The sequence below is a fragment of the Nelumbo nucifera genome, chromosome 3 (assembly GCF_055504915.1).
Source record: "Nelumbo nucifera cultivar China Antique chromosome 3, China Antique-T2T, whole genome shotgun sequence".
Taxonomy (NCBI): domain Eukaryota; kingdom Viridiplantae; phylum Streptophyta; class Magnoliopsida; order Proteales; family Nelumbonaceae; genus Nelumbo; species Nelumbo nucifera.
In genome coordinates, this window is record NC_142651.1 from 74,683,514 (window position 1) to 74,755,602 (window position 72,089).

At 37.9% G+C, this 72,089-nt stretch overlaps 3 protein-coding genes and 1 long non-coding RNA gene across 9 annotated transcripts in view; 2 read left to right on the plus strand and 2 right to left on the minus strand.

Moving 5' to 3' along the window:
• The first annotated feature begins 14,024 nt into the window (after window positions 1-14,024).
• LOC104588336 (prohibitin-3, mitochondrial) lies at window positions 14,025-23,267 on the plus strand. 4 transcript variants are annotated; one of them, XM_010246216.3, is made up of 2 exons: window positions 14,025-15,018; window positions 22,955-23,267. In XM_010246216.3, the coding sequence occupies exon 1, from the start codon at window positions 14,162-14,164 to the stop codon at window positions 15,011-15,013; it is 852 nt and encodes a 283-aa protein (XP_010244518.1). In that variant the 5' UTR covers window positions 14,025-14,161; the 3' UTR covers window positions 15,014-15,018; window positions 22,955-23,267. The 4 variants fall into 4 exon arrangements, with proteins under 4 accessions (XP_010244518.1, XP_010244519.1, XP_088758146.1 ...); XM_010246217.3 differs by lacking the exon at window positions 22,955-23,267 and adding an exon at window positions 19,779-20,005; XM_088902020.1 differs by lacking the exon at window positions 22,955-23,267 and adding an exon at window positions 19,495-19,515.
• Window positions 23,268-24,994: 1,727 nt separating this feature from the next.
• On the minus strand, window positions 24,995-26,495 carry LOC148801359 (uncharacterized). The gene is made up of 2 exons (XR_016083379.1): window positions 26,389-26,495; window positions 24,995-26,172 (listed from the first exon to the last, which is right to left on the minus strand). It is a non-coding gene; the product is annotated as an uncharacterized LOC148801359 (long non-coding RNA).
• Window positions 26,496-41,270: 14,775 nt separating this feature from the next.
• EDA35 (temperature sensing protein-like protein) lies at window positions 41,271-43,500 on the plus strand. Its single transcript, XM_010246219.3, has 2 exons — window positions 41,271-41,488; window positions 42,156-43,500. The coding sequence occupies exon 2, from the start codon at window positions 42,325-42,327 to the stop codon at window positions 43,333-43,335; it is 1,011 nt and encodes a 336-aa protein (XP_010244521.1). The 5' UTR covers window positions 41,271-41,488; window positions 42,156-42,324; the 3' UTR covers window positions 43,336-43,500.
• Window positions 43,501-68,199: 24,699 nt separating this feature from the next.
• Window positions 68,200-72,089, minus strand: part of LOC104588339 (single myb histone 1-like) — a 9,944-nt gene continuing 6,054 nt past the window's right edge. For 2 of the 3 annotated variants that reach the window (XM_010246220.3, XM_010246222.2), the window contains exon 6: window positions 68,200-72,089. This exon is cut by the window's right edge and continues 2,052 nt beyond it. Coding sequence is in view for 1 of the 3 variants with exons in the window: in XM_010246221.3 (XP_010244523.1) it covers window positions 68,509-68,523 (15 nt within the window). In the remaining 2 variants the exon portion in view is untranslated. The other variant, XM_010246221.3, reaches the window with a different exon arrangement.

Below are 72,089 nucleotides of genomic sequence, written 5' to 3' on the forward strand. Positions count from 1 at the left end.
AAAATCAATATTTATAGAATAGCCAAATTCGAATCGATTTGAATATTCGATATTTTAAATGAATTCGGATTCAATTTATATTTTTGAATGACCAACGGATATTGGATCAAATTCAAATAAGCTATTCTTTAATCAGAACTGAATATGAATATCGTCTAGTTCTATTCGAATTCGGTCCATTTACAAGCCTAGTAGCAACCCTGAAGATCTCCTACTGTCACCTTTAACAGAGCAATAAAATAATTGGAAGCTTCTTTTCACATAAGGATGTGTGAGGACAAAATTTGTAATAATAAGAGTCTAAATAAAACAAGCCTCTCCAATACCCAAAACATAGAACAACCTTCATTTTAAAAACCCAAAACAAGTTGTCTTCAAACCCCAAAACCTAGATGTGAAACAAGTTTCATGTACACAATTGCATGTTTCCTCAGTACTTATAAATAGCTAAGTTTATTTGATGAAATTTAAGTTTCTTTGCCCTTCTCAAAATTTTAGATGGTATTAGAGCAAAACCAGGTTCCTTTGTTTTGAGTCCATCTACTTTTGTCTCCGGTGATTTGACTTCATCCTTTGTATCAGTCTTTTCAAATCTGAATTGTTGCATCTTGTTAATCGTGGAAAGTGACAAAAATCCTAATAGATCTGTTAAATGTCTAACACATTATTTATACTTATCTGAGTGAAGTAACTTTAGTAATGGGATTAGGGTTCTTTCTAGACCAATTTCTCATTGTTTTTCTGAAATTTTCAACTTACCTAAATCAAAAAGTGATATCTTTTTTAGGACAAATTCACTTTGGAATTAACAAAAAAATCTGAATACAAGCAACCTGCTAATCTCTTGTAGAGATATGGTTTTCCTAATATCTCAACTAACATGAACGGAAAGAGTCAATTCTCATTTAAGAAGAGTGGAAGGAGAGAAGAGGGGTAAAAATAGGATTATAAAAGATTTTAATGAACATTTTAAACAGTCCTAAACGTTTTACTAACAAATGGCCTATTGATGTTATGAGGGGTATCTTATTTGAAATTATATAGGATACAATTAAGTGGTTTTTAGGTATATATATATATATATATATATATATATATATATATATATATATATATATATATAAGTATATATCCCGTATAGATATTCTATTTTTTGTAAAAAGTAAAACTAAATGTAACCAAGTATCATTGAGACTTGAGACTTGAGACACTCCTATCCCTAACTTGACTACAAAGCCCTTTGAAAGAGAAAAACTGTACATGGATGTTTTCTCTCTTTTTTTAGCAAAATGTAGATAGACCTTATTACATTCATATTATCTCTTGTCAAAAATTGAAACTTAGGCAAAATCGAGAATCCTTTTTCTTGTTAAGTCTATTAATAATATAATTTTGATGTTTCGGTTTTGAGAAACTTTTCCTAGTTGAGCCCATTGGCATGTTCGGCTTTTCCGAATTTTGTAGCCCAAAAATGGGTGGTAGGCTAGGCCTAGGCCTCTCTTAAGACCCCTACAAGGATTAAAGTATCGGTATCGAATATCGTATCGAACAATTTGGATACGGATATAAATACAAATACACTTTCGAAACGCATGGATACACTAGAAAATACATACAAATTCCACAAACACATTAATAACACCAAATTTAAGACTAAGATTATATTAAATTCTCAAATGCAAATTAAACTATCAACTAAAGTATATAAAATTTTTTAAAATTTTAAGATACATATCATATACAAATTCATAATTTTTAATCACTAAAATAATTATTATATTATTAACATTTTTTTTCTATAAATTATATGAAATAAAAAATCATTTTTGAAATGAACATATATTAGTGGATTTGATAGATTCAATCCAATATTATATTCTTCAATATTTTATTTTTTGTAAATAATAAATATGTTGTTATTACTTATTAATGCAAATTAAAACGTTAATTAATAATTTGTAAAAATATATAAAAATTTTAAGATACATGTCATGTGGAAATTTATAAATTTTTTAATATTAAAATAATTATTCTCTTATTAATATTTTATTTGTATAAATTTTTTGATAAAAATCATCCTTTTATGTAAATGTGGATTTGGTAGATCATTTGTTCTATTAGTTTATAAAATATTATTTTTACAAATTATTGTTTTGAATAGTTAGAGTTGTTAAATATAAACACGTGGATTTTGTTTAAATTGCATATAGATGCAAAAAGTAATAAAATTTATTATCACAAGATTAAATGTGGCTAGATGGTTTAGAGGTGCATTGTAAGTTGGCGTGCTTTGGTTGACTAGAGTTTGAACCACCATGTTACGTTTTTTTCTAGAGGATAGAGGGATATGACATATAACACGTACCTATATTAGTGTGTATATCGACTGATACAATGCGACGCATGTCGATACGCATTCATATCGGTTCAATACGGACGATTTATGGGATAAGCTTCTATTCATAATGTATCTTGTATTGCCTAATACCGATACAATACATCGGACATATCGTATCGATATTTAGATCCTTAGACCCCTACCATGCAGTCTTGGCACAACTCAGTTTGGCATATTGCCACCCGTATTGACCAATGAAAGAACTTCAACCCAAACTCCGAATCCTTAGCCCTGTAAAATGTTAAAATAGGAGAATTGGAATTTGTTCCTCACAAAGCTCTCTTGTCTCCTCACGGCTATATCCCATCATGTATTGGACTCCCAAGAATAATAGCACATAACTACAATTGATATTCTCTATCTACGATTGAGATATGGTGTGAGGAAAATACATGGGCCCACATTAAGTGATTGAATGGTTATGGGTCCCATATATTTTATGATTGATGTGGAGTATTATAGTTGGCTCCACAACTATTGCTAGGTAGGGCGGGTTGTATTGTGGGTCAAAATCCCTTGGCCAAGGGGTTATGCGGTGACTAGCATAACCCATCAACTGGTAGGCCTTTCTAAGGCACGGTGGGTGGCCCGAACCATTTTACACCTCTCCCTCCGATCTAGAGATGCAAATGGATCGAATCATGATGCAATCCAATCCGAGAAGATATGATGTTGTCTGATCCAAGGTGTTTCGAACCAAGGATGTTGTCAGATAATCCTACCAACTGGACGAAGCTGAGGTGGAAGTAGAAAGCCGTGCACTAGGATCTGCAACCAAGAGGGAAAGTCAAAGGCCCGAGGGGTTATTCCCTGGGTAGGTACTTCGACGCTTAAGTCAATTGAGTAGAGGTAAGTGGTTGGGCCGAGCAAGTGAGAACAATGCTAGTTCGAGTAGATAAGGTAGAGCAAAGTTGTTCAATGTCCAAAAGTCCCTTACCTTGGGCAGAAATTACCTATTTATAGTTGGACATCTGTGTTCTAAATGGATGAGGCTTCCAGGGTTGTCAAGATGAGGTTGCTCACCAAGGTCTTCAGTATGTCTCCTCTTCCCTAGCGGAGTTAACTTCCTTGTTCATGTAAGGCACTCCTTCTTGGTGTTTCTGTCATGTGTGGTGCCGGCATGGCTAGAGAGCGGATGGCCATGGAGGCCGCCATGTGGCATACTTGGTCAGCTCAACCATAACCCAAACACCACTCCCTATATCCGAAGTTAAGGAGTGTAGTGATCGGTCGTGGTTAGGCATGGAAGAGCCTAGAGTAAAGCCGGTTCGACGATCATGCCATTTCTGAGATGGATCAGCAGATGCATCTTTTCCCCTTCCCAAGGTCATGCATGTGCAGACTATGGCGTCGAATCGGCGCCGTTGATCTGACTTGATCTGGGTCATTGGTTGGCTTTATAAAAAAGGGGGGTGAAGAGCCATTTCACTTTGTCATTTGTAAAGAGTCTACTCTTTGGAGTTCAGTGAAAAATAGCCCTCGATTGGTGCTTTGGGTGTTTTGCGGTGTAGTCACTTCATTTCTTTTGGTAAGATGTCTTCATCTTCCTCGTCTTCTTGTTTTTCCTCTTCATCATTTTCGTCTGGTTTGCAGAGTAGTGAGTTCGAGCCGGGGTCTCATGTCTAGGCTGCCGCGCTTGTGGTCCGTGAACTAATGGCCACAGGGCTACGGTCGACAGTCTTGTGGATGAGGGTGTTGCGGTGGAGGAGGTCGTGATCTTTTAGGGTGCGAGGTCGAGGACGCCAAACTGGACGTCGTGTCAGATGAGGTGCCCATCGCCCCTGCACGGCTCGGTAGCCACTTTGCGTCTTCTCCCTACAAATAGACTCCCTGTATTGTATTGTCACGGTGTATGAGCTAAGGTGCCCGAGTACTAGTGAGCGGGCTACTTCAGCTCAGCCTAGTGAACTCTATATCTATGAGCATAGCCTAATAGCCGAGCTAAGATTTCCTCTGAGTGAGTGTATTGCCACAGTGTTGAGGTGGTACCATGTCCAACCGGTTCAATTAATGCCCAACTCCTTTAGTTATTTTGTTGGTCTTCCCTGCTACTGCTCTGTCCACAATGTGGACATCACCCTACTGATGTTCACCTACTTCCTGCACCTGAAGAAGCACCAGCAAGGCTATTACTTCTCAGCTCGGCAGCATAACTAGGTGCTCATCGGGACTCCCTCCTCAGTGAAGCACTGAAAGGAGAGCTTCTTCTTTGTGCGCTACTCGGGGAGCTGGCCATTCCCCACCAAGCTATACGTTTTGAGGACCAAGGTGAAGCCACCAACTAAGGCTGAGTTGTCTAGGGAGGAGTCGGCGGCCATTATGTGGATAGAGCGGATTAATGTGTAGGAGTACATGTTGTTCTCCATATTGATCCGTGTTGGGCTGATGTGCTGCACGACCAAACAATACCATTCCAGTCCGTGGGTTACATGATCTTTCTTTTCTTTAATATTTGATCTTGTTTTTACTTGGTTCTAACTTGGTGGTGTATTGTGCAGAAGCATATATGGCCAGTGCTGAAGAAAGGGCTCGATGCATGAGGGTCATGGCAGAGAGAAGGGCACAGACGGCTAGGGCTTCAGGTGCGCAGTTCGGGACCGCAGAGACACAAAGGCACTTGGCAGAGTGCACGCCTTGCCAGGGGAAGAGGCCAAGGTCTGCAGAGGTTCATGCGTCACTTCCTTGAGGCGGCCGAAGTCATTCAAGGGTTTGACCCATTTGATGCCATAGCACCCAAAGGGGATGATGCTGTTGCCGATTAGGAGCGAGCTGAAGGCCCCCTAATGGAAGACTGATGTGCTCCTTTTCCCCTTTTTTTTTCTTTATTGTATTCAGCTCGGTATGCCAAGCTTTTGATCGATGTACTAATCTTTATCATTAATGGAGAACTACATCTTTTTGCCGAGCAGATTTTGTGATACTTTTTGCTTTCTCTAAGTTGTCTTGCTTCGAAATTTGGTTGGTCGGTATGGAGTGTAGGCCGTGCTCTTGTACTTCAGGCTTGTCGGAGGCCTTCGGTTCTTATTGGCCAAGGTCTCTAGCTCAATGGGTTTGAGCTTATGCTGACAGAGGTCATTGGTCTTTGTTGGCCGAGGTCTCTAGCTTAGTGGCCTTGATCTTATGTTGAACGAGGTCGTTGATCTTCATTGACTGAGGTCTCTGGCTTGACCTTGGTTTTATTCTAGCCGAGGTGCTTCCAAGCTCTCAATGTTGCTGAAGACCTCAGTGGCACTTAGTCTTGGAGAGCTGCACTCTCTTTGGTTGGGCTAGACATGGTCTTCAGTTAGCTCTGCTCCGACTGTCAGTTGGATGGGTGTGTAGAGTTTGATGGTCATTCTCTTGCCATTATGTGGCGGGGACGTCATTCCTGCAGTACCCATTGGGGTCTTGTTCTAGCCTCAACTGTCTGTGGTTGGTTAGGTCTTTCGTGGGGTTGTCGTCGCGCTATGATCGTTGGTTTGACTTGCGCTCATCATGATCTCTCCGCTTTGGGTCATGCTAGTCTTCCTCGCTCCACGACCTCTTGAACGAAGATAGGTTCCTTTGTGAGCTAGCTATGGTGTTGTTTTGTGGGTCGGGCTATTGGAGGAGTCATGCTTTTGTCTGCTCGGCTATGTTCCAGTTTGGCCAACCGTTCTCCCAGCTCTCTGATCTCAGTGTCTCTGTCGGCTGGGGTCACATCCATGAGATTTTCTCCTTCTGGGATTGCAAACCGATCTCGAACCGAACTAGACTCGGCTATCGAGATTGGTAGTTATTGTAGACATTGGCCAAGTCGTTCCTTAGCTGGTACTCAGATGGAATAATGTGACTTGCTGTGGATGTCATGTGCACGGGACTGGGCTAGGGAGTCTAGTCTTCTAGATGACTGCTGCTTTTCACGGTCGAACCAGGCCCTTTACCTGTCTGTGTGGCGCTTTTTGGGGTCCTCGGTATGAGGATTAGCCATGGTAAGTGCCTACGCGACAAGGGAAAATGGTCTAAGGGGCTTGAGCCTTCTGTCCTAGTGTCTCCATTATTGCAAGAATGTGATCGACTTTCTGTTGCATTGCCTGGAATTGTGTAGACTTGTTCATGGGTCGGGTAGGCCGACGGCCTAGCCTGACCCTCGGACGGGTTTGCGCATGAACTTTAGCTTGCGGGCTTGACCTCTGGCCTGAAAGCCCGAGACTGACTATTTTATGGACTGGGCTTGGGATTTGTCACAAAAGCCCAGCCCGTGCCCATCCCGACCCGACATTTTGTATTTTATTGTAAACCCTAGCCGATTAACCTTTCCTGATGAGAATGCAAAATATCATATTTTTCTCCCCTGATGTTTATCTTTTATACTTATTTGGTGCCTAAATGTACTTATTATTCTTATATTTTGATTTAGGATGCAAATAAAGGCATTAAGTGAAAAAAGAAGCTAATTGGGCAATTCTAGACAGTTTCGGCATTGCTTCGTAATCTGGGCATAATTCTCTCATCCGATCTCCAATTGAGATGATTCAAGATGCTTTGGAACGATAAGGAAAATCTCTAAAAATTTCATGTTTTGAATTTTGAGAGATACTAGATGCATCGAGGTTAGAATCGGGCTCGAAGTAGCTGCACCTACACTGTTGACGTGCTGGAAACGTTTCTTCGACCACAAGTTTAATATGTGGAAATCACCACTCTCCCACTTGCATTAGAACTTTATTTTATTTTATTTTTAATATTTTCCCTGATAAGTCAGAATTGGAGATTGTTATCTTAGGATAATTTTTAGGAGATTTTGTAGGCTTCTCTTGGGGAAGGGGAAGTAGAGAGAAAAAAAAAGAAAAAAAAAGAAAAAGAATTATCAGACCTAAGAGTAGTGGCACCTCTCTTCTCCTCTCTAATTCTTCCTTGAGTTCTTCATCATGTCCCTACATGGCTAAACTTTGATACTTGGTCGAAGGAAACGGAAGCCTCAAAAACATCAAAACTGTGAGATCTAATTTAATTTTTATTGTTTAATTCATGCTTTGAGTGTCGAATGTTCTTCTATGCCTATTTTCATGATTGTCTCGTTTAATAGCTAGGAGGCCTACTAGTTCTTTATTCGTTGCAATCTGCTGTTAGGTTTGATATCAGATCCGTAATTGTTTGATTCATCTAATCTACAAAGCAACTAGGATTTAATGATTTGTTGAGACAAAAGTTGTTAGATCTTAGGAAGAACATTCGACTAAATTAAATACAATCGCTTGTGCTTGTGTTGTTTAGCTTCATCGATCTCTCTCTGATTCTTACAGCTACTACTAGATTAAATCTTTAACGCTTGTTTCGGGTTATTTAGTAGTAAGGGTTAAGTAGATCACTTGTTTTCTAATTAATTGCAACCTAGGAGAGATAGGAAAATAGTTCCAACGGTGATTATTCAAGGTGTGAATTGATATATTTTTGCATCGATGATTAGTGGTAAAATTCTGATGGTGGATGTTGACTTGGACCAAGATTTGCTCTTTTGATTAATTTTGATATTTCAAATTCAATTGTTCCTTATTTGTTTTATTTTTATTTGTTTTTGTTATACTCAAACTCCCCCTCCTTGTTCACGTAGCACAAAACTGGGCTAGATACTCTTTGTGGGAACGATCCTTACTCGCACTACTGCATGTGTTTTTAGGAGTATAGGTTTCATTTTTGGGTGCCTGCGGCAGCTCACCAAATTTTGGCGCCGTTGTCGGGGAGTCTTTCTAGTTTATTTTTGTGCTTCTTGTGATCCTTATTTCGTTCTTGAAATTTTTGAAAAAAAAAATAGGGGTAATTGCTTTGATTGTTTGTGTTTTAGCATAGATTTTTTTTTATTATTTCTTTAGATTTTTCCTGATATGTCTTTCAAGGTTTATTAGGGTTTCCTTGATTTATGACTATAACTCGATTTTCTAATCAAGGTGGTTTGCAGTATGATCCAGAAATAACGGGAGCCCCGAGATGGGGAAAAGGCTCTAGAGCGGTTAGATGTGTTCTTAGGCATGGTTTTTTTGAGTGCGCGAAAGGAGATTTGGAAAATGGCTTTTTGTGCGTTTCCCATAGATGACGCCAATCTGATGATATCCAATCCAAGGTGCTTCGAACCGAGGGCACAATTAGATAATCCTACCAACTAGACGAAGCCAAGGTAGAAGGATGAATCTGCACACTAGGATCTACAACCAAGAGGGAAAGTAAGAGGCCTGAGGAGTTATTCCCTAGGTAGGTACTTCGACGCTCAAGTCAGTTGAATATAGGTAAGTTGTTGGGCCGAGAAAGTGTGAACAATGCTAGTCCGAGCAGAGAAGGTAGAGCAAAGGTGTTCAAAGTCCAAAAGTCCCTTACCCTAGGTGGAGATTACCTATTTATAGTTGGACGTTTGTTTTCTAAACGAATGAGGCTTCTAGGGTTTTCGGGATGAGGTTGCTCGCTGAGGTCTTCGGGATGTCTCCTCTTCCCCAACGGAGTTAAATTCCTTGTCCGTGCAAGGCACTCCTTCTTGGTGTTTCTGTCATGCGTGGTGCTGACGTGGCTAGAGAGAGAAGATGGTCGCAGAGGCTGACACGTGGCATCCTTGGCCAGCTCAACCATAACCCAAATAGGTCCCATATATTTTATAATTGATGTGGAGTATTATAAAGGTGGGTTGTGTTGTGGGTCAAAATCCCATGGACAAGGGGTTGTGTGGTGCCTAGCATGACCCGTCAGCTAGCAGGCCTTTCTAAGGCATGGTGGGCAGCCCAGACCGTTTTACACCTCTCCCGCCGAGCTAGAGGTGCAAATGGATCGAATCATGATCCAATCCAATCCGAGAAGATCTGATCCAATATATATTTATATATTTATAAATAAAATATATAATACATATAAATGTTATTTATTTATAAATATATTTTTTATGTTATATTTTTATAAATTTGTTATATTATTTATTTTTTTATAAAAAAACATATATATATATGATGAAAGTAATTACAAAATAATTATATATTTTTTATTTTACTCTATTTAAATTAGTATATTTTATTTATTTAATATATATATTAAAATTGGTCTGTCCACATCACCATACCTCTCCTTGTTTCAAACCCCCTTCCTAATTTTCTTTTCTTTTTGAATTTTAATTTTTAATTCCACATAATTACCCATTAAACCAACATATGCTTAACTATTTCTAACAACCATAAAGAAAGAGGGATTTGCTTTTCTAATATTTAGCCAAGTGGCACCACTTTCCCCCACTTCCTCCTAAATTGTCTCTAATTCCTATTTATCTCTTAAATTATCTCTAACTCCTATTTATCTCTTAAATTATCTCTAATTTAGTAGAGAGATTCTCTCACAAACTATCTCTAATTCCTATTTATCCTCTCCCCCCACTTTTTATCTATATCTATCTAAAGAAAGTTTCAATTAAAAAAATTAAGAACTATTTAAATGTTATAACAAAATTATATACTAAATTTAAAATATTTATTCAAAACACAAAAAAATTAATAGATTTAATTATATTTGTATTATTAATAAATCAATATTTTTACAAAGTTCATCATGAAATTATGTAGTAACAATATAAATTATAATTTTATTACTTATTCAATTTAATGTTATTTAAATAATAAAAATTTAATATTAAAAAATAAAACATTATTTAAATATCTCAATAACTTAAAATCTTAAATAAAAAACATTAAAAGTAGCTAAATAATATAACAAAATATTTAATTTTATGTAATAGCATTAAAATAAATAAAATTCGAATAATGAAAATTTTTAAATATTTTACATATTATTTAAATATTTACCATGACAAAATATTAAATAGTTAAAATAATGAAATTATGTAATAAATTAAAAAAATCCTACAAGTAGAAAAATAATTATAATAGAATTCATAATATTCATATTAATAATAATTTAATATTTTACAAAATTAATAGCAATTTATGTATCAATAGTACAATTATAATTCTATGGATTGTTAAACTGAATAAATAATTAATATTTTAAGAACTTAAATAACAATATTATTTCAATAACTAAATAGTATTGTAAATAACTAATTTCATTTATATCAATTAATAGTTATAGAAAATAACTATCAACAAAATTATATTTATTAGTAATAATTTTACAATAATAGTGTATATTCCTTATATATTTATATATACTATAGTTAATATTTATTTTATTTTCAGTAATTATTTATTGTTTTTTATAATATGATTTCAATAATTATTTATGCTTGTATTTTTAATTTCGTTATTTAATAGAAAATTATCAATAATTATTGGAGATTAAACAACTATTATTTAACTTTTGAAATTTAATTTATCGTATTTATTGTATTTTTGTTATAAATTTATTTTTAGTAATTATATATTTTTTATAATGTATAGATTAATACTTATTAGAGATTAAAATATTATTTAAGATTACACTATTTATTGACTAATTTAGTATATTTTTAGTATTTATTATATTTCTGTAATTATTGTATTTTTATTATATATCTATTATATTTTCATTATAAACTTATTTTCAATGATTGTGTATGTTTGCTATAAATTTTCAATAATTATTGGAGATTAAACTATTGTTATTTATTAGAGATTAGACTATAAATTTAGTTGAAATTTGGAGTGTTCAATGATTGGTTCAGTTTAGTTGCAGGTTGTTTCACCAACCAAATTGATCTAGTCAAGCTTGTAGTTTGTCACTCAAAACCGATTGACCATTAGCGAAAACCCACCAACTCAGGTTGTATTGATTTGGGTCTATTTTTGGTTTAGTTTGTTTGTTCAAAAGATTTAAACTTAAAAATTAACTTTAAATTTCATAAATTACAACAATATTATTAAAAAATAAATTACAAAAATTAAATCTATGATATAAAATATTTTAGACTAACAGATATGGGAATTTTCTTACTTTCCCGTATTAAAAAATTAAATTTAAAATATAAAATATTAATATATATTTATTAAACCAAAACCGATCTGAAATGCTAGAAAACCGACCAACTCGAGTTGAGTTTAATCGTTTATTAAAAAGTTAAAATATAAAACAATTATATACTCTTATTTATTTCTATTGTTTAACTTTCGCTTAACAAAGCAGGGGTCCTCGTTACCATGCCTCTCCTTGTTCTATTATCCCCACCTTGCATTTTCTTTGACTTTCTCTCCTCTTCCCTTCCCACCACTCCCATTAAGCCATATCACCCAATTACCTAAAAATATTACTTTAATCTCTCTCCTAAGGTATTTCATTTAAACCAATAGGAAAATATCATGTTGCTCCACTCCCTAATCAATTCCTAAAATGCATTCCCCCCATTTTATATTCACTCTCCCTCATTTAAAATATTCATATAAATAGTTAAATACGATTAATATTTAATCCCACCCATATTCAATGAGTATTAAATAGTGTTATTACCAAAAGTTAATAAAATGCGGTTAGTAAATTGCCAAAAATTAAATATTCTTATTAATACACTTAGTAAATTACTAAAAATTAATAAATATTGTTATTAACTAACTCATTAACAACATTTTAATGAAATTGAAAACTCTTTAACTTATTTCTATAAAATTGAAAATTATATTTAACAATTATCAAAAAGTATAAGATTTTAGTTATTGTTTTTATTATAATTAATAACCAAATACAAATGGGGGAACAAAATATTATAATGTTAGAAAATGAAATTATTAATTAATTTATATTAAAAAATAAAGATAAATTAGTGTAATTTTGTTAGTAAACTATCAAATAAAAAAATATAATTAATAACAATTTAAAAAGATTCAATAAATCCCCATAGTTACACAAATATAATAAAATTTTCATAAAACTATATTGTGGTAAAATAATATTTTTGAAATTAAAAGATATAAAGTATTTGAAAGTTTATTTAAAATGCATTAAATAATTATTGAAAATTATTAGAATATTTTGGAAATTTTAGGAAAATTTATTACATTTGATAGATTTTTTAAAACCATTGAAAAACTATGTAATTTCCATTGAAAATTATTGAAAATTATTAAAGATAAATGACTATGGGAAATGGAAAACTATAATTTCAACAAATAATTACACAAATTATTATGATAAATTAGTATAATATTGAAAAAAGGAAATTATTGGTAGTTTAATTAGAAATTATAAGATAAATTAGTATAATTCTATAAGTAAACCATTTAAAAAGAAAATAAATTATTTAACAAAAATTTAAATAAATTTGAATAGATTTTCAAAATTACACAAGTACAATAAATTTTCCAAAATTTTCATAAAATTACATTTTTGAATATTAAAGACAATTTAGTGTACTTTTAGAAATTTACCATGTAGTTGATACTCAATATATCCTTTTGATCAAATTGAATATTGGGTTGACGGGGACAGTGTTTTCAAAACTGGATCAAACCAGATGGTTAGACCGAAAAAATTGGAAATCGGATACCATTTCACCTCAAAACCACTTTTTGTCCAAAAACCATTTATTTGGTTAGCGAATCGTTGACCTGGGCGGTGGAACTATCTACCCGGACAACAGTTTTGGGCCTTTTTTTGTTTTTCTAATTTTATTTTTGTTAGAGCATGTCATCCATTTGGATCGAATAGTCAGACCGTTCGACCCCATAATGGTTCCCTATCTGGTCCAACTTTAAAAACCTTGGACGGGGAGTGAGTGCCTTGCCTTGAGCTTGGCTTGGTGTGCAGCATGTTCTGGCCCAAGGCCCAACCCGACCCACGGCACAACATGGCCCTGTGTAGGCTCGAGCCATGGGTCGTGCCGAACCGACCCCCCAAATTATCCTAGAGGAGGGAGGCACGCCCCAGGACACCTCGTAGGCTAGCACAGCACATCTCGCACTTTGTGCGGGCCACATGTGGGTCGTGTTGTGCCGACCCAACATGACCCAATTTACACCTCTACTTGAACTCGTCCACTATTGGGGACGAGACAAGGAAATTCGAGGATTCTCCATCCTTGATGAGGAGTGGAGTGCCTTACCCCTAAACTCGCCCAACATTGAGGAGTGGTTACATTGCCTTGAATCCGCGTGACACTGGGGACGGGGTGGGGATGGGGTAGAGTGTCTTTACTATGGGGCAGGGAAAGGAATGGGGTGCCCTGCTCTGAACCCCGTTGTCATTCCTATATAATTGTTAATTATTAGTGGAATTAATAAAAATGTTAATTTTTATAATTATTTTTATTTATTTAAAATTAATCAAAGTTTCATTTAAAAATAATAAAAAGAATAAAAACGATTAAATTTACTACAAATTATTAATAAAACTAAATTTATTAAAAAATATTTATTCATATTCAATTAACAATAATTATTTTTTATAAATTAACATTAAATGAAAAATAAATTTATTAAATCTTTAAATTTTCCCATGCATCGCACGGATCCCTACGAATAATTTATTAATTTTTTAAAAAAAAGTCGAACCAGATCAGATACGAAGATGTGATAGGATTCGAATTCAAATTGAATCGAATCGAATCCTATCAGATCTGGTCGGATCCGACATAACAAATATCGGATCGAATTCGAATCCGATCCGATTCGTTTGCATCCCTACTCCGAGGTCCGAGCACATTCTTTCTCTTGTAATGAATCAAACAAAACGGAGCCCAGAGGGTTTAGGAAACTAGGGTTTTGCCACCTTTCAGAAGAAAAAAACCAGAATCACAAACAAATCAAACAGCTAACTCCACTCTCTCCGAAGCTCGCTCTGTGATTTCTGAAGATGGGAAGCAGCCAAGCAGCCGTGTCCTTCCTCACAAACCTTGCCCGAGCAGCCTTCGGCTTCGGTGTGGGCGCAACCATCCTCAATTCTTCCCTCTACACTGTCGACGGTGGCCAACGAGCCGTCCTCTTCGATCGTTTCCGGGGAGTTCTCGACGAGACCATTGGAGAAGGTACCCACTTCTTAATCCCCTGGCTCCAGAAACCCTACATCTTCGACATCCGAACTCGTCCTCACACCTTCTCCTCCGTCTCCGGCACAAAGGACCTTCAAATGGTGAACCTCACACTCCGGGTCCTCTCCCGCCCTGAAGTCCCTCGCCTACCCACTATCTTCAAAACCCTCGGTCTCGAGTACGACGAAAAGGTCCTTCCTTCAATCGGCAACGAAGTCCTCAAAGCGGTCGTCGCCCAATTTAACGCCGATCAGCTCCTCACTGAACGTCCCCACGTTTCTGCCCTCGTCCGCGAGAGCTTGATTCATCGCGCCAGGGACTTCAACATTGTTCTTGATGATGTTGCTATTACTCACTTGTCCTATGGTTCTGAGTTCTCTAAGGCTGTTGAGCAGAAGCAGGTGGCACAACAGGAAGCGGAGAGGTCCAAGTTTATTGTGATGAAGGCGGAGCAGGAGAGGAGAGCAGCTATTATTAGGGCTGAAGGAGAAAGTGAGTCGGCTAAGCTGATTTCAGATGCCACTGCAGCTGCTGGGATGGGTTTGATAGAGTTGAGAAGGATTGAGGCGTCAAGAGAAATTGCTGCTACATTGGCGAAGTCACCCAATGTGGCGTATCTTCCTGGTGGAAACAACATGTTACTTGGGCTCAATCCTTCTTTGACGCCTGGGCGTTGATCATGGTAAACTTTTCTCTTTCTGTATATCTTTCTAGAAGTTAATTATTTAGTTTAGAATTAAGAATAGCAATGCTTCTGAGTTCTCTCTGTTTCTTTAACCTGTCTTGGTTCTTTACTTCTCTTTTTAATTATGATGGACTTACCAAAATTTCAAATGTCTCTTGTGTGTTTTTGTTTTTGTTTTTGTTTTTGATTTTTGATTTTTGATTTTTGATTTTTGATTTTTGTTTTTTTCTTTTGAAGTGGAGGCTTGTTTAGCGAAAGGGGCTTATAGAATACATTTTTAGCTTGAATTGGTATTTCTTGCTTGTTTTTCTGTTTGTTACCGTGACTATAATAGATATTACCTTTTTGAGGGAGACATTTGATTTTTTATTGATTTTCAATATATGTAATTTTAGAGAATATGACATTTGCATTAAGTACCAAAATACCAATGTAAGAGAGTGCAAACTGATTCACAAGCGAGGTTGCCAAGTTTCTAAGTTGAGGCTGGGGGACAACATAGCGCCTTGTAGCCTAGGGAATTTATATATAACTTTTAGATGATTGTCACTTGTTCCCCTTTTCCTTTATGAATTAACTAGTTTCTCTAGTTGGTGTCACAAATAGAAAGCATTAAAAGTATCCTAACATGAAAAATCAAACATTAAAGGCAGAGTTTAAATAACATTATTAAGCCTATTAAAATCCAGGGGATGGATCTCTATTGTTTTAACAAGAGAGGGAGATAAAGAGAGAATTTGTATAATGTGTTAAGTCAAAGAATAGGTGAAAGGAAACATATTAAGGGATGGGGCCATTGTTATTTTGAATGTGACAGATATATTCTTTTTTGATGAGTAAAATAGAAATTTATTAAAAGAAAAAGATAAGTTACATGTAGTAGGTGACAAGATGACACCTAGCTTACAGAACAGAGCAAAAACTGAACTGGGTACAGTCCAAAACTAAGACTGGTACACACACATCATTGAATCTCAAGCAAACTCCAGAAATTTCCCCCCAAATCTGATCTGTTTACTTGATCGAAATCTGGTAACACCCAAACCCATTCTGCAATCAACTTCCCTACCAGAGCCACCAGAACTTCTGTGTTCTTGAGTTTGTCTTCAAAGATATAGAGTAGAGATTGAGAACTTCTGTGACAGATATAGAGTAGAGGTTGTAAAAGTGTGGTTAATTGCAGAGAAAGGGAAAAAGGGCTGAGCCTTTATTCTGTGGTTATGGTTAGAAAGACAGATGGGAGTAATTATATAAGATTAAAAAATGAAACAAGGTACAAAACTCCTTTTTTTTTTTTTAAGAGAAGGTAAAGTATATTGTATCATATGTGAAAATGGATGGCTGTACATGGGGTGAGACTTCCTCAAGAAAACCTTAAGGAAGATAATTACAAAATGAGGGCATCTGTAGAAATATTGTGCCTTTTCCCAGGAGAAACTTTTTGCTAACATGTTGTGTACAATTTCGTCAGTATGAGAGGATTTTCCTTGAAAAATTCCGTTGTTCCTCTCCATCCAAATTGTCCAAAGTGCAGCTGCGGGAAAATTATGCCATTAACAAAGAGGCCTTCAGCTCTCCAACTGTTAGGAAGTTCAAAACTGTGTTGGGAAAGACCCACATAAATGCAGATTAGCCAACAAATGGTTCCAATGATGATTATGCTGAGAGGGCAATGCAGAAAAGGGTGGTCTGGAGTCTCTTGAGAAGCATTGCAAAGAGGACAGTTGGGGGAGTTTATGGGAATACCTCGCTTAGCTTATCTTTAGTAAGGCATTTGCCATGGGCTGCAGTTCAGACTTGGAAAGCAACTTTTGGTGGCACTTTCTGTGCCCAAACAACTTTATGTGGGAAAGTGGGTACATTCAAACTGAGGTGCTGCATCATGGATTTGACTGAGAAAATTCTCCTGTACCATTTCCAAATTCTACTGCCCTCTTCTGTGTTGATAGGCTGAAATTGCTGAAGATGGAGGAGCATATTTTCTAAATTTTCAATCTCCCAGTCAAACAAGTTTCTTCTGAAAACAGGGGACCAATGACCAATAGCTCCTTCGTTAGTGAAGGTCTCAGCAATTGTTGCCTTTGTTTTTGGCTGAATTAAAGAGGCTAGGGTAGATTTCAGCCGAGGACCTATCTCCACACCACAAGTCCAACCAGAATCTTTTAGACATCCACCATTGCCCAGCTTGCTTACAATGCCTTCTAGGAATTGTGCTTAAGTTTTCTGAATGACCTTCCACAATGCAATGGTTGTACTTAGGTGGCACTCGTTAAGTTTTGAGGGCTGGACTTGGTGCAGTTTAAATTTTTAAGTCGGGCACCTGACTTGCACCCCTATTATTTTATTTCTCTTTAAGTTGAAAATTGATTTCCTATAGTGCCCATTGCACCTTTTTAAGTTTTAACTTGTTTATGCAATATGATATGGTGTAGCTGTACTACTCTCAAAATTATTACACCTCCCCATATGGAAACACTAAAGTGAGGCAGAAGGTGATCCCAAAATAAATGCCTTATTGCTAGGCACCGGCTTGACAACTATTTTGGTGTTTGGCTGCTTCTTTTCTTCTCTTTGCTTTCGCTAGTGCATCTGGAGTTAGAAGATGTTCAATGTCTTAATTATATACCCCAAATATTTTATAATCACACCTATTCAACGGACCTCCGGGTTTTTTCTACAAGAAACTCAAAGGCCTAGAGTCAAGAATGCTTCAGTTGAAGCTCCCTATTTGGAACTTCAGATTGACTTTCTTGGGCTGTGTTTGTCAAATCTTGTTACCAATAGTTACCAAACCAAGGGGCCTGTTTGGGAGGGATGAAGCTTTGGTTGAGTTGCTTTGGAGAAGCTACTAAAAGAAGCTTGAATAGAAAGCTATTTTTTTGGCTGAAGGACAGCAAATTTGGGCATTCCGAAGTTCAGAAACTTTTGCTGGATAGACAGGTTGATGAATGCATTGCTTTGCTGGAGAAATTAGAGAAGGTGGAAATTTCAGATGAGCAAGGGATGAATTATGGTGGAAAGAAGGCTCAAATGGGAAATTCTCTGTGAAATCATACTACCTTGCTCTTTGTAGGGACAATACAAGTTTAAACCACGTTGGAGGTGTTTGGGGAAATCTGATTCCACTTCCCCTTAGGGTTGAAGCCTTTGCATGGCTTGTGGTAATGGACAGTATTTGAAAGTGGACCACCTGAAACCAAGAGGATTTAACTTGGTTAACATGTGCTATCTTTGTGAAGAGCAGGAGCAAAACATTTTCCATTTGTTTTTTTTTTCTTGCAAGTTTGCTGGTTTTACATGGAATCTATTTATAGTTGTTTGTTTGGGGAAACCCGATTCCCCCTAGGGTTGAAGCCTTTGCATGGCTTGTGGCAATGGACAGTATTTTGAAAGTGGATCACCTGAAATCAAGAGGATTTAACTTGGTTAACATGTGCTATCTTTGTGAAGAGCAGGAGCAAAACATTTTCCATTTGTTTTTTTTTCTTGCAAGTTTGCTGGTTTTACATGGAATCTATTTATAGTTGTTTGTTTGGGGAAACCCGATTCCCCCTAGGGTTGAAGCCTTTGCATGGCTTGTGGCAATGGACAGTATTTTGAAAGTGGATCACCTGAAATCAAGAGGATTTAACTTGGTTAACATGTGCTATCTTTGTGAAGAGCAGGAGCAAAACATTTTCCATTTGTTTTTTTTTCTTGCAAGTTTGCTGGTTTTACATGGAATCTATTTATAGTTGTTTGTTTGGGGAAACCCGATTCCCCCTAGGGTTGAAGCCTTTGCATGGCTTGTGGCAATGGACAGTATTTTGAAAGTGGATCACCTGAAATCAAGAGGATTTAACTTAGTTAACACGTGCTATCTTTGTGAAGAGCAGGAGCAAAATATTTGCCGTTTGTTTGTTTTTTTTTTCTTGCAAGTTTGCTGGTTTTATATGGAATTTGTTTATAGGTATGTTTGGGGTATGAGATTTTCTTCCAAGATCACCTGCAACAATTTTCTCCTCATGGCCGAAGATAAGAGGATGCAGAAAAGCAAAAATAATTTGGATTGCATCATTTTTGCAATATATTAGAACATCTGGAAGGAAAGAAATAGAAGAATTTTTGAAGACAAATCTTAGCCAATGGACAGGATATTGGCGGCAATTAGCAAATTCGTTGGAGAGTGGGTGCTGATGCTACCGAAATTTACACAAGTCTTAAAGGAGGATCTTGGGGATAAACTTGAGGAAGTGTTGGGGTTTCAATTGTGTAATTTGGAAAATCTTGTATGATTAGTTTAGCAATTTTCGGTTGTTTTCTTGTATGTGGTGATTCCTTATCACCTATCAGGATGTATCCCTTTTTTTTTCTTTTAATGAAATTTCATTTTTACTATAAAAAATCTAACTGTTGCCTCTTGCACCCCACCAATGTATATGTCTACTCTAATAGACAACTCTGGATTTTTCTTGATCATTTATTAATTTGTAGGTTAAGGGTTGGAAGTATGTTGGCCTCTTTTCGGGAGTGGGGGGTGCCTTTACAACTGCAGTTTTTGGCCTTGCATTTTCATTTAGAGCATAACTTTTGGCTGGTCTTCTAGAGAGGTTTTTTTTTTTTTTTTTTCCCTCTTAGAGTGTGTTAATTAGTGCTGATTAAACTAATAGTCCTTGTGCAACTTTTCCTGTTCTGTTATTTATATTATTAATCATAGTCTCCGCTTCAAAAGAAAAAAAAATCATAGTCTCTAATATGTACTATTATTTTTGTCACAGGTTTGTTTCAGAACATGATAATGTTGGGCTCCAATGCAATGTTGAGCTTTACCTATAAAAAAAAGAATGCAATGTTGAGCTTTGGTTTATATTAAGCACATTCAATGGAAGTTTCTTACAAACATTTGGTGCTTTTTCCTCTGAAACTATATATGTCAACCAGAACTTTTATGTAGATGGAAATTATAGATTAAAAAATTGTTGGTGTTTACCGGTTATGAATCAAATAACAGCAGCATTATTTCCATTTTGAAATCCCAAGTTAGAAAAATAATCAATTGAACATTAAACTTAGAATCAGTATCAACCAGAAAGGTGAAACACAAAAATAGAGAAAAATAAAGAAAGTGTCATTAAAACTAGGACTGTATATAGCTTCACAAATGTATGCATGCTCATCTTATTCTTTTACATTTTCATACATTTTTAAACATTTTTCTGCTAATTCTTATTTCGCATGAATCATCATCATCATTCATGCCTTATTTGAACTATATGGGGTTGGCTACATGAATGTTGTTTCACCACTCCATTAAACCATATCCACTGTTAAATTATCAGTTCTTAAATCATTTCTTACTACTAGCCATGCCCATTTTGGTCTAACCCATTTTAGCCTATTCTCTCATTATATCACTTATTGGAGCTATTCATAGGTTTGATGGTGTCATTCCTGATTCAATATTTTCTAATTTTGAATATGTTTTTTGATTGCCCAACAATTTGCTCTATATAACATAGTTGGCCTTATACTTGTTTTATAGAAAATTTCTTTTAAGTGGTATTCTCATATCACACAAATGTTCCGATGCATCCCTTTATTTTACTTAATCTGTTCTAATCCTTTGGGTGACATTCTTTTCAATCCCTCTCTTGTTGCGAATATTGAACCAAAATACTAAAAATGGTTATATTGAATTTTCTTTTGATCTCTAATTCTAAGTTTATCTTGATTTACACTCCTATAATTATTAAATTTATGTCATATACTTTGTTTTAGGCCTATTTATTTTAAAACCATTTATTTCTAAAGCATTTGTCCATAAGCTTAATTTTGCATTTAATCCTTTATTAGTTTTATCAATTAAACAATGTCAATTGAAAACAATATACACCATGGAACTTTCTGAATATGTTTAGTTAATTCATTTATGATCAATGCAAATAGTAAGTGTTAAATGTTGAGCTCTAGTGAAGACCTATTATAATTATGAAATCTGAAGTCTCTCCTACTTTGAACTTTATTATTTTTCAAAATTCACCATATTATCTCTCTAGGAATTCTATCATAAGTTTTTTTAGATTAATAAATACCATATGAAGTTAAGTTTTCTATTAATCGTCTCAAAAGAAATATAGCTTTCATGGTTGATCTCCTTGGCATAAAGCCAAATTGGTTTTCTAATATAGTTGTTTCCTTTCACCTATTAGATCTCTAATATACTTGTTTCAAGTTGTAATCTTTGTTCAATTATTCTTTCTCAAAGTTTCATATTGTAGTTCATGAGTTTAGTTTTTTGATAGTTATTACAATTTTGCTTATCACCTTTATTGTTAAATATAGACATTATATTACTATTTTTCCAATCATCAGGCATCTTTTTTTCTTTATTATTTTGTTAAATAGCTTATTTAGTCATAACAAATCTATATCTCCCATACCTTTCACTTCTATTGGAATCCTATAAGGTTTTAATGCCTTTTTCCTTCGTTTTAGTTAATGTCTCTTTTATTTCAATAAGTTTAATTCTATGAACGTATGTATTATTTTTAATCTTATTGTTTTCCCATCTTTGTTTCATTTTCTCATTTTTATCAACACTCTTTGATCTTCATTTTTAATGCACCTAACATGGTTTAAATCTCTACCCTTTCTCTCAGTTTTGTTTGCTTATACACTACTTTTCTCCCTCTTTAATGCCTAATTTATGGTAAAGCTCATCATAAGCTTACATTTAGCTTCATTCACTTTATTTCTTATAGTTTTATATTTTTTCTAACTTTTTGTACTTTAGTTTTCTATCATTCTTTGTAACATGTTTATTTTAATTTGACTATATTTTAAATCTCTTCATTCTCCCACCAAGTTTTTAATGCTTTTCCATTTTCCTTTAAATTTTCCTAAGATTTCCTTTGCTACCTTCTTTAGTTTATCATTTCAAGCCAGATATAATTAATATTTCTAAGTTCTAATTTCCACCTAATTTTTGGACACGTATTTTCTTTCCTATTTCTCTTCAAAATTTGTATTGTTAACCTTTCTCTTGGAATAACTTTACAGTTTTTATACATCAATCGTTCTGTTTTCTTAACATAAAGCTATTTGGTTTATGCTTGATCTACTTTTAAATGTTATTAAGTGCTCATCATTCTTTTGAAAAAGGTGTTTAAAATTGCCATATCATAAACTATTACAGAATCTAATATTGTACCTTCTGAATTATTTTTCTCCCCAAATCCAAATCGAAATTTTTTATGTACCATACCATATCTTAAAGAAAATTATTTTTTAATGTTTTATTTTAAATCTACTTCAGATGCATAAGCATTAATTATGCTAATGACTTTTTCCCCTAAAACAAGTTTAATTAAAATAAGGTAAAATACATAAATTATCCAATCTTTTAGCAAATATGAGTGTTTTGATCACTCAATCTTGACTATGGATATGGTGGGTAGTGATTGAGTATAAAGGAGTCACTATTATCATCCATCAAAGTCTAACTGAATACATTCCTCAGTTAAATCATTAGGCCTTCTACTAGTAATTTGAGGACATGGCAAGTCATCTTTTTGACAATTACAATGTAATCATCGACAACAAAGCTGCAAAGATAATGCAAAACAAACTTACAAACTGAAGCCACCAAGTTCTTGCCCTAGTTTGAGAAAGAAAAGGCCTCTTGACCCATTTGGATATGGAAACAAGAGAGTTGAACCAAACAGAGATGTTGGTTGGATTGAATAACTTCTCTTTAATACCAACCCTGAATCCATTTTTCAGAGATATCTTATCATTTTCATAGAATACCCAAAAATATTTTGGTAAGAAATAAAGAGGAACAAAATTTGATACGTGATTTATTTTTATGTTAATTCTTTTCTTTCTTTTCTTCTACAGTAGTTCAACATTCATCTTGTGAGATTTATAAGGTTGTTTTACATTGTTTTTGTAGCTTTACTGTCAATGACTAACAAGTGGTTTGAGATTGGGGAGAATGTTACTTGATTCAGATTCAACAACTGTCAAGGATTCAGTCAAAATTGAACTTTAAAGCTGAAGATGATGCAACCGAAATTGCCAGAATTTGATCCTAGTCAATTGATGTGAATTGATGTTGATGTTGTGCACTTCAAAAATCTCCAATTGAATGTAGCAATTGATCACTTATAAGGCTTGCATTTTTGTTGGAAAAACTAGAGAAAAGAGAGAAGAAAGTCTTCAACCTTGGTCGAACTAAGGTTTGGAAGAACAATTGTTGATGTTAATGTGTGTTTCAATTCTCCTACACTTATATAGAGTTGGACTCCTAAAGTCCTAAAAGGAGTTTCTTAATCAGATTTCAAACTAAATTAGATAACTTCTAATTAGGAAATAATCCTAATTAAATTAGGATCATAGAGAACAATAAACTTCCCTAATTTGACCCATAATCTCTAACAACCTAACTTCCTATTCAAAGTAGGCCAATGACTAGTCAATTTGAACTAAACCTCCTAACGAGGCGTTCTTTTTTCGGACTTTGAGAGGGGGGAGAGTTGGTCAATGGGATTTTGGTTCCCATTGACCAAGAATCCCATGTTCTTTTTTTCAGATTTATGTGGGGATTAGGGAAAGTTTAATTTTCTAGGTATCACTTACCAGGGTAAGTGATGCTCATCTCCTAGGTAGGTAAATAACTTTCCCATCTAGGGGGAAAGTTGTCAACACTTGAATGGGACAAAAGTGCCCTTTTTAATAATTGATTTTTATGGCTGAAATGATCATTGCCTTATTTACATGAGAAATAAAAGAACATGGGTAAATGCATTTACCTGGGTAAGTGTTTTCCAAGAAAAACTTACCCAGGTAATTGCATTTATTCGAGTAAGTAACTTATCAAAAAACGAATGGGCCTAAATAATTATTTATTTTCCCATCTCTTACTAGTCAATTTGACTTGAACCTTGTATTTGTTGCACCCACTAACCTCCCATGTAAGGCCACATGGGTTTGGGCCATATGTTGAAGCATATGGGCAAAATTCACTAGTACAATCTAGTAAATTGCCCCAATCCTATTTGTCTCAAATTTGGCCCAACACTTAAGTAGACACTTGCTCTCAACCTCTTAGCTAGTAATATGTGTATACTACCCACAGGGAAAGACCTCTTCCATGACTATAGGATACAATTTCACACTCTTTACTCAGATATATTTCAAGATTAAAAACCTTTTGCAAACCCTTTTATAAAATAAACTATTTATAAATATAAATTCATTTTATAAACTAATATCAAAACAAGTTAAAATCTATTGTTGATAATTTTAGATTTCCATTAGAGAATGTAAATTAGAATATTTTCTTTGTCCGACAAAGTGGTTGATTTTATCACAATGATCACCACTCAAGTTCTATTCCAAACTGTTTCAACGTACTTAGGTATTTGATCATAAGTGGATCTCACTAGTTGGTATATCAAAAGTAATTTAATTTAACACATGGTGAAGTATTATTATCAAGTCAGAGGTCGAGTCCAATTTTCTAGTTTTTTTTCCATCTAAGGTCTAAGGCATAACTAGAAACGGTTCTTATTTAGTGTTTCACTTAACAACCATCCATTGTATCTTAGGTCTAACCCTAGTAGTTGAGACATGCTCCACTGATTCAGCAGTGGAATAGTGTTAGCCTTGACATGATACTCCCTAAGTTTATCAGATGACTGAAAACATTCTAAGCAAACACAAGTCTTATAAATATCTAACTTAAGAGATAATTTACAGAAACATACCAAAACTAATAAAATAACAATGTTCAGATTTCATTCAATAATAAATAGGAAAATTTCCCGATAGGTACCCTATACTTTAGGTTGAGTGCCAATTTAGTATTCGAACTTAAACGTGACAATCTAGTACCCGAACTTTTGAAATGCAACAATCTAGTACCTACCGTTAATGGACCGTCTGTTATGTATATGATGTAACCTCATGTGCGATTTAAGACTTTTGAAAATGTCAAAATTACCCTTAAAAATAAAACACATTGTTCATCATTTTCTTTCTCAAGAAAATGAAATAGAGCCCAAGCCAAGCTCTCAACAGTTAAGTCCACCATTTCATTATGAAAACACAAGAGCCAGGGCTCACCGCTGGCCACCACCAAGGGGTGGTGTTCTCAGTTTAACACTGTAGCTGACACCATGGCCCACACTTGATGATCCTGATCAAGAGAGAGAGGGAGAAATACGTGAGAGGCGGAAACAGAAGCCACATCACAAATCTTTAACTATTATTTGCATCTCATTGGTTCCACCCTCCTTGTTTTTTTCATTACCCTTCGTATTTCTAGAGCAAAACCACAGCCCCCTTCTCCACCTCCTGAAAGCAGTCAACACTCACTCCAACGAGTTCGTCCCTATGTACCCGGACAGGGGAACCAAGAGAAGATGCACAAGGTTGGGGTTCCGGCTCCTGTGTTAGAATTATGACTCCATCTTCCTGTGGCTTGCCTTCTAAGAGCCCAATGAAGCTTCTCGCTGGCTGGTTGAAAGCAAGGGCTTGAACATGAGAAAACTCACCAAGATCATCTGCAACATTCCTATGATTTGAGCAAGCGAACTTCGACATCACCCAAGTTGAAATACGCGATGAAAGATAATTCATACACCTTCTTCATCATTATATCTTTCTCTTGAAATTGGTTCGAGCAGTACCCTTCTTCGCCACTTTCTGATGCAGTGGAAACCAGTTTAACTCATTGTCAGTCTACTTTACAAGTGGGAACTGGTTTCAAGAGAAAGATACAGTACCCTTCTTCGCCACTTTCTGATGTAGTACCATTGTATCTTTGTCTTGAAACCAGCTTAAGGGGTACCCAAGTTGAAATACGCGATGCGGTACCCTTATTCGTCATTGTATCAACTGATTCCCAGTTGACTTAAACGGTGAGAGTAGAATATCTTGATGGAATTCGGTAGATCAGAGCTTTAATTTCCTCACTTGAATGCTTCTCTCTCTTGATTTCCATAATTGATAGATTAGAGAGCGACAAGGCTTCTTCTTCGTCCTATTCTTCTTCTTCTTCTTCTTCTTCTTCTTCTTCACGGGAATTGAAGGCCACCCATTTTACCTCGCTACCTTTATTCGCCATCTCCAGAGCTGGAATTATTTCAGCAGAAATGCCTGCCGTTTCTTGCGAACATGCAAGTGGAAAAAGATGGGAAGTAAGATTGAAGAAATGTATAGAGTAATGAAAGATATTTGAATCCACAAATAGCCTGGTAAAGCGGTCAAACTAAAAAATAAAAAAGAAAAACCTTTAACGAATAAATTAAGAGGAAAAATGGGGATTTGCAGTGATCTCCATTATTGAATCGGGGAGCTGCTGTTAGCCTATTAGCCTATTACCTTCCGAGTAATGACCACTCGGCTTCGCTTCCGTGCAATGACCACACGCCCATTACTTATTGATCAGAGCCATTATTCTACCGGGGAGGGGAGCTGCTATTAGCCTATTACCTTTCGAGTAATGACCACTCGGCTCGCTTTCATATATTTGAATTCTTATGCTTTGTGTTTGGTTTGGTCAGTGAGAAGTTGGGATCGTTGTTGATTTATTAACAAAAGGTTGACAAAAAAAAATTAGATGACAGTTAACGGGTATTTGTGTCTTTTCCCATGATACTCAATGGCTATTAACAACAGGTACTAGATTGTTACATTTCAAAGGTTCGGGCACTAGATTGTCGCGTTTTAAAGTTTGGGTAATAAATTGGCGCTCGGCCTAAAGTATAGGGTACCTATCGGGAATTTTTCCTAATAAATATCAAATTGCATAAGTCTAATTAGAGCTAAGGGCATATAATATCTAACGGTTCCCATTTGCACTTAGGTCGAATCAGGTACAAGCCATAATCCCATACTATTCACATGTTTTTCAAACACTTTTTGTGTCACTAGCTTATTTAATAGGTCAACCACTTTATCTATTAATGTTTCTTTCTGTATTTGGATGTCCTCTCTTCCAATTATCTTCCTCAATATATGGTTCTTCCTCTCAATGTGTTTTGACTTCGAATGGGCTCTTGGATTCTTAACTTGAGCAATGACTCCAATGTTGTCTCACAATAGTGGATGTGATATATTGGTAGGTATCATACTATTTTCTTAGTACCTTTACTTGCTGTAATGTATTCGCCTTTGGTTATAGAATCCATTGTAGAGCCTTGTTTTTTGCTTCTCCAACTAACTAAGTAGGATTCCAATAGAAAGAAATATCTAGATGTAGACTTTCTATCATTCGGATTTGATTGAAAGTTGGCATCTATGTACCTTACAAGTTGTAGTGAACTACCATCAATGACTAGATAATGGTTATAGGTTCTTAGGTACTTAAATATGTTTTTCACTGCAGTCCAATGCTTCTTTCTTGGGCTAGAATGGTATCTACTTACAACATTGACAACTTGCACAATATCAGGTTTGTGTATATAACATGGCATACGTGATGCTCCTTACAATGAGGCACAGGGAATCCTCTTCATGTCCTCAATCTCCTCGTGAGTCTTAGGTGATATACCCTTAGAGAGAGTGACTTGTGCTGAAAGGCATAAATCACTTCTTGAAGTCCTATATGTTGAACCTCTTTATGACCTTATCAATATAAGTAGATTGTGACAATCATTTTAAACGCTTTGGTCTTTCTTTATAGAGTCAGAGTGTCAAGATATAGGAAGATTCTCTAAGATCATTCATGGAGAACTATTGTGAAAGCCATAATACAACATTCATATATTATTCCCAATGAGTAGGATGTCATCCGCATAGAATATTAAAAACATAACTTTGTCTTCCACTATTTTTCTATAAATAGAGGTTTCATTCATATTCTACCTAAAATAAAACTGTTCAACTATTGAGTAAAATTGGATGTTTTAGCTTCTAGAAACCTATTTTAGTCCATAAATTGATACATTGAGCTTTCACACTATGTGTTCCAGACTTTTAACAATAAAGCCTTTTGATTATTGTATAAAAATATTGTTTTGACAGCTGTGTTTAAGTAGTTCGAACCAGTAGAGAGTAAGGGAGAAAGAAGAAGAAGAAGGAAGAAGAAGAACCGTCGAATCTGATAGCTTAAACCCTATCAGTTGACCCTAATATGAATTAGCCTCTAATTGTCATAGTACAATTAATCTCTATGTGAAGGACCTTCTCCCTCACAAAGTGGCTATCAATCTCTATGTGCTTTGTTCTCTCATGAAAAACAGGGTTAGATGAGATGTGGAGTGCAACTTGATTGTCATAGTACAATTTCATAGGTCTATCCATGGAGAACCTGAATTCTTATAGGAGATTCCTCAGCCATACTAATTCACATGTAGTGTGTGCCATGGCTCTGTATTCGGCTTCAACACTACTCCTTGCCACAACCATCTGCTTCTTACTCTTCCATGTCACAAGATTTTCTCTAAAAATGTGCAGTAACTTGTAGTAGATCTTCTATCAGACACAGAGCCTGCCCAATATGCATTTGTATACTTAATTACCTCAAGTCTTCCTCCTAGTTTATATAATAACCCACGGCTTGGAGCTCCCTTCAGGTATTTTACAATTCTAAGAACTACATCCCAGTGAGGTATTCGAGGGTTTTGCATAAATTGGCTCACCACACTAACTGCAAAGGAGATGCCTAGTCTCGTGATAGTCAAATAGTTTAGCTTCCCCACTTACTGTCTATACCTTACAGGATCATCAAATATTTCCCCTGTATCACTGCTCAACTTAGCATTTGGCTCCATGGGAGTTTTAGCCGGTTTTGCACCTAACAGTCATGTTTCATCCAGTAGATCAAGAACATATTATCTTTGGCACAGGTTTATACCTTGTTTTGATCTAGCAACTTCTATACCCAAGAAATACTTCAATGTCCCAAGGTCTTTTATTGAAAATGGTTTTGCAGAAATACCTTTAGTTTATCAATCACCAATTTATCACTACCAGTTATGACAATATCATCCACATAGACCACTAATAAAATCTTTCCGACTTCTGAATCATAAATGAACACCGAGTGGTCAACCTAGCATTGTTTCATTCCAAAATTCTTCACCACTTCACTAAACTTCCCAAACTAAGCACGATGTGATTGTTTCAACCAATAAATTGCCTTTTTCAATTTGCACACCTTACCGTCCTCCCCCTGAGCAACAAACCTAGGTGTTGCTCCATATATACCTCCTCCATAAGGTCCCCATGAAGGAAGACATTTTTAGTGTCTAGTTGAAACAATGGCCATCCATACATAACTGCTAGAGAAATTAAGACATGAACAAAGCCAATCTTAGCCACTGGAGAGAATGTCTCCATATAGTCCACCCCATACAACTATGAATAACCTTTAGCAACAAGTCTAGCCTTTAGACTCTTCACATTACCATCCAGCAAGTATTTAACAGTATACACCCATTTACAATCCACAACATGCTTATTGGGAGGAAGAGTAGAGAGCTCCCACGTTTGAGTATGCTGAATGGCAGAGAGTTCCTCCTCCATTGTTTTCCGCCACCCAGGTGAGCTAAGAGCCTCTTGGACATTCTTAGGTATAGAAATAGATGACAACAATGAAACAAACTGGCGATGTGAAGCGGAAAGGTGAGATACTGAAACAAAATTGGAAATGGGATAGAGGGTACAACTTCGTTTACCTTTCCGTAAAACAATGGGAAGATCAAGTCCTGAAAGTTCTGGGACAGGAGCAACAATAGGATCCGCAAACAAGGTAGAAGCTGGAGGAGGAGCCAGTGTCTGTCGATGAGTATACACATGCCAGATCGGTGGTCGTTCAGTAGGGATCTGCACTGGAGGAGGTGAAGGGTCAACCCCAATTGGAACAACTGGAACGGGATCACGGACTGGAAGAGGAAGAGGAAGCAAAGGTGAAGACACCGATACTTCAGGTCCTGAGAAAAAGGGGACAGACTAAAAAAATGTGACATCAGGACAGACATAGCACTTCCGAGTAATGGGATTGTAACACATACCCTTTTTGAGTCCGAGAGTAGCCAAGAAAGACACTTAATAGAGCGTGCATCCAGCTTGTCTATCCCAGGACTCAGATTGTGAACAAAGCACACACAGCCAAAGATGCGGGTGTTAATGGAAAGGGAGACAAGGTGGGGAACAAAATAGAAAAGGGAGACCGACCATGAAGAATGAAGGAGGGCACCCGATTAATAAGGAAACACACAGTAAGTATAACATCACTCCAAAATTGTTTAGGAACACTCATATGATGAAGAATAAACCGAGCAGTTTCAAAGAGATGACGGTTCTTTCCTTCAGCCACCTCATTTTGTTGAGGAGTGGATGCACACGAAGTTTGATGAATGATGCCATGCTGTTCTAAATACTATTGAAAGGAAGTAAGAAAGTATTCACGACCGTTATCTGAACGAAGAACTTTGATTGGAACTCCAAATTGTGTATGTATTTCAACATGGAATTTTTGAAAAATGGAAAATAATTCACTCATTTCTTTCATTGAATAAATCCATGTCATCCTTGAACAATCATCAACAAAAGTGACAAAATACTTGTAACCATTATAAGACTATTTTAATCGGACTCCAAACATTTGAATGAACCAAAGCAAAAGGACTCAACATACGACTATCAACTCTAGGACTGAAGGGAACCTGATGATGTTTTCTATATTGACACGATTCACACTGTAAAGACAACAAATGACTCAAAGACGAAACTAGTATCTTGAGTGCCTTGAGAGATGGATGTCCCAGTCGACAATGCCACTGTAGAGGAGTGAGTGAAGTCTGAAGTGCAACTGACGATCCGCCTCCGTCAAGGTAATACAATCCACCAGCCTCATGCCTCCCACCAATCTTCTTCCCCATCTTGAGATCCTGAAAAACATAAAAGGAAGGGAAAAATGTAATAGAGCAATTAAGAGTCTTGGTTAATTTATTAACATACATAAGATTGAATGGAAACTTAGGGACATATAGAACAAATGATAAAGAAAGAGAAGTCATGTCAACATTACCAACACCACAGATGGAAGAAGAGAAACTGTTGGCAAGGGTAACAGTTTGAGATGTGGAAGTTTCAGAGAGGGAAGAGAACACACCTGGAGTCACGGTCATGTGATCAGAGGCTCCAGAGTCCATAATCAAGGGAGAGGGTTTGGATGCCAGACAAGCTATACCTGAGTGGGCAAGGGTGGCTATCGTATGATGTGAAGTAGCCTGGAGGAACCTCTCATACTCATCGCGTGGTACACTCACCATCTTCTTCCCAGAAACAGATGTAGATGTGGAAGGTGTTAGATCTGCCTATTGGTTATCACTGACATCAACCCCACCAGCTACTACATGATTAGCCCATGTAGAAGGAGGGTCATGGAGATCATAACAGAAATTCATCGAATGTCTGTCCCTACCACAATGGGTACACTTCCTTGTAGAGTTACTTTTTCCTTTACCATGACCTCCCCCTGAGTCAGGACCACCACCACAGCCAAATACGAAACCACCATGACCTCCTCGGGAGGCATGTCCTCCCTCTCTAGTACCACGTCCACCTCCTCTGGCTATCACAAATGCTGATCTATCAGACTATGTGGGATTCTCTATAGATCCCAAAGAAATCCTACGAAACCGTGCAAAAACTTCCTCAAGTGTAGGAAGAGTAGATTCTTCCAATATTTGGGCCCTAACTGGTTTATATTCTAATTTCAACCCCACTAAGAACCTAGTGACATCTAGTTGTTCCCTCTGTTGTTGTTGAACCTTAACATCTGGAGTGAGGGGATGATAGACATTGAGTTCATTTATGAGGTTCTTCATACTGGCATAGTACTCTTCTAGGGTTTTATTCCCTTGCTGCAGATCGAAATACTCATGATAGAGCTAATATACTTTTGTAGTATTATCCTGCCCAGAAAAAAGCTTTTAGGCATGTTCCTTTTTCCTTTACCACGACCTCCCCCTGAGTCAGGACCACAACCACAGCCAAATACGGAACCACCATGACCTCCTCGGGAGGCATGTCCTCCCCCTCTAGTACCACGTCCACCTCCTCTGGCTATCACAAATGCTGATCTGTCAGACTGTGTGGGATTCTCTACAAATCCCAAAGAAATCCTATGAAGCCGTGCAAAAACTTCCTCAAGTGTAGGAAGAGTAGAGCTTCCCAATATTTGGGCCCTAACTGGTTCATATTCTAATTTCAACCCCACTAAGAACCTAGTGACATCTAGTTGTTCCCTCTGTTGTTGTTGAACCTTAACATCTGGAGTGAGGGGATGATAAACATTGAGTTCGTTTATGAGGTTCTTCATACTGGCATAGTACTCTTCTAGGGTTTTATTCCCTTGCTGCAGATCGAAATACTCCTGATAGAGCTGATATACCTTTGTAGTATTATCTTGCCTAGAATAAAGCTTTTGCGCATGTTCCCATATGTCCTTAGTTGTATCTAAGAACATAAAGTTGGCACTTATTTTGGGTTCCATACTATTCCATAACCATGTCATGATTTGGGCATCTTCCTATTCCCAGTCATCAAACCCTAGAGAGTCAGCTGATGGTTTATCTTCTTTCACGTGTTTCGCTTTCCTCTTTGCCTTGAGGAAAACTTCCATTGACTTGGCCCATGGCACATAATTCTCACTATTAAGTTTAATGGAGGTCATTTGCACACCCAAATAGTTAGAGGGGATCATCACACTCAGTTTCGGATCACTAGAACCATCTCCCGTTGCTGCCATTATGTCCCCCATTGCTATCTCTAATGCTGAATTCTCAGTCACCAACCAAATACTGTTGTCAAGGCAACGCTACAACACACTGATAACAATCTCACAACTAGTGACAATCAACAACTTGATGTAGACCAACATTCAGGTTAAGAACTGGATGTTTTGACCAGATTCGACTACCATCTAGATTAGAATATTGATGAAAGCTACTAGGCTGAGGTATTCGACCACTTCTTTCAGCACAATTTTTTTTTTCTGTTCACACCACTACTGACATCGCAGAAATATTAGGCACCATTACAACAACACAACACTCAAGCAATCACACACAAAAAAATTTCTGTTCACACCACTACTAACAACCCAGAAATAGTAGTTACCATGACAGCAATGCAACAACTTGAGCAACCACACACAAACCCTTTTGAAATTGTTTAGTAGAGGGTAAACACCATAGGCACCACCACACGACTAGGACTGTCACACATGGTGATAGCAGTATTAGGCTGATACCCTAGGGCTGCCGCACCTTCCTAATACTTGTAATAGGGATTGCGGCAGTCCTAAAAAAAATAAATAACAGATGCCACATCTATCAAATTGTGTATCTCATATTTGCAGCCCAGAGAAGAAGAAAAAAGGAGAGAGAACTTGAAGTCGCATGATGGAAATCTTGAAGTCGTAGCCTTCTCCTTCATTTATGGCTCTGATACCATGTTTTGATAGGTGTGTTTAAGTAGTTCGAACCTATAGAGAGTAAGAGAGAGAGAAGAAGAAGAAGGAAGAAGAAGAACCGTCGAATCTGATAGCTTAAACCCTATCAGTTGACCCTAATATGAATTAGCCTCTAATTAGTTATGCAAAGACTAAATTGCCCCTCCACTTAAGTATGGGACAGGAAGTCTCTATTAAAACTGCCACATAAGCACATAACTTAACAAAAATAAAATGACTAATCTACCCTTATTCGGCTAGCTCTAATAGATATCTTCTATAAGATCTCTATTCAAGAACATTAGCTTGACATCCATTTGCTAAATTTTGTAGTTATAGTGTGTGGTTATAGTCCATAGTATTTTAATAGACTTTAACATAGCTATAGGCAAAAATGTCTCCGCATAATTATTCATTTTTTAAGTATAACCCTTCGCCACAAATTGAGTTTTATAGGCTTCAACTTTTCCATTAGGGCCTTTCTTCCTCTTGAAGATCCATTTGCAACCAATTGCTTTTATCCTAAAGGGTGAATCAACAAAGAGTTCAAACTCTATTAATCTTCATTTAGTCCATCTCAACTTTCATGGCATCTATCAACTTAAAGAGTTTATGTCTAACATATTTTCCATATAAGTCAATGTTTCTTTTTCATTATCCTTAGTTTTTATCAAGAACATTTCTTGGTCATAACCATATCAAGCAAGAGGTCTCTATACCTAGGTAGACCTAAGCTAGGAGTTGTATTTAGAGCTTTTTCTAAGAATTGAGAATTTTGACTAACAAAGACCTTTTTCTCTAGGATTATAGAATAGATACCTAATTGAATCCTTTGGGTAGTCTACAAATAAGCAATGACTGGTTCAGGATTCCAATTTGTCAGCACTTATCTTTTTTATATATGTTAGATAAATCCACACTTTTAAGGTCTTTTGTGCCTCGATCGAAGGTCGTTTGTGGTCCGATTGAGCTGAAATTTTTTCTGCATGTTCCCGACTTAAGGTTCTTCAATCTGAACGGCGGAGATCTGGTTTGGCTCACTGGTTTGTGAAATATGAGTCCATGAACAATACCTCTGTTTTGGGTGATATTTCTCCATTATCTTGAGATATTTGTTAGTTTCCAAGGAATGTATTTTCTTGATGATTTGCTGATTGTATGCCTTTAGTTTTATCTAGAGAGAACCCTTGTACAATTACTTTCTTGATTGTGAAAGTTTTTGGTGACCGTGGTTTTTTATCTTCCCACACCGGGAAGGTTTTTCCACGTAAATTTGATTGTGTTCTTGTGTACTTGTTTTTTGGTTTTAAGCTATACTAAATTGTTTCCTAATAGATTCACACAAAGAGGGAGAAAAATATTATTTCCGCTATTTATCGAACTTGGTTAGAGTTTGCTTGATTTCGTGATTCTCCCAATAAAGTGGTATTAGAGCTTGTGGTTATTATTACTGAATATCTTGTGTTGAATATGGAAGCTAATTTGAGTAGAATGATTACTTTGAATGGTGCAAATTACCATACTTGGAAAGGAAAAATGGAAGATCTCATTTATGTTAAACAATTTCATTTACCGGTGTTTGCCACTGAGAAGCCAGATAACTCAGTGGTATAATCAATATGGATCTAGCTAAGAGTAGTATTTTAAATGAAGAAATGAGAAGAAAGTTACATGGGTCTTCTCAGCAGTCAGAGATTTTGGTTACAGAAAGTAGAGGGCAAAGTAAGAACAAAGATTCCAGGAACAAAGATAAAGGAAGAAGTAAGTCCAATAGGTTTTCTAATGTTGAGTGTCATCACTGCAACACGAAAGGAGAGATCAAGAAATATTGTAGACAGTTGAAACGGGAGAACAAGAAGAAAGGCAAAGAACAATAGGGTGGTGATAACAAGGAAAATGAGAGAGTTGCTACCACTTCTATTGAAGACTTTCTTGTTGTTTATGATAATGATGTTGTCAATGTTGCATGTCATGAGACCAGTTGGGTTATTGATAGTGGAGCCTCCATTCATGCCACATCTCGAAAGGACTTCTTTACATCCTACACGGCAGGTGACTTTGGTACAGTAAAGATGGGCAATGATGGCTTGGCCAAAGTCGTTGGTATTGAAGATGTGTGCTTGGAGATGAACAATGACACAAAGCTACTTCTTAGAGGGGTAAAGCATATTCCTGACATTCGTTTGAATTTGATCTCTGCAGGTAAACTTGATGATGAAGGATATTGCAACACCTTCAGTAATGGTCAGTGGAAGCTTACTAGAGGTGCTATGATTGTTGCTCGTGGAAACAAGCATTCTAGCTTGTATATACTACAAGCAGGACTCTCACAAGACGCTATCAATGCTATGAAAGATAAGCTTACATCAGAGTTGTGGCATAATAGACTTGCTCACATAAGCGAAAAAGGCTTGACAGTATTGGCTAAGAAGAATCTTCTTTCTGGTATGAATGATCCATATTTGGAAAAGTGTACTCATTGCTTGGCAGGGATGCAGAATAGAGTTTCTTAAAGCAGTTCCCTTTCTTCAAGAAAATGCAGTATACTTGATCTAGTACATTCAGATGTGTGTGGTCCTAAGAAGACAAGAACTCTGGGTGGTGCCTGTTATTTTGTGACTTTCATAGATGATTATTCAAGAAAGTTATGGGTGTACACTTTGAAGAGCAAAGATCAAGTGTTAGACGTGTTTACGCAGTTTCAGGCTCTAGTTGAGCGATAGACTGGGAAGAAATTGCAATGCATCAGAACAAATAATGGGCGAGAGTATCTAGGTTCTTTTGATGAGTACTGTAGGCATCAAGGCATTCGACATCAGAAGACACCTCCCAAGACTCCTCAATTGAATGGTTTGGCTGAGAGAATGAACAAGACTCTAGTTGAAAGAGTAAGATGTCTTCTTTCGTAGGCTCAGTTGCCAAGATCTTTCTAGGGTGAGGCTTTGAATACAGTTGTACATGTTCTTAATCTCACACCATGTGTTCCTCTTCAGTTTGATGTTCCAAACAGAGTTTGGACTGGCAAAGATGTTTCTTATGATCATTTGCGTGTTTTCGGTTGTAAGGCATTTGTGCACATCCCAAAAGACGAGAGGTCTAAGCTTGATGTGAAGACACGACAATGCATCTTTGTTGGTTATGGTCTAGATGAATTTGAGTACAGATTATATGATCCAGTTGAGAAGAAGATAGTTAGGAGTCGTGATGTTGTGTTTATAGAAGATTAGACTATACAAGATGTTGAGAAGACAGAAAAAGCAGTCCATCAATAAAGTGATGATTTGATTGACTTGGATCCGATGCCTTTATCAGTACAGACGGAAAATACCCAGGATGATCAACGGGGTACTAATGATGTAGATGCTCCTACGCAGGTCGAGACAGATCATTAGACTATTGATCAGTTGCCAGAACCAGAAATTCTGCTTAGAAGGTCTACCAGATATCGACATCCTTCCACACGGTATGATGCAAATGAGTATGTATTATTGACAGATGAGGGAGAGCCCCAATGCTATGCAAGAGCCATAGAAGATGAAAAAATGGCACATTGGGTTGGTGCTATGGAAGATGAGATGCAATTTTTGTATGACAATCACACATTTGAGCTAGTAAAGTTGCCTAAGGGTAAGAGAGCTTTGAAGAACAAGTGGGTCTACAAGGTGAAGCAAGAAGAACATACTTCACAACCATGATACAAAGCCAGATTGGTTGTCAAGGGATTTAGTCAGAGAAAAGGTATTGATTTTGATGAAATTTTCTCTCATGTTGTGAAAATGTCTTCCATATGTGTTGTTTTAGGCTTAGCAGCTAACCTGGATTTAGAGATTGAGTAGATGGATGTGAAAACTGCCTTTCTTCATGGTGAATTGGAGGAAGAGATCTATGTGGAGCAACCAGAGGGTTTCGAGGTGAAAGGAAAAGAGGGTTATGTTTGCTAGTTGAAGAAAAGCCTTTATGGTTTGAAACAAGCACCAAGACAATGGTATAAGAAGTTTGAGTCAGTTATGGGGGAGCATGGCTATAAGAAGACTACTTCTTATCATTGTGTTTTTGTGCAGGAATTCTCTGATAATGATTTTATTATCTTATTATTTTACGTTGATGATATGTTGATTGTTGGTAGAAATTCTTCAAGGATTGAGAATCTGAAGAAGCAATTAAGTAAGTCCTTTGCCATGAAGGACTTGGGACCAGCAAAACAAATTCTTGGAATTCGAATTTGTTGAGACAGGAAAAAAAAGAAGTTGTACATGTCATAGGAGTGGTACATTAACAAGGTATTTGAAAGGTTCCATATGGATAAAGCTAAAGTGGTTTCTTCTCTTTTATCTAACCACTTTAAGTTAAGATCAGATCAAGGCCCTTCAACAGATAAAGAGAAGGAAGATATGGAAAAGGTTCCATATGCGTCAGCAATAGGAAGTTTGATGTATGCAATGGTATGTACAAGGCCAGACATAGCTCATGTAGTTGGAGTTGTTAGTCGTTTCCTTTCGAACCCAGGAAGAAAGCATTGGGATGCGGTAAAGTGGATAATGAGATATCTTTGAGGTACTTCCAATTTAACACTTAGCTTTGGTAGTGGTAAACCAGTGTTAGTTGGATACATAGATTCAAATATGGCAGGAGATGATGATTCTCGTAAGTCTACTTCAAGTTATCTAATTACTTTCTCTGGTGGAACTGTTTCGTGGCAGTCAAGGTTGTAGAAGTGTATTGCTCTTTCTACAGCAAAGGCAAAGTTTATTGCAACAAAAAAAGCTTATAAAGAATTGTAATGGATGAAGTAGTTCTTGAGAGAGCTTGGTTTCAAGCAATAGAAGTATGTCCTGTTCTGTGATAATCAGAGTAATATTCATTTGGCTAAGAGCTCAACATTTCATGCAAGGTCAAAGTATATCGATGTGAGGTATCATTGAATAAGAGATACTCTAAACAACAAATTATTTGAACTTGAGAAAATTCACACAAAATCATTACCAAGAGAAAAACTTGAGGTTTGTCGCTTGGTCGCCGGGATGGCGAATCCTTCCACCTAATTGGGAAAGGGGGAGATTTGTTGGGTTTCCCTCTTATGTGGAGGATGGCCCAAGAAGCCCATGTGGTATTTTTGAGCCCATGGATGAGGGTATTTTTGCCCAAATGAAAATAGGCAAAGGAAATAACCTTTTAGTGGTGTTGGCTGCTGGAAGATTGAAAAATAAAAAGAAGAAAAAAGGAAGAGAATCCCGTGTAAAAAAAACAGAGAGAGAAAAGGAGCAGACTTTTTAAATTCCAGCCTGCATAGTTTTCATCTTGTGCCTTGATCGAAGGTCGTTTGTGGTCCATTTGAGCTGAAATTTTGCAGGTATGTTTGCAACTTAATGTTCTTCAATCTGAACGGTGGAGATCTTTTTTGGCTCACTGGTTTGTGAAATATGAGTCCGTGAACAGTACCTCTGTTTTGGGTGAGATTTCTCCATTATCTTGAGATATTTGTTAGTTTCTAAGGAATGTATTTATTTGATGATTTGCTGATTGTATGCCTCTAGTTTTATCTAGAGAGAACCCTTGTACAATTACTTTCTTGATAGTGGAAGTTTTTTGTGACCGTGGTTTTTTATCTTCCCACACCGGAAAGGTTTTTCCACGTAAATTTGATTGTGTTCTTGTGTGCTTGTTTTTTGGTTTTAAGCTCTACTAAATTGTTTCCTAATAGATTCACACAAAGAGGGAGAAAAATATTATTTTCCGCTGTTTATGGAACTTGGTTAGAGTTTGCTTGATTTCGTGATTCTCCCAATACTATGTTCTAGTGGAGACTTAGGATCGATTCGGCTACCACCAGATTGGGGGTTATGGGTATGGAGGGATGGGCTACCCCCAATGTGTATCCCAATGAACCAAAAAATGTGGAATTTTTGGCACTAGGTTCATTCCACTAGTGCTACATGTCGGTGGTCTTGGATAATGATATATGATGGGGGCATGTATTGATCAATTGGACTGGATTTGGTACAATCCGATCTAGTCCAATGTGAGTCCATTATAAATGGACCAGGTCCAATCCAATCCAATGAATGTTTTTGACCAATTTGGATTGGTCCAATTCAATGTCTGGACCATCCAATTTGTTCAAATTCATTTTGATTTAGATTGGTTTCAACCCAAACCCGGTCCATTGACACATATATTCTTATCTTATATCAATGGACCAAATATTGGCTTAATCCAACCTAATCCAATATAAATTTGTTACAGATGGACCAGGTCCAATCCAATCTAATAAAGATTTTGGACCAGATTGGTACAATCCAATATGTCTTATTGGTCCATCCAAACCGTCCAAATCGATTTTGGACTAGACGGGGTCCAATCCAAAACCGGTCCATTGACACCAATGGTTAGAGGTTCAATTGGGGTCAAACTAGAGGTTGAATTGCGATGATATAATATATATACATTATAAATTATATATTATAATTTATATATTAGATTATAATATATTCAAAACATATATTTTTATTCTTCCATAATACATTTGTTTATTTTAGTTTCAATTTTTTTTATATTAAAAGTTAAGATTGAGGCAAAAAAAGGTGTTCTTCAACAAAAAAAAATCACACCAATTGAACATCTAAGCGAAATGTTATGGGATGTAGAAATTTGCATTTATATGCTAAAAATTAAAAAAAGTGACCAATTTTCTACAATTGGAACCAGTTCATTGGTTTTTTTATTCGATTGGCCCAGTTAGCAATTTTGACCAATTTTTTTTACCTAATTTAGTTTTGGGGTGCTTGACTAGGGCCCCCCGGGTCACAATTCAATCGGCTAACCTGTTGGTCTGGTCTCATCTCTCTATAATTCTTGGAGAATAATCTAAATGGGAAATCCTCAAAGAATTCAAGAATTACAAATATCTCATGAATTTTTCACCTTATAAGAACAAAAAAGAATATTTAATATTATACATAAAAAAATAAAAATATTATATATAATATAAGCATAAACTTCACAAATAAAATTTATTAGACTCGAATTTGATTCAATTAGCTTATCTATTAGCTTCGAACTTGACTCGAATCTCGATTTAAAATAAATAGAAAAAATTTCTGATTAGTACCCTGTACTTTGGGCCTAGTGCCACTTTGGTCCCCGAACTTTAAAATGCGACAATTTAGTAGTCAAACTTTCAAAATGTGTCAATCCAATATCTATCATTAACCAGTTATTAACCAACCGTTAAATGGCATTTGAAAAAGACACAATTGCCCTTCGAGTGTCATCTAATTATTTTTATCAACCATCAAAACATTGACAAAAAATTAACAGTCATAAATCTGTCTCTTTTATTCAAGAAAGTTAAGGTCCAGAATGCCCATTGAGACATGACCCCAACTTTCTTGAATAAAAGAAGCAAAGATTTGAGATTGTTAATTTTTTGTCAATGTTTAGATGATTGATAAAAAAAATTAAATGACATTCGAAGGACATTTGTATCTTTTCAAAGGCCCTTTAACAGCTGATTAACAATTAGTTAACGGTAGACACTGGATAAACACATTTTAAAACTTTGGATACTAAATTATCGCATTTTAAAGTTCAGGGACCAACACTAGGCCCAAAGTACTGGCATAACTTTCCCAAACAAAGAAAATCGAGCAATCGAACTTTTATAACTCGTAAAAAATTCAGTTCGTATCCATCCCTAATCCAGGCCCAGGCCCGTTCGGGGCATCGGGCCCAGGTGTGTACTTCATTAAATGGGCTCAGTCCTGTCCGCTCTATTTCTTGATGCATGTAACATATCCTGTATCCACGGCGATCTAGGCATCTAGTGGAATACGGCTTTCATCAACTCGTGCGGACAACATTGCCCCGTAAGAAAATGAAACAATGAATGAGAAATTCTTCCTGTGCTACTGATCTCTCATTTAAGTCACCTTTCTTCAGTTCGTTCCCCACGTTCGCCGGAGTACCGCCACCACCGCCTCTTCCTCTGCCGCCGATCCGTGGTCGGACTTTGCACTGGTAAGCTCGGTGTTCATCATCATCATCATCATCTTCTTCTTCTTCTTCGTGTCTTTCTAGGTAGAACGTTATTCTAAATACATGCAACGACATTGAGGAGAACTGCGGTGAATTCGACAAGGGAATAGAAAAATAAAGTATAATCTATAGTGCTGATTTTTTCCCATGTGACTTTTCTTTGAATTTTTTTTTCTTAAATTATTTGATTAGTTTTTTGTGTTTTCGACAAGGGTAAAATCTGCATTGGTAGAACTCATGAAGTGATTTTGTGGGGGTGCTAAATTTTGATTCTCTTGGGGTTTTTTATTAGGGTTTTGATGTAGTACAGTTGTATTCAAGAGTTGAGCCTATTTATTTGATGAGCACTCTTTATACCCTCCCATTGTTTGTTGTTTGGCCGCAATGATTTCCAATGCTACAGTTTCTTAAAACAGAAAAGAATTGTTAATTCCATGGGTACAGGAACTATACGGGTTCACTACAGGGTTCAGCTCGGTTTTGGGTGTATACTAGAGGGGGCTGAACTATTTTGGAAGTTTCCTTTCCTTGCTAAACTAGAACTGTGGAATGACGATAAGAAGCCTTTAACATATTTCTGACTGATCTGTTATAATTGGATTTGCTTTTCTTAATTAAAGTTGTCATGAAATTTTATTTGCTTCTGCAGGCTGTACTAAGTATATGCTTTTGATAATACACGGACACAGAGAAGAGAGACAAGAAACATATAACTTCTTTGATACCCAAGGGAGAGAAAAATAAGATTTTTTTTTTTTTTTGGGGGGGGGGTTCAACGCAGAAAGACCTTTAAATTAGTCTATTTAGTTTTTGAGAGGATGAAGGAAGTAGAAGTAAACCGATGCCAAATTCAGGAATGGTACCCAAAGTTCAGATCTGTCTCCATTAGAACCTTGATCCACCGGCTTCCAGAAGACTTTGTCCAATACCTTCTTGAGGATTCTGGACCTTTCCTCCTTCCACAAACTATCTCTGGTGAAGATGCCTTGCCCCAGAGAATCCATAATCCTGAAGAGGAGGATGATTTTGAAGTATCAGAAGGATCTGGAGATGAATCAGAAAAACCACCACCTGCACCTTCTTTCCCAGAATTTGAGTTGAAAGTTAAAGAATCAATCAGTGCTCTTGGTGGAGTTGTCTTCCCTAAGCTGAACTGGAGTGCACCAAAGGACTCTGCTTGGATTACCACAACTGGGACCCTCCAATGCACCTCATTCAGTGAGATTGCTCTGGTTTTACGATCCTCTGATTCTTTGGTCCATGATCTTTGCCATGCTTTTGATTCATGCACTGATAAGACCTGCTCGAGACCTTCAACTTTCTTTCTTGCTCTTCGAAAGTGGTACCCATCCCTCCGTCCAGAGATGGAATTCCGTTGCTTTGTTTGTGATCAGCTCCTTGTTGCAATCTCTCAACGTGAGGTCACCAATTTCTACCCTGTTCTTCAAGAGAAGAAACATGATCTTGAAGTGTTAATCTCTGAATTCTTTATGGAGAATGTGAGGATGAAATTTGAATCAGAGAATTACACGTTTGATGTTTATGTAACAAAGGATGGGCGTGTTAAGCTTATTGATTTCAATCCTTGGGGGGCATTTACATTGCCGCTTCTGTTCACTTGGGAGGAACTGGAGCAAAGCTCCAGTGAGAAGGGGGATCGTGTTGAGTTTAGGATTGTAGAGAGCAGATGTGCAGTTCGTCCAGGATTGAAGACAGCAGTCCCTTATGATTACTTGGATACCAGCCCAGGCAGTGGGTGGGATCAGTTCCTGAGGAATGCAGATGCAGAATTGCAGAGGCAAGCTAGATCTCCTGATGCATGTGCTTAAAGGATTCCTTTTCTACTTCAATGACAATTTTGTTTGCAATTCAGTTATCTTCTGAGTTCCCTATGTTTTTTAACAAGTTCAGAAGCAACATGGTTTATTATTTACTTGTGGAAGAGAATTAATTGCTTGTCTTGTAATTAAGCTGAATTAGTGTTTCACCTAAAAGAAGTTTTTTTTTTTTTTTTATATATATTTTTAAGAATTATATTGTAGATATAATGGACCATTAGAATTTTTTTTTGAGATGCTGCTCCTTTTTGTTCTTGTGGAGAAACATGAGGTCCTATATGGACAGATCGGTCCTGTGCTTGTTCAATCAAGCAACCAGAACCCAACCGGAAATCTTTGAATCCAAAAATCTTTGGTTTGGGTTAGGGTTAGGGTTGGGGACTTGGCGGTTCCAACAGCTTGGGCTGGATTAGGGTTGACCTCAACCCAATTTGCACCCCTAGTCAAATGGCCCTCATGCCGTATCACCTATCCCACATGCCCATACCTTCGGATACCGATATGATATATGATACACCTTATATCTTCTCGATAATTTGAACCTTTGTATGGGCATTTAACACCCTGAATGGAATTGAAACGGATGATTCTAACACTGCAATGGTTATTTCTCGGTTAGATTGTTCCCACTATAACCAGAATTTGGCCAGAAAATCTTACTCACCACCCTTGTCTCTACCATATCTATTAGAATAGCCATATTTATGGTCACGTTGTTGGAGTTATGATTACGTTCTTAACATTTATTAGACTGTTAAGGGAATCGAAGCAAGTTGAAACGTTTAGAGGCACAGAGGACCTTTTGATTGTCTCAACATCACCTAGAAATAAGAACGGTCACACATTGTCATCTCAATCATCTCTTCCCATCTTCTTGGAGGCTTGAAGTTGAGTGGAGAGTCGTGTGGCAATAAGAAGGGATGAGGCAAGAGTTTGCAAGCTCAGAACAGCTAAATGGAAGGTATTACTCTATTTTAAATATGTATTTCCATTTTTTATTTAACGATGTTTTAAGTCGATTTCCAGTTAAAATACATTAAAACTAGTATCAGAGCCTACTCTCAAATGTTAAAAATGCAAATTCCATTTTTCAGTGATTTGGCCAGATTCCGACAATATATACGTTGGATATTGATCCCCAGTTGACCAGCGTCCACTTCCGGTCACTTCCATCCACCAATTGACCTACAATGGTGATGAGGGCAGTTTTGGCCCTCCACTGACATCATGACACATGGCACATCAGAACAGTTAAACTACATCCCAGTATCACCTAGGCGACAACTTGCCTTAGCCAAAATGGGGTCCCATCTGGCAACCTGCCTCTACCGCTGACCTGGCGACCTGTTTCTGTCACCGACTCGACCTGGCGACCTACCTCTTTAGAAGCTTGCCAGTTGTCTCCGAACTTTTCCAGATCACGCTGCGTAACCATAAGCCTTATCCTCATCCCGCCCGAATCGGAGGGAAACGGTAAGCCTTATTAACTGGCATGTTATCCTCCTTCCAAAGCGGAACAGACCCCTATGTCATGGGCCGAGGACTCCGGGAGCATTTCGCAATACCCATGGCAGCCCAACTATATAAGGGCGTCAGCCCCTGAGACCCAGAGAGATGCACAAATTTTAGTTATCACAACTCTCTCACATTTAGCTATCTTAAAATCTATGATTCGTTAACTTAAGCATCGGAGTGCCCACCCCGGTTTAAACAACCCGGGCACTCTGACACTGCTTCCTTGCAGGTCTCATCAGAGTCACCTCTCTAGCTCGTCACCATTTAGCTAGGCATCAGAGACACCTCTCCAACTCGTCACCACTTAGCTAGGCATCAGAACCACCTCTCTAACTCGTTACCATTTACCTAGGCATCAGAGCCACCTCTCCAGCTCGTCATCATTCAGCTAGACATCAAAGCCACCTCTCCAGCTCGTCACCACTCAGACATCAAAGCCACTTCTCCAGCTCATCACCATTCAGCTAGGTATCAGAGCCACCTCTCCAGCTTGTTACCATTTAGCTAGGCATCAGAGCCACCTATCCAGATCGTCACCACTCAGCTAGACATCAGAGCCACCTCTCCAGCTCGTCACCATTTAGCTAGGCATTAGAGCCACCTCTCCAGCTCGTCATCATTCAGCTAGACATCAAAGCCACCTCTCCAGCTCGTCACCACTCAGACATCAAAGCCACTTCTCCAGCTCATCACCATTCAGCTAGGTATCAGAGCCACCTCTCCAGCTTGTTACCATTTAGCTAGGCATCAGAGCCACCTATCCAGATCGTCACCACTCAGCTAGACATCAGAGCCACCTCTCCAGCTCGTCACCATTTAGCTAGGCATTAGAGCCACCTCTCCAGTTCGTCACCATTCAGCTAGGCATCAGAGCCACCTCTTTAGCTTGTCACCATTAAGCTAGGCATCAGAGCCACCTCTCCAGCTCGTCACCACTCAACTAGACATCAGAGCCATCTCTCCAGCTCACCACCATTCAGCTAGGCATCAGAACCACCTCTCTAGCTCGTCACCATTCAGCTAGAAATCAGAGCCATCTCTCCAGCTCGTCACCATTCAATTAGGCGTCCATGCCACCTTCCAGGTAGGAACCATTCGGTTAGGCATCCATGCCACATTCAAGGTAGGGATTATTCAGTTAGGCATTTGAGTCACCTACTAGCTGGGAGCTGCCGAAATGCGCATCATCAATTGGCGTCGTCTGTGGGAAACGCTACAAAAGGCTATGTTCTCACCCGATTCTCTGAGCCTCAAGTAATAACATCTTTGACCAACAACAACAACGCTTGATCGAAAGAACCCCCTAGGGGGGTAGAAGCAAAATGATTGGCCCAAACGAGTTCTCGCAGTCTTTCCCGGACAGAATCTCCCTAACTATGAGGCCACTCCCTATGTTGAGCTCTACGTGCTCTCTACAAGAGTTGACAGCAAACAGAATGTGAGGCCATCCCACAGGTCGAGCCCTCTGTGGTTCCCATGGGAGTTGATAGCCAACAAACTGTGAGGTCGCGCTGCAAATCGATCCCTCTGTGCTTTACGTGGGAGTTGATGGCCAGCAGGTTGTGGAGCCGCCCTCGTAGGGCAGTCCTGTCGAGGTGACGAGGTGTCTGTAGGCCGAGGTGCTGAGAGCAAAACTAGACTGTCAAAATTCCGACGACCTAGAGACCTGGAGACCTGCCTCTGAACTGGCGACCTGCTTCCGCCGGCCTGGCGACCTACTTCCACCGACCTAGTGATTTGCCTCTACCGTCAAGATGGCAACCTACCTCTGCTGACCTGGCAACACACGTAATCAGCCTGGACGAGCCTTGTCAGCCCTATTAGCGAGGTCCCCCTACAAGTCGAGCCCTCCGTGGCTCCCGCGGAGTCAACGGCCAATGAACTGTAGTCACCCATGCGGGTTGAGCCTTTCAAGGTTCCTATGCGAGCTGACAACTTGCATTTAGTAAAGCTGCCCTCGCTGGTTGAGCTCCTTGTGGCTTATCGTAGGAGTAGATGACCAGCACCTTAGAGGACTGACACAGTGCAGCCGTGACACCGACCCGCTATTTAAATTCCAACATCGACGCACATATCGCAAGGGGAAGCCAAATCGTTTTCAGCATCAAGGACCCCTAAGCCAACCTCAAAATATGTTGGTAACAGGCCAAAGGACCAACGACGAAGCACGAATCTACTCCCTTCGCTGAGCTGATCTAAGCTCGGGAGTGGGGGGCAATTGATGAGGGCAGATTTGGCCCTCCACTGACATCATGACACATGGAATATCAGAACAGCTGAACTACATCCCAGCATCACCTAGGCAATAACTTGCCTTAGCCAAAATGGGGTCCCAATTGGCGACCTATCCTGCTGCCGACCTGGCGACCTACTTCTGCTGCCGACTTGGCGACCTGGCGATCTGTCTCTATCGCCGACCTGGTGACCTACTTCTCAAGAAGCTTGCCAATTGTCTCCGAACCTTTCGGGATCACGCCGCGTAACTGTAGGCCTTATCCTCATCCCGCTCGAATCGGAGGGAAACAGTAAGCCTTATTAACTGACACGTTATCCTCCTTCCAAAGCGGAATGGACCCCTACGTCGTGGGCCGAGGATTCTGGGAGCGTTTCGCAATATCCACGATAGCCCAACTATATAAGGGCATCAGTCCCTGAGACCCAGAGAGATGCACAATTTTTAGTTCTCACAGCTCTCTCACATTTAGCTATCTTAAAATCTCTAGTTCGCTAACTTAAGCATCGGAGTGCCCACCCGGGTAAAGCAACCCGGGCACTCAGACACTATTTCCTTGCAGGTCGCATTAGAGCCACCTCTCCAGCTCGTCACCATTTAGCTAGGCATCAGAGCCACCTCTCCAGCTCGTCACCATTCAGCTAGACATCAGAGCCACTACTCCAGCTCATCACCACTCAGTTAGACATCAAAGCCATTTCTCCAGCTCGTCACCATTCAGCTAGGTACCAGAGCCACCTCTCCAGCTCGTCACCATTTAGCTAGGCATCAGAGCCACCTCTCTAGCTTGTCACCACTCAGCTAGACATCAGAGCCACCTCTCCATCTCGTCACCATTTAACTATGCATCAGAGCCACCTCTCCAGCTCGTCACCATTCAGCTAGGCATCAAAGCCACCTCTCCAGCTCGTCACCATTTATCTAGGCATCAGAGCCACCTCTCCATCTCATCACGACTTAGCTAGACATCAGAGCCACCTCTCCAGTTCGTCACCATTTAGCTAGGCATCGGAGCCACTTCCCCAGCTTGCCACTATTCAGCTAGGCATCACAACCACCTCTCTAGTTCGTCACCATTCAGCTAGGCATCAGAGCCATCTCTCCAGCTCGTCACCATTCAATTAGGCGTCCAAGCCACTTTCCAGGTAGGAACCATTCAGCTAGGCATCCATGCCACATTCAAAGTAGGGAATATTCAGCCTGGCATCCGAGTCACCTACTAGCCGGGAGCTGCCGAAATGCGCATCATCAAATGGACTGGAAATTGAGGATTTAAAATCGGCCAAATGATTTGGGTTGCACAAAACCTGATTATGGAAGTCACTGTTAGACAGTTTCGTATGCCCTTAGCTTCAATCAAGAATAATGTATTTTATGAATTTATTGTAAATGAATAAAAGTACATATTTGATTCATGTTCCCTTGGTATGTTTCTGTGTAATACCCTTAAACTAGACACTTAATGAGACTCGTGTTAGTTTAGAATATTCACAGCCAGTGGATTGGTCTGGGGAGACCTATCCTGACAAGGCTGACACTGTAGTGCCACCAAGTCGGTTGGGGTGGCCTGTCTCAGCTACCAGGGTGAGACCCTAAGCACATACAGTGTAGGATTAATAGAACTTTTGAACCGGACCAGATTTCCAATATTGCCCTGGACCTTGGAGATAGATGGGCAAAACTGGAAAGTTACACCTAACCCCTAGACTCGATTATGATACTACACTAGATGTCGGATTGAGCTTTTTTTGATGTACCAATCAGTGAGATCCTTAGCAAGGGTCAAAACCTGGGTATGTTGGGACAATCCGAGAATTCATTTGAGTGGGTGATCATAGTGAAAGGATCAGCCCCTTTGTCGGACAAAGGTAATGATCGGGGATGCACTCTCTCTGATGGAAACCAAGACTGCCGGTAGCCGATTTCAACCGTTGAGATTTGTTTTTGCAAAGTATATTTTATATGAGATATAAAAGTATATATTATGGTTTCTAAAATGTTTGCAAAAGGTTTTAATTCCCGGGATCCATATAAGTAGAGAGTGCAACACTGTTCCTTGCAGCCGAGGGAGAGGTCCTCTCTTGTCGGGCAGTGTATGATCATTATGGGCTGAGAGGTTAAGTGTAAGACCATTGAGGATAATACCTGATGGGCTAATCTTGCATCTGCCCACAGTCCCTAGGTGTTACAAGGCGGCTTGGCCCAGGGACCACTTAGGGTAAGTGTTGGGCCCATAGAGCCCATAAGATGGGATTCAGGGGGTGCACTGTCCATAACAGTGTATTCGGCCAAGCCTTGTAACAAAGGCTGGGCCGAACCCATGTGGCTGATGTGTAGATCAATGTTTGGGTCCCACGCCATACAAGGAAGCCCAACTGGGCAGCAGTTTGGAAGGCAAATTGAATACATAACCTTAAATGGGCCTTAAGCCCATTTCGAACTGGGCTGATTTGATCAGTCAATTATATGGGGCGAATTCTGAGATAGATTAGCAGATAGGATAGGGTCTTAACCCTATCCACTCAGAGAGTCCAGATCTGAATGTGATTCAAATTTATAAACCTCCTAATGAGATTAGGAGAAAGCTAATCTAATCTGGAGATAAGATAAGGGTTTATCCCTATCACCTAAAGAGAGATCTTATCCAAATATGATTTGGATAAGCAGCTCCTAATTGGATTAGGAGCTGATGTTTTAGGTTAACAAAAGAAGGGAAGGGGGCGGTAGCCTAAGAAAGACACACAGATCTGATTCTCTTTAGAGCTAAGAAAAATCACAGAAAGAGAGATTTCTACACTCTGCGAATTCTCTCCTACCGCCTCCTTCCTGCCACCGCTATTGCCTTTAGTTCGATCTCCAGTTCTTGGGAGAAATCAAGATCTGATCTTGATTCCAATCTTTTGGGGAAAAGATTGGTTGGAGCTGTACTCACAAGCCATCAGTTGATTCTTGCGAAGGGTCAAGTTCTTTTGGAAGAACATTGCTGATTCTGCTCCATCCTGCACTGCGCCATCTTCAGTGGGAGCAGATTTTGGATCCTTCCTTGGGCGTGAACACCTCCATTGGGAGATATTGATTCTCTGTATCAGGTATATCCTCCCTCCTACTTCTTTTGGTTCAGATCTAATTTGGTTCTTGATTCAAGATTGATCCTTGAAAATATGTTTTGTATTAGGGAATTCGATTCCCTACAAAGATGGGAGAAATTTTTGAAATTCGCCCTATCCATTCCGTAAGATTTGGGCGTCCATGAGATGGATATCCCATCCCTTCAGTGGTATCAGAGCCATTGTTCAAATCTTGAATCAATTTAATTCAGATCTGAACTTGCACAAATGGGCAGAAGGCGTTCTACCCGATTTGCGCAAATATGGGTTTTGGGAAATTTGTTCCCAAAATTATTGGGCGAATAATCTGAAATTAATTTTATATAAATCTGATTATTGTTTAGAGTAGTTCTTTATGATTTTCTTGATTTATGGGCTGTTCGTACAAGAGGAGATCGAATTCTTGGTTTGCGCAGGGAACCTGCGATTTGTAGTTTCTTGATTTATTCATTACATTTGGTCTGTAAATATTTTTTTTTATTTTTTAGACTCAATGTATTAGGTATTCGATCTGATGTAATTTTAATAGAAATTAGGTTTTCTATTTAATTTATTTTGGATCGAAGATGGCGGCGCGAGGAAGGAGATTTCGCAGATGGGACATTCGCTACCTGCGATTTGCAGTTTATGAAATTGCATTCTGTGATCTAACCTCTGTTTTGCAGGATGGTTTGTACGAACAGCCCTGGATTAACTGATTCTTGTTTTCTTTTATCAGTTCTTTAATTTCAGATTATTTTCTTGAATTAAAGATTTAATTAAAGATCAAACCTTAGACCCATTCGAACCAAGATTGGTTCAAATTGTTTGGACCGAATCTAGGGTTTATTCAAGGCTGAAAGTCAGCCCTAATTTTCCCACAAATGGGCCTAAGGATTGATGTTTAATTAAATGGTTAATTCGGCCCAACCTGTAAGGCCCAGTTTTAAACTGTTAAAACTGCCAAAAGCCCACTTCAAAGGAACAAGCTATATGGGCCGAACTGGGTAACCCTGATTCAGCCCATATACCTAGATGATATTAATTGTTAATATTATGAATTAAAATGGGCTTCAAATGGGCTATTACAGATAATTAATTGATTGGATCAATTCCTCCCCGCATGTGATGTATGGATGTGTGTGATGTGCTACGTCCATGGGCCATAAGTGCTTGGCCCATGCAAATTCGATAGTGGCTCTTGTGCACACCATGGCTGAATGCACATCATTGCCATGGTGTCCCTACTAATCATTTGATGACCTCCCTCAATGGTGGGCCCCACACCTCCTGAAGAGGTTACGTGCGGAACCCTAGCCGATTTAGGCCCACCGAAATCTGGCTTTATGAAAGTCAGTGGGAGCCACTCTGGTTTGACCTAAAATAAACTAGGGCGTAATTCTTGTTCCCTCCAGTAAATATGAGTGCATGTGATAGGGAGATTCATATGATGAACTCTTTAAAGGCCTCCCATCATTAGCATGAGGATGGGTCCTTCAGTAATGAGGAAATGCACCAGAAAATGGGCTATCCATTTGCTATTGGACTTGTCTAAGTGTTTCATAAGATGATAGGGGCATCATAGACCAATGTGGGAGGGGCTTCACCAGAAAATGGGAACTCTCTCACGGTACCTTGGCGTTCACAAATATAATGGATAAGCACTCACTAGACAGAAAGGTTTACCTGAAAACGGCTCTGAACCTTGTCTGGCAGAGGCCAAAGGGAAAACTCATATGATGAGTGGATGTGATCCTTCACAGAAAGGTGTGGGGTTTTGCAGCTGAAACAGTTGGCTCCATGCACCCTATGTGGTTTCCCACATTTCTAGAGACAAGTCACTGTCTCCGTCCCTGAGCAGGAGGGAAAACTCAGAGATGAAAAAATGGGAATGGAACATAGATTAAAATCTATATCTATGACTTGAACATGAATCAAATAAGGTTGTGGACTGATATTTGCTGTTTTATCAGAAAATGGCAAACGAACAATTTGCAAAGCTTCTTGACGACAACAAGCTTAAGGGCCCAAACTATGCCGACTGGTACCGTAACCTAATGCTGGTTTTAACATCTAAAAAACTGGACAAGGTAGTCAAGTCTCCTGCCCCGGAACGTCCGGGTGATAGGGCTTCTGAAGCCCGTAGGAGAGAATTCCAAGAATGGGAGGATAAAAACTCCCTAGTCCGCTTCTATGTCATTGCTTCTTTGGACAACTCAATACAGAGGCAGTTCGTTCAGATCGAACTCGCTAAAGACATATTGGACAGTCTGAAAACAATGTATGAAGAGCAGAACTGTTCTACTCGGTAGAAGGTCTTGAAAATGTTCATGACCGCTCAGATGTCCAAGGGGCAGAAAGTTCACAACCATTGTCTTCGGATGATGGGTTACATTAACGAGCTGGAAGCCCTTGGATCCGGGCTAGATCTTGGAACTCAAGTAGATGCCATTCTGAACTCCTTGCCCTCTTCCTTCAATGGGTTCATATTAAACTACAATATGAACAAGCTGAATGTCAGCGTCCAAGAGCTGAGCAATATGTTGCAAAGGGCCGAGGACTTACTTAAGAAGGATGAGCCTGTGGTGATGCTTGTTGAAGCTAACAAAACGGGCAAGAAAAAGAGGAAGGCAAAGAAGCCTCAGAAGAAGACTACCAAGCCTAAGAAACAGAAGAAGGACAGGACAGCAGATGCATGTCACTTCTGCAAACAAACTGGCCACTAGAAGATGAACTGTCCTCAGTACCTGGAATCCAAGAAAGGTAATTTCGAATCTTGTGTCATAGAAACCAACTTATTGGTGACTTCTGCGTCTTGGTGTATTGACTATGGGGCTTCAACTCATACGTGTAACTCACTGCAGGGGTTCAAGGTAAGCATAAGACTGAATGATGGAGAAGTGATGCTCTACTTGGGGACTTCTACAAGCGTTGCAGCTACGACAATAGGCACCGTAGAATTAAAATTTAGAGAAGGATATATTGTACTTAAAGATTGTCTTTTTGTGCAAAATCTAAGAAGAAATTTGATTTCTATCTCAAAACTATGTGCGGATGGATATTCTGTCTTTTTTAGTAATACGATTACTATTAAAAGAAACAATAAGTTCATCGCATATGGGGAACTGGAGAACGGTCTCTATGTTCTACATCCTTCTCTAGAAACAAACATAGCCGAAACTACGTCGGCTGAAATCCCCAAGAAAAGAGCACATGATACAGTTAATCCCACGTGCCTGTGGCATTACCGACTTGGCCATATTGGTATTCACCGAATCACAAGACTGGTAAAGGATGGTCCTTTGGATTTTCTAACTGTAGAAGATCTTCCCACTTGTGAGCCTTGCCTTCAGGGTAAGATGACAAAGAGGCCATTTAATGGTAAGCCTGAAAGATGTACATGCACGCTTGACCTTATACATACTGATGTATGTGGTCCCCTGAGTGTTAGGACCTGTAACCAATATGTGTATTTCATTACTTTCACCGATGATTTTTCACGATATGGTTACGTATACCTAATGAGACACAAGTCTGAATCTTTTGAAAAGTTCAAAGAGTTCAGGCAAGAAGTCGAGAAATAGTTAGGGAGAGAAATTAAGGCCCTTCGATCAGATCGAGGTGGCGAGTATCTCTCTGACGAATTCAGGGACTACTTAAAGGACAATGGGATAGTATCACAGTTGGCTCCTCCTGCTACACCACAACTTAACGGTGTTTCAGAGATGAGGAATAGGACCTTATTGGATATGGTCCGGTCACTTCTCACCCATTCAGAGTTACCCACATCCTTTTGGGGATACGCATTAGAGATTGCGTTATACGTGCTGAACCGGGTTCCAACCAAATCAGTTCCTAAGACTCCTTATGAGCTTTGGACCGGAAAGAAACCAAGTGTACGACACTTGAAGATTTGGGGTTGTCCGGTTCACGTTAAAAGAACGAATCCGGACAAATTGGAATCCAAGACCAGCCGTTGCCTATTCGTAGGCTACCCAAAGGGCTCAGTGGGCTACCTATTCTATGATCCAAGTGAGCAAAAGGTGTTCTGCAGTCGGAATGCACTATTCTTGGAAAATGACTACATCCTGGACAATCTATGTCAGGAAATTGTTCTTGATGAGGAGAGCTCAGATGCAGTGGGAGGTGTCCCACAAGTTCCAGGTAGTGACCAACCTAGAAGATCTACCCGGGTGTCCAGACCACCGGTTCGTTTTGGTTACGATCAGGATAGTTACCTGGTCGAAACCTTGACTAGTGAAGAGGATCCCGTAACATATACGGAAGCTATGTTGGACATAGACTCCCTAAAATGGGTAGATGCCATGAGAGATGAGATGGACTCAATGGAGACCAATGGAGTCTGGACTCTAGTGGATCCGCCCTCTGGGGTAAAAGCAATTGGTTGCAAATGGATCTACAAGAGGAAGAAGGGCCCCGATGGCAGGGTTGAGACCTACAAAGCTCGTATGGTGGCAAAAGGATACACTCAGAAAGAATGCATCGATTATGAGGAAACCTTTTCGCCCGTGGCTATGCTTAAATCCATTAGGATCCTGCTAGCTGTAGCAGCTTACTATGACTATGAGATTTGGCAGATGGATGTCAAAACTGCGTTCCTGAATGGAGATCTTACTGAAGATATCTATATGCAGCAACCGCAAGGTTTTGTAGCTGCGGGTCAGGAACACATGGTCAGTAAGTTGAATAGATCTATATATGGATTGAAGCAAGCTTCTAGAAGTTGGAACATCCGATTTGACTCTACGGTCAAAAGGTTTGATTTTGAGCAAAACCCGGATGAACCCTGTGTTTACAGAAAGACCAGTGGTGACATGGTTACGTTTCTGGTTCTGTATGTAGATGACATTCTACTCATTGGGAATGATGTAGGAATGTTAACTACGATAAAAGTATGGCTATCACAGCAATTCTCCATGAAAGACCTTGGAGAAGCCTCCTATATACTGGGTCTTCGACTCTATAGAGATAGATCGAAGCGGATAATAGGATTATCCCAATCTGCTTATATTGACAAAATAGTCAAGAGATATAGCATGAAAAACTCCAAGAAAGGAAATGTTCCTTTCAGGCATGGAGTCAATCTCTCCAAGAAGATGTCTCCAAAGACCTCTGAGGAGATCGAGAGCATGAAAGACGTTCCCTATGCCTCAGTCGTAGGGAGCATCATGTATGCCATGCTATGCACTCGTCTTGACATCGCCCAGGCAGTGAGTGTAGTAAGCGGATTCCAGGCCAACCTAGGGCAGGAGCATTGGACTGTTGTGAAATGCATACTTAAGTACCTTCGAAGGACAAAAAGGTTTTGTCTGGTATTCGATGGTAGTTCACTACAGATCCAAGGGTTTACAGATGCGGATTTCCAGTCGGATCCGGATGATAGAAAGTCTACATCTGGATATGTTTTCACGATAAGATCGTGTGTTGTTTGCTGGAAAAGCAGCAAACAGGGGTCCACAGCAGACTCCACAACCGAGGCCGAATACATTGCCGCAAGTGAGGCTGCCAAAGAAGCCGTGTGGATGAAGAAGTTCGTTCATGAGTTGGGAGTAGTTCCATCCAACACATCACCCATTCCATTGTTGTGTGACAACAATGGAGCCATTGTTGTGTGACAACAATGGAGCCATTGTTGTGTGACAACAATGGAGCCATTGCTCAGGCTAAGGAGCCACAAGCCCACTCGAAGTCGAAGCACATTGAGAGGAAGTACCACGTACTGCGGGAGATTGTTGGTAGAGGGGACATCCTGATTCAGAAGGTAGCGTCAGCGGAAAATGTAGCAGACCCATTGACGAAGCCACTTTCATAGAAAGTGTTTGAGAAACACGTGGAAAGCATGGGACTCCGGCTAGTACCTGATTGGACCTAAGTGCAAGTGGGAGCTGTTAGACAGTTTTGTATGCCCTTAGCTTCAATCAAGAATAATGTATTTTATGAATTTATTGTAAATGAATAAAAGTACATATTTGATTCATGTTCCCTTGGTATGTTTCTATGTAATACCCTTAAACTGGACACTTAATGAGACTCGTGTTAGTTTAGAATGTTCATAGCCAGTGGATCAGTCTGGGGAGACCTATCCTGACAAGGCTGACCCTGTAGTGCCACCAAGTCGGTTGGGGTGGCCTGTCTCAGCTACCTGGGTGAGACCCTAGGCACATACAGTGTAGGATTAATAGAACCTTTGAACTGGACCAGATTTCCAGTATTGCCCTGGACCTTGGAGATAGATGGGCAAAACTGGAAAGTTACACCTAACCCCTATACTCGATTATGATACTACACTAGATGTCGGATTGGGTTGTCTTTGATGTACCAATCAGTGAGATCCTTAGCAAGGGTCAAAACCTGGGTATGTTGGGACAATCCGAGAATTCATCTGAGTGGGTGATCATAGTGAAAGGATCAGCCCCTTTGTCGAACAAAGGTAATGATCGGGGATGCATTCTCTCTGATGGAAACCAAGACTGCCGGCAGCCGATTTCAACCGTTGAGATTTATTTTTGCAAAGTATATTTTATATGAGATATAAAAGTATATATTATGGTTTCTAAAATATTTGCAAAAGGTTTTAATTCCCGGGATCCATATAAGTAGAGAGTGCAACACTGTTCCTTGCATCCGAGGGAGAGGTCCTCTCTTGTCGGGCAGTGTATGATCATTATGGGCTGAGAGGTTAAGTGTAAGACCATTGAGGATAATACCTGATGGGCTAATCTTGCATCTGCTCACAGTCCCTGGGTGTTACAAGGCGGCTTGGCCCAGGGACCACTTAGGGTAAGTGTTGGGCCCATAGAGCCCATAAGATGGGATTCAAGGGGTGCACTGTCCATAACAGTGTATTCGGCCAGGCTTTGTAACAAAGGCTGGGCCGAACCCATGTGGCTGATGTGTAGATCAATGTTTGGGTCTCATGCCATACAAGGAAACCCAACTGGGCAGCAGTTTGGAAGGCTAATTGAATACATAACCTTAAATGGGCCTTAAGCCCATTTCGAACTGGGCTGATTTGATCAGTCAATTATATGGGGCGAATTCTGAGATAGATTAGCAGATAGGATAGGGTCTTAACCCTATCCACTCAGAGAGTCCAGATCTGAATGTGATTCAGATTTAGAAACCTCCTAATGAGATTAGGAGAAAGCTATTCTAATCTGCAGATAAGATAAGGGTTTATCCCTATCACCTAAAGAGAGATCTTATCCAAATATGATTTGGATAAGCAGCTCCTAATTGGATTAGGAGCTGATCTTTTAGGTTAACAAAAGAAGGGATGGGGGCGGCAGCCTAAGAAAGACACACAGATCTGATTCTCTTTAGAGCTAAGAAAAATCACAGAAAGAGAGATTTCTACACCCTACGAATTCTCTCCTGCCGCCTCCTTCCTGCCGCCGCTATTGCCTTTAGTTCGATCTCCAGTTCTTAGGAGAAATCAAGATCTGATCTTGATTCCAATCTTTTGGGGAAAAGATTGGTTGGAGCTGTACTCACAAGCCATCCAGTTGATTCTTGCGAAGGGTCAAGTTCTTTTGGAAGAACATTGCTGATTCTGCTCCATCCTACACTGCGCCATCTTTAGTGGGAGCAGATTTTGGATCCTTCCTTGGGCATGAACACCTCCATTGGGAGATATTGATTCTCTATATCAGGTATATCATCCCTCCTACTTCTTTTGGTTCAGATCTAATTTGGTTCTTGTTTCAAGATTGATCCTTGAAAATATGTTTTGTATCAGGGAATTCGATTCCTTGCAAAGATGGGAGAAATTTTTGAAATTCGCCCTATCCATTCCGCAAGATTTGGGCATCCATAAGATGGATATCCCATCCCTTCAAGTCAAGTGAAGAAGACGAACCGAACGGTACAGTGGGTCATAACTCATAGCTGCCACAGTATTGTATTCGACACGGTACTTGTGTCGAATCATTTTTTCACGAACCGAACGTTTCGTACATGATTTGAACCATTTAATTTGGCCTATGCAAGCCAAATCGGTCCAAAACAATACATAATAATTTTTGGTCTGGTTTGAGTCATTTTTTTGTCGGTGAGACTCATTTAAACCGGTTCTTGGCCTATTTAAGCCATTTTTTTTTAGAAATTAACACCCATTCAAACATAATTTTGACCATTTTATTCAAATTAAGTTGCATTTTGGCCATTAATCTTGCATTAAAATACCCGGTTCAACCTATTTTGCATTCTATTTGATAATTAGGAGCATTTTATTCCGATTTAATGGCATGAAGAATAATTATAGGGCCTGAATATAATTATTCTTGATATTTTATCCTTGTGATTGGATTATTTATGGTTTGACATTATAAATTTTCATTATTGTTCCATGATTAGACAAAGATTAAGGAATGTGCAATATAAAGCTTATTTAATTATTTATTGTTTGCTTTTGTTGTTGGCTACATCAAAGGCCAATTTGAGAACCAAAAGCCAAAGCAATTGGCACTCAAATTGGTATTTGATGCTTTGTGATTTTGTTATTGGTTGTCCATTTCCATTGAATCCATAAATGACTTACCCAAAGATAACATTATTTATTGTGATTTAATTGGAGTGATCATGGGATTTGTATATGTGTGTATTTATTATTAATTGTTTGATAATAATAAGGTGTTAGGGTTTGTTTAAACAAACCAGGTAATCCTTTAGCCTTAGTGTGCTCAAAATTGAATATTATGGATGTACCTTTAAATACATGGTGAATTGATTTTGGATGTATTATTTACATTTCCAATATCTTACAAGGTTCTTGAACGTAAGGAATGTTGATTTGAAGAGAATCTACTTCTATATGGGGAATGCAAAGCATGTTAGAGTCTTACGAGTTGGCACTTATAGGCTTATCCTAGAATTTGGACTTACATTATACCTTCTTGACACTTAGTAAGTGCCTTGCATTAGAAGAAATCTTATTTTAGTTTCAAAGTTGGATGCTTGTGGGCACTCATTTTATTTTTGTAGTGGAACTCTCACTATTAGTTACGGTTTGAATAGTATTGGCTCTACAACTTGTTTAGATGGACTTTATAAATTGAATCTCAATCAATTATAAGAAAAATCTTTATTACTTGTGAGTGTTGAATCTTGTCTTATTGATAAATTGCCACTTAAAAGAAAAGAGATGGAATCTTCATCCATGCTTTGGCATCAAAGATTAATGCACATATCCAAAGACCATCTTAATAGACTAGTAAAAGATGGAATACTTCCAGGTGTAAATTTTGATGATATTGGTGATTGTATTGATTGTCTTATGGGTAAAATGATTAGAAAATTATTTCTTAAGGGTGCTAGGTGTGTTGAGCTTTTGCAAATTATTCACATTGATATTTGCGATCCTTTTAAAGTTCTTGCTTGAATTGGATATAGATACTATATTGCATTCATTGATGATTGTTCTAGATTTGGTTATATTATCTAATCGGGAATAAATTAGATGCCTTGCAAATAGGGGTGGCAACGAGCCAAGCTTTTCACGAGTTGCTCGAGCTCGGCTCGTGAAGCTCGCGAGCCGGCTTGAATATATATATATATATATATATATTATAATTCTTAATTTTTTAAATATAAAATAAAAAAAAATTATATATAATTTTTATTTTTATAAAATATTTTTTTTCTAAATATTTTTATAATAAAATATTTATAAATATATAATAAAATATTTTTATAAAATATAAAACAAGCCGAGCTCGAGCTCGAGCTCGAGCCTTATAGAATAGTCTCGAGTCGAGCTCGAGCCTAGTACTATTCGGCTCAGCTCGGCTCGAATCCACCCCTACTTGCAAACATTCAAGGTTTACAAGGCTGAGGTGGAGAATCAACTAGATAAAAGAATCAAAATTTGAAGGTCTGATAGAGGTGGTGAGTTTGAGGTTTTTGATACTTTTCTCTAAGAGCATGGAATTATTCATCAAACCTCTATAGCTCTTACATCTCAATAAAATGGCATTGTTGAAAGAAGAAATAGAACGTTAATGGATATGGTACGTAGTATGATGAGCAATGCCACTTTACCCATATCCAAGATTCAAAGTATTGGAAATGCAAGGTGTATCGGAAAGACAATTTTAAGAGATGTATTGGGGTATGCTTTTGATATGCGTAGATACGGACGAAAAATTAAGATACGTATAAATATGTTAGGAAATTCAAATATATCCTAAAAAATATATTACTAACAATAATTACAAGTTTTACATGATTGCAAATAAGTTATTTAAATGTAAAAATCCATATTTACAATCACTTAATTGCAAATAATTACAATTAATAACTGTTGAAAAATGATGGAATAAATAAAATGCGATAAAACAAAAAAGAAAACTAAAATATGATTGTGTATGCATCAATTTTCAAATAAATAGTATAAATGTTATGTGTGTACATCAATTTATATTAATATTTATTAGTATATAAATTCTAATAATTAATTCTAGCATTTATCAAAAAATATCCATTAAGAAAAAAGAAAATTTACTTAAAAGTAATAATGCATATGACCAATTACCATAACAAATAAATGGGCGTGGCCTAGTGGTGACTTACGGTTGTTAAAACCTAATGACTAAGGTTCAAATCTTGCCATTGTTTAAAGTTTATAGTTTTTATATTAACAAAAACAATTAATGAGACAAGATCATTAATTAGCAAAATTGATGAGAGAGTATCATTAATTAGTGGAATTAATAAGAGATTTCGAATTAGGCTTTAAAATTTAAATTTAAAGTAGGAATAATTGACTAATTAATGAAAGAAAAGTTATGATTAAATATAGAAGTAATTAAAGAGATTAATGAATGAAGGGAACCCAAAAAAATCAAGTGTATCAGGCTATATTTTCGGGCCCGTATCGGCTGATACAATTTCTACACGTTTCGTGTATCGGGCTCTTGTTGGAACAATATGTATCAGCCGATACGTTGTAAAATTTTGAACCTTGCCCATATCATTTTGGTGAGAAGCCATAAGATGGAAATTTACATCTTGAATAGAGTGCCTCCTAAATCAGTGCCCAAAACACCATATGAAATATGGACTAGAAAGAAGCCAAGTCTGAAGCCTACATGTGTGGAATTGTGATGTTGAATCTAAGATTCTAACCCCAAGGTTACCTAAAACCTCGGCTAGATTCATTAGTTGTTACTTTGTGGGGTACCCAAAAAGATCAAAGAGACACATGTTATATGATCCATCAAACCCTAACTCTTCCATTATCGAATCTAGGAATGTAAAGTTTCTTGAGACTAATGATGCTAGTTTTAAAAGGAGTAAAATTCAAATAAAAGACTTAATTGATGAAGTTTTACCAAATCCCACTCCAAATATTACTCCAAATAATATTGATATTGAAACCTCACAAGGCCTCAGAGAGATAGCATATTTGAAATTCCAGATGATTACATTGTATATCTTCCTGAACCTAATCACATAGATAATGATCTTGGAAATTATTTAGAAGTTTTAAGACGTCAAAATTGTGAGCAATGGTTGGAAGCCATGAAAGAGAATTTAATCCATGGAGCATAATTCAGTGTAAATTGGTAGGTTTACCGAAAGGGAGTAAACCCATTGGTAGTAAATAAGTATTTAAGACCAAAAGAGGTTCTGATGGAACTATTGATAAATTTAAGGCAATATTAATTGCCAAAGGATTCACTCAAAGAGGAGTATATTACGATGAGACCTTTTCACCAGTACCAAAAAAGGATCCATTTCGTGCATTAATGGCATTAGTAGTTCGTTATGGCTGATTTGTTCAGATGGACGTAACAATTGTTTTTTTAATGGTGACTTGGAAGCAAGGTTTTAAGAGGTTAAAGGCGTAATGGCCCAAAAAGGTGAGGTGTAAGCCTCAAGGCATTGTGAAGCGTAAGCCTCAAATCTTAAGACTAAAATTAATTAAAGGTTATAAGTTAATAAAAATACCATATAAGATACTAAGTTGGAATGATAGAAGGTATACATATCCATAAATTAAAAATTTATAAACAATAAGTTTTAGTCGTTATGCATTAAATAAAATAATAATGACTCAACTAACAAATATAAACATTTTACATTTCATGTTTAAAATTTTAAAGTTCTCAAATAATTTAAATGAGAAAATTGGAAGAAAGGAAACATATGAAGAATCATCCATATAATTGGATATTAAATTTATGACCATTCAATAGTTTAAAAGAAAGAAAATAACTTAATATATGTTTGGTTCCATGGGCATTTTTAGATGGGTTGTTTATTGCTTTAAACGTTTATTTGTAAAACTTTACTTCAAATGTTTTTTACTTTAAATATTTCTTGCTTTTGTTGTTTGGTTAGGAATTACTTTAAATGTTTCTTACTTTCCACCTCAGATTAATACCCCATAAAAGTGTGCCAAACGTTGGGGTTTTGGGGGAAACAAGAATTTGACATTTCCCTAAATACTTGGTGCATATAAATTCTAGTGTTTATTTGATAAATGGTGAAATCAAACATTGGTTTTATGCTCAATAAACACCAATACTTATGTGACACAAATGTGGCGGCATTTTTTCAATAAACGCCTACGGAACCACGTGCTATGAGCTTGGGCCAAACATTTTTTTGACATTTTGATTTTTTTTTAATTTTTTTGCTAAGTAAAACTAAAATACTTAACTTTCCTTTGGGAATAAATTGGAAAAATAAAAATTATAACAAAGAAATGAAAAAAAAAATACTTAACACAATACAAAATGGACAACAAATTGGAAAAAAATAGGAATTTTATTTCAGTTAAATTTGAAACTTGAACAATACAATGGTCAAAAAATACTAAACAAAATGGAATAAAATATAAAAAAAATATAATACAATTACAAATTGAAAATAAAAAATTACATTGTTGAAAAAATAACAAATAATTTAAATAAAATGGAATAACAAAATTTACAATAATTTTAAAAAAATGCTACAAAATTATTGAGTATACAAGAAAAATATTGTCTTCATCATTTTTCTTCAAGTTTCACCTCCATCTCCATCTTGATTTTGATCATCTGCGTCAGGTGAATCATCTGGCGTAGTAACATGCCCTCCTTTGTCTTGTAATCTATCTTCAACATCTAGTCGATCTATGAAGCAGATGCACATCTTTAGACTTTCATCATTCATGTAGCTTATCTTGTCATCCAGAACCTAGTATCTGCACTAAAACAAGACGTCAATGGAATTGTAGACATCAGAGGGGTTAGTAGATCACGTGCCAAGGCAGCAAGGATTGGATAATGTTTTTCAAGTCCATTCCACCAGGTTAAATTATCAAAATTATCCATTCCTTCCAAGTTGAAGGAATCATTTAAACTAGAAATTTGCATGTAAAAAAAAGTTAAGTTTAGTAATTGAACCTGTTGAAGAGGTTGCAGTACATTTCTACCTCCTACTTATTAAAGACCAAACTCTACCTTTTCAACTATTGGAACTAGTTGTTCCAGAAGTGGAAGTTGCACTTGTACAAGTTGTAGATTTTTTATGCCCTACCATTTGAGATTCATATAAACTATATATTTCAAATAATAAATTATTAATTTTTCTTTTTGATTTTCAACTTCAATATTCATATTTTCACAATATGGTTTCAAGTAAAATATCTACACCATCTTTCCTAATCATAGGATCTAATATAGCAGCTAAACAATAAAGAGGTGAAATGTTCTAATATTTTTTAAATTTATTTTCCATTATTTCAATAAATCTTGTAAATTATGGATTTTTTTCTATATTTTGCAAAACATTCACTAACTATGAATAATTAATTAACTAAAAGGCAACTAGTTGGGTAATAAACATCCAAAAATTCATTAGTTGCATCATAAAAATTGTGTAAAAAATCTTTTATACAAATTTCCATTTCCCAATCTTCCTCAAATATAATAATATCTTGTAGCATTTTTGCATTATAAAAATTTGTTTGTAAGGAATGCAACTTTCTAACATAAAATAGGTAGAATTTTCATCTATGTTGAACATCTAACATAAAATGTTTATATTTTAAACCATAATTATGACATAAATATTTAAATTCTTGTTTTTTTTGCTCCAAAACTTTTAATATATATAATACAATTTCTAATTTTAGAAATATGATGGAAAATAATATTTAAAGTATCTTGAATACATAAATTTAAGATGTGACATGCACGTCTAATATGAAATAATTTACCATTTAAATATAGTTCTAATTGAGATTTTAAAATATTTATTGTTGAATCATCATTGCTAGCATTATCCAAACTAATAGAAAAAAGTTTATTTTCAATTCCATAAGCATGTAAAGTATTTAAAATACTTTAGCAATAGTTGGCCCAATATGTAGCCATTCAAGCCTAGTAAAACTTAAAATTCTTTTTTGTAAAAGCCTGATTTCATTAATAAAATGACTGGTAGTACAAATATAACTTATATTAAATTTAGAGGTTCAAATATCAGAATTAATTGCAAGTCTAATTAAGATTTGATAAAATATAAATTAAATTCTGTTTATATGAATAATAAAATTTCAAAGCATATGCTCTAATAGTATTTATAGAAACTTTTTTAAATTGAGGATTTATAGAATTACGTAAAAACTTTTCAAGTTTACTATCCTCACCTAATAAAAATGGTTGTTCAACATGTACAATATATTTTGCCAACTCCTGCCTCACTTTTTCTTGTGAATATTTAAAAGTACCAAACCCCCTTCTCAATTTGTGTTTGGGATTTTTCTTTTCCTTCTTCTTTTTCTTGTTTCTTATGGGTGACAAATGTCTACTCAAGTGGCCAATACCACCATTGCTACAATAGCTAAAGTTACTCCTACATTTTTGCCAAATATCCATTTTTCCCTTTCCCTTAACCTCCTCTATTTTAAATAATTTCCAAGTCGGGCTAGTCAATTTAGTTCCCTTCATTTTCCTACCCCTAGTAGTAGTACTATGGGTGGGAACCCAACAACTTCAATAGCATCCATATCAATTAATGCTAACACTATCATGTTGCGACTGAACATCGTCAACATTGAACATACTGGAGAATTGGTTTCAGGAAGAGCCAACCATGTTTTTTAATTCTATAAAATAAAAATTAATTTAATTGCACTCACTTCGATTACTAGTTTAGAATTTCAACTTGATTTCAATGGGCGAAACCTCTAAGCTTCCCAAATTGCTAACTTGAGATACTTGAGCAAGGCTCTTCTTGTTGAAACTTGAAAAAAGTCGATAATTGAGAATTGGAGGGTAGAGAGAAAGAGAGTATTGAGAGTATGAGATCCTGAGAGAGTATGAGAAGAGAATCGCTGAATTTGTGATGAGAATGGTGGAGAATAGGGCTATTTATAGGAATTAAAAATAATTCAATTGCCCAAAATACCCTAAAAACTAATCACTTTTTAGTTGTTGGGAGGGGTATTTTGGTTATATAAAATCATTTATCACTTTACCCAAAGTGCCCCCAAACTAGCTGTTATATAGATGTTGGGGGCATTTTTGTCATTTTCTCCCCCCAAAGCCAAAATACATAATACCCTCTATATAGTTGTTTATAGCTATTGGGGGGGGGGGGGGGTCCCCAATGGCTAGTTCCTCGGGTGGGTTGCACTCAGTCTGCTATAGGCCCGCGATCCGTGCCAACATGTGGGCTACGAGTGGTCATGCTATGCCAGTCCATGGACCTGAAACCCCCAGTCTAGCACTGCCCACACGATTGTGCTATGCCTAGCATGGCCCGCTTGCTATCGTATTGGGTCATGTTGAAGAAATTTGGCATGGACTTTGTTCTCTTGTAGAGTCTCCTTTTGTTGAAGGGGACACTCTAAGTCTTGATCAATGTCCTAAGAATGATCTAAAGGAAGAAAAGATGAAGGGCATCCCGTATGCATTTATTGTTGGGAGCCTAATGTATACCATGATTTGCACTCAATCAAACTTGAGTTTTGCAGTGGGAATGCTGGGGATATACCAAAGCAATCTGGGATGGAAACACTGACAAATGGCTAAAAATGTAATGAGATACCTTCAACACACTAAACACTACATGCTTGTATATAGCCAAGTTGAAAATCTAGAGGTGATCAGATATGACTCTAATTACAAAGGATGTATAGACTTTAGAAAATCTATTTCTAGGTATGCTATTGTGATGGTCGGAGGATCTATTTCTTGGAGGAGCTAAAAGCATACATGTATGGCTCTATCTACCATGAAGGCAGAATATATATCTTGTTGTGAGGCTACAAGGCATATCGTATGGTTGAAAAACCTTTTGAGAGAATTGTTCATCATTGATTCTGTATCCAGACCCTTACAACTTTATTGTGATAATTCTGTTGCAATTACACTTTCCAAGGATGAACGATATTACTCGAGCTATACATGTCAACGTCCAATATCATTTTGCTCGTGAAAAGATGAATGATGGGTCAATAACTATATCTCATGTTGCCTCAAAAGGCAATTTTGTAGATCCTATGGCTAAAGGATTTCTAATTAAAATATTCAAACATGTTAGTGATATGGGAATCCATGATGTAAATAAATTATTTAATTAGTGAGAGCTTGATTTTAAATTGCAAATTCGTTGTATTTATTCTAATTTTGTGCACATTTGATCTGGGTAGTTGATCACTACCAATTGTCGTTCGTCATTTAGATGGTGCATTTAAGTGCATAAAATTGATTATATTTATTTTGACATCTATATGACATATATACCATTATGGTTTGTAGACTGTTATTGGGATATTTTTTTAAGTTTTGAAGATGGTGATTTTGCAAATACTTTGATATGTAAATGGGTTTACTTGCATTAAACTAACAGGGATCCCTTCATTCTCAAGTATTTATTAAAATCATTAGAACCAAGTTGTTAATATTCTTGCTTTGGTTTTATGAAAATTTTTAAATTCTTGTTAAATAAAAAAATAACAACGGACCAAGTGGGAGATTGTTAGAATAACCACATTCATGGTCACGTCAAATTTGTGATCACATTTTTAACATTTTTTGGATTGTTAAGGGTACTGAAGCAAGTTGAAACATTTAGACAAGGTTCAAAGTATCGACACGAATCGGCCGATACGTATCGTTCCAGGACCCCATTGATATGCCCCTATAGTGGGTGTATCGGGGGTCTGACCGGTTCAGGAGATGGAAGAGACCTAAACCGCCCCCTCCCCCCCTGAACCGGTTTCAGAAATAAAAAAATAAAAAAAAAATAGTATCGATTTGCCTAATACACCCGACATATCGGACATATCGAAATTTTGAACCTTGCATTTAGTTGCATCAAAGTCTTTGATAGGTGGACCGTGGACTTTTTGATTGCTACCGCCATCTCAATCATCTCTTCCCATATACTTGAAGGCTTGAAGTTGAGTAAAGAGTCGTTTGAAACTAAGAAGGGCCGAGGCAGAATTTGAAAGCTCAATACAGCTAAATGGAAGATATGGGCCATATGGCTCTTGTTTTAAATTCGTATTTGCATTTTTTTTTTTGTTTAACTGTTTAACGATATTTTAAGCCAATTTTCGGTTAAAATACTTCATTAATCATTTCCGATTAAAATACTTCAATTGCTCCATCCAAATTCAACAGAATATAATAATAATTCCCATTTTTCAGGTTCTGCTTGACATGCTATCATGCAAGGTTCAAAGTACCGATACGTATCGGCCTATATTGACTGATACATATCATTCCGGAATCCCACCGATATGCCCCTATAATGGGTGTATCGGAGATCTGACCGGTTCAAGGGATGGAAGAGACCTAAACCACCCCCTGAACCGGTTTCAGAAAAAAAAAATAAAATAACAAAAAAAAAATAGTATCAATTCACCCGATACGCCCATACCGGCATATCGGGCATATCGATATTTTGAACCTTGCTACCATGATCCCCCACTAAACACTACAAGTGATGATTGATATTTAAAATTGAAGCCAGTACAAATAGAGAAGTTGAGACCCAATGCAATGCCAAAAAGAAGCTTTTTTTGGGCTTTATCTACAAAAATGAACCAATACATGTATACTCATTTTCTTTGACATATCTCATCAACAGCTCTACCATCAAAGCTCATTTAAGTCAAAAAATCTGAGATCAACACAGAATAAGTCCACAAAAAATTGGAAACTTCCTCTTCTTTACAATATGATTTTTAAATCCGAAAACCTGTTCAATGCACCCACCAGTCCCTATACGAGTGACCGGGGTTCTATGAACAAAATGAGGAACAGTCTTGAGATGTTGATTTTTCCTTGAGCTGAATCATGATGTTTATGGTCAACCGTGAACCATCTGCAGAAGCAAAAGATTCCTGTAAATATCACCACTACAAGGAATAAAAATATTAAGATTGATCTTATGCAGGTATTAGCTGTTAAATGCTAGTACAGAACAGCAATGTCAGATCTGGTAGGTTCGTTTGACCCCAGAATGGCTGCTGCAATTTCTGCATGGCAAAAGAACCCTATGGTGCCCAGTTAATTGAAACTTTGCACTGATCTGAATAGTCAACAAACTTTTGGTGACCAGTCAACAGGCTTTCGAAGGTCAGATTCGTTAGAATCTGTTACGAACTTCGTTGGAAGGAGAGAGAGATTAATGCCGAAAGAATTACTGTATTATTTCTCTTTGTGCTTCACTACTTGTACTGTTTACAGTTTTTGATTTCTTTCTGTTACAGCTGTTGTAAGTGGATGATTAGTTGTGCTGACGTGGCCTCCTCTTGTAAAACTGATTAACTGTTTTCTGTTGGTCTGTTCCAGTAGTCTTTACAATCCCCCCTTCTCCTTTAGAGTGACCTTGCCCTCAAGGTCTAATGTGGGAAAATATTGCAGACCTAAGTAGGATTCCCAAGTTGCATCCTCTTCTGGGAGTTTAGACCAAACAACTAATGCTTCTGGTATGATTCTTCCAACCCGGTCCACCCATCTAAAATCAATGATGTGGGCTGGATCAATCTGCACTAGTCCTTCCTCTGAAAATGTGGGATGGGTCGCACTTGTAATGACTCCTGGCTTCGGCCCTTTCTTCAGTAAGGAGATATGGAATACAGGGTGCAGTTTTGATGTTGCCGGAAGGTGCAGTTTATAGGTCACTGCCCCTATTCTCTCAAGGATTTTAAATGGTCCAAAATAGCGTGGGCTTCCACTGTCGGCTTGCAACTGAAATCTGTCTGAAAGGTTATAATTTGAGAAACACCCAATCACCGACTTCATATTGGACATTCTTGTGATGTTTATCATAGGTGTGCTTCATCCATTGCTGTGCCTGTAAGAGATGATGTCTCAGTTCCTTTAACACCTCATCTCGTTGTGTCAGCTGTTCTTCTAAGGCCGCTACTGTGGTGGTCCCTTTTTCACAAGGAAGTAGAAGGGGAGGATCCTGACCATATAGAGCTCTGAAAGGTGTCATCCCAGCGGCGCTATGGAAAGTGGTGTTGTACCACCATTCAGCCCTGTGGATCCACTTCACCCATTGTCTTGGTCGATCTCCTACAAAGTATCTCAGATATGTCTCGAGACTCTTGTTAACCGCCTCTGTCTGTCCATCAGATTGGGGGTGATAGCTAGTTGACTTGAAGAGTTTAACCCCGTGTAGGCAAAAAAGCTCAGCCCAGAAATGACTCATAAAAATAGGATCACTGTATGATACAATTGAGCTGGGGAGCCTGTGTAGGCGTACAATTTCCCAGAGGAACAATTCAGCAACTGTGACTGCTGTAAATGGGTGTGATGGAGGAAGGAAATGACTATATTTCGTCAATCTATCCACTACCACAAGGATAACTGTTTTGCTGGCAGAAACGGGCAATCTTGTGATGAAATCCATTGATATATCACCCCAAACTTGGGTTGGTATTGGGAGTGGTTGCAAGAGGCCTGCTGGTGTTATAGTGGCCGACTTGTTTTGTTGGCATACTGCACACCCGGCTATGAAGTTCTGGATAGATGTACGCATGCCTTTTCAATGGAATTGTGTGGCGATGTGTTTTTGTGTTCGTAGGATGCCAGAGTGGCCACCTGTGGATGAGGCATGGAATAATTCCAGGAGCTTCCTGAGATGAGCAGAATCCGTTGGAATTTCCAGGCGTCCTTTGAAGAAGAGTAGAACATTCTTAATGGTGTACCCAGGGTGCAGTGAGGGATTTGCCAATACTTGGGCCTTCAACTGCTGTAACTCTCTATGGGATTGGGCTTCTTTCCGAAGTAGATCTAGGAGTGGAGAAGTTGGGGAAGATACTAGTAACTGAAATGATTGTGGGTGCCGTGAGAGGGCGTCAGCCACCTGATTAGCAGCCCCTATTTTGTATTCAATTATGTAGTCGTACCCCAGTAGCTTGGATATCCATCGTTGTTCCGGGGATAGGACTGATTGATCCAATAAGAACTTCAAACTTTGATGGTCGGTCCGAATTATGAACCGTCTACCGAGCAAGTAAGATCGCCAACGTTGGACTGCTAAGACCACTGCTATTAATTCTCGTTCATAAACTAATTTAGCCCACTTTTGTGATGATGTTAAAGCCTTGCTGAAAAAGGCTAGTGGTCGCCCCTCTTGCATGAGAACAGCCCCAACACCTTGACCGGAGGCATCACACTCAATGATGAAGTCTTTTGTGAAATCGAGCAATGCTAATGTTGGAGGGCTCACAACTGCCTGTCTCAACTACTCATAAGCTTGTTGGGCCTGGGTTGACCAGTGAAAAGCATCTTGTTTCAGCAATTGGGTCAACAGGGTAGCTATTAGGCCGTAGTTTTGATGAAGCGGCAGTAGTACCCAGTCAGGCCCAAGAAAGCCCTCAACTCTCACACTTTTGAGTTGCGGCTAGCCCATTATACTAGAGATTTTATCTGGGTCGGCCGCTATAGTTCCGTTCTCTACAACATGTCCCAAGTAGTGAACTTGGTTTTGTCCAAAGGAGCACTTGGACTCTTTAGCGAACAATTGGTGGGCCTCAAGTGTTGCTAGGGTGACCTGTAGATGATTCTGATGTTCCTCCCAATTGGGGCTATAGACCAATATATCATCAAAGAAAACAAAGATGAACTTACGTAAATATGGCCAGAATATGTCGTTCATTAATGCTTGAAATGTGGCTGGAGCATTGGTCAGCCCAAATGGCATGACCAGGAACTCATAGTGGCCATCATGGGTCCTGAAAGTCGTTTTGTGAACATCCTCCCTATGTACCCTTATTTGATGATACCCAGCTCGTAAATCTAATTTTGAGAATATGGTGAGTTAACTGAGTTCATCAAGCAGCTCATCACTGACCGGTATTGGAAATCGGTCTTTAATGGTGATATTGTTAAGGGATCTGTAATCAATACAAAATCGCCACGTCCCATCCTTCTTTTTGACTAATAATACTGGTGAAGGGAATGGGCTGTGATTGGGTTGTATTATTCCTTACTTAAGCATATCTTGAACTTGCTTCTCGATTTCAAATTTTTGAAAGTAAGGGTATCGGTAGGGTCTTACATTGGTTGGGGCAGCTCTCGGCATGAGGGGGATGCGGTGGTCATGCTCCCAGCATGGTGGAAGTTCTTGGGATTCTTCTAACATGCTGCCATATTGCTGAAGGAGTTGTTGTAGGCGGCTTTGGAAGTCTCTAGGCCCATTTGGGCTACTGTTAGCTAAAGATGGGCTGGTCCAATTTGAGTCCATGTGCATGAATGTGGGCTGATCTGGATCTCCCATTTGCTTTGTTAATGTTGCAAGATTGATGGGCCTTGGACCCTTCCATGTTTGCCCTTGTAGATGGACTGTAGAGTTCCCTGATGTGAAGTCCATGGTGAGATGGGCCCAGTCATAGATAACGGACCCTAGCTGTCTTAACCATTGAATGCCTAGCACCA

Bases quoted from the DNA above. Each gene is read 5' to 3' on its own strand.
- LOC104588336 (XM_010246216.3), top strand. From the start codon at position 14,162: ATGGGAAGCAGCCAAGCAGCCGTGTCCTTCCTCACAAACCTTGCCCGA.
- EDA35 (XM_010246219.3), top strand. From the start codon at position 42,325: ATGAAGGAAGTAGAAGTAAACCGATGCCAAATTCAGGAATGGTACCCA.